General features: G+C 42.2%; 2 protein-coding genes across 3 annotated transcripts; both read left to right on the forward strand.

Moving 5' to 3' along the window:
* Nucleotides 1-1,019: 1,019 nt before the first annotated feature.
* KLKB1 (kallikrein B1) lies at nt 1,020-33,774 on the forward strand. Of its 2 annotated transcripts, XM_073017836.1 has the most exons (15): nt 1,020-2,140; nt 2,758-2,816; nt 6,652-6,814; nt 8,489-8,595; nt 11,087-11,246; nt 12,561-12,670; nt 22,610-22,769; nt 23,889-23,998; nt 24,155-24,317; nt 24,404-24,516; nt 24,672-24,840; nt 29,493-29,668; nt 30,910-31,005; nt 32,674-32,813; nt 33,325-33,774. In XM_073017836.1, the coding sequence occupies exons 2-15, from the start codon at nt 2,759-2,761 to the stop codon at nt 33,514-33,516; spliced, it is 1,917 nt and encodes a 638-aa protein (XP_072873937.1). In that variant the 5' UTR covers nt 1,020-2,140; nt 2,758; the 3' UTR covers nt 33,517-33,774. The 2 variants fall into 2 exon arrangements, with proteins under 2 accessions (XP_072873937.1, XP_072873938.1); XM_073017837.1 differs by lacking the exons at nt 1,020-2,140; nt 2,758-2,816; nt 6,652-6,814; ... (1 more) ...; nt 11,087-11,246; nt 12,561-12,670 and having other exon boundaries at nt 22,605-22,782.
* Nucleotides 33,775-41,152: 7,378 nt separating this feature from the next.
* Nucleotides 41,153-67,887, forward strand: F11 (coagulation factor XI). Its single transcript, XM_008000490.3, has 15 exons — nt 41,153-41,259; nt 42,096-42,151; nt 46,398-46,560; nt 47,882-47,988; nt 48,939-49,098; nt 51,002-51,111; nt 51,449-51,608; nt 57,181-57,290; nt 57,390-57,552; nt 57,641-57,747; nt 62,260-62,428; nt 63,861-64,036; nt 64,640-64,735; nt 65,896-66,035; nt 66,659-67,887. The coding sequence occupies exons 2-15, from the start codon at nt 42,097-42,099 to the stop codon at nt 66,818-66,820; spliced, it is 1,878 nt and encodes a 625-aa protein (XP_007998681.3). The 5' UTR covers nt 41,153-41,259; nt 42,096; the 3' UTR covers nt 66,821-67,887.
* The last annotated feature ends 4,202 nt before the right edge of the window (nt 67,888-72,089 follow it).

The following is a 72,089-nucleotide window of genomic DNA, read 5'->3' on the forward strand; positions in this document are numbered from 1 at the left end:
GGTCAGTTAAACCTCTTGTTTATAAATTGCCCAGTCTCAGGTAGTATCTTTACAGCAATGTGAAACTGAACTAATACATCTGGGAAATTCTTTTTCTCTCCTTCCTTTCTGAAGGACAGCTTTGACTGATATTATATTCTTGGTTGCCAGGTTTTGTACTTTCAGTACTTTAAATATATCATCCCACTCTCTCAGCCTACATGATTTCTGCTGAGAAATCCACTGATAATCTTATGAAGCTTCCCTTGTATGTGAAGAAGTGCTTTTCTCTTGCTTCTTTGAAAATTCTCTCTTTGTCATGGTGAGGATCTCTTTATATTTAATCTATTGGATTTCTTTTGGGCTTCATAAATATGGATGTTTATTTCATTTATGTCTCCACATTTTGAGAGTTTTCTGTTCTTATTTTTAAAAATAAGTTTCTGCAACTTTCTCTTTCTCTGCTTCTTCTGGAACTCTTGTCATGCATATTAGTTTTCTTAACAGTGTCCTATAATTTTTGTCAGCTTTCTGCAATCTTTATCATTCCTTTTGTTACTCTGACTGGGTAATTTCAAATGACCTGTATCTGAGTGTGCTGATTCGTTCTCCTGCTTGATCAAGTCTGCTGCTGAAGCTGTTTGTGAATTTTTTCAATTCAGTCATTGTGTTCTTCAGTTCCAGAATTTCTGTTTGGTTCTTTTTTATGGTTCCTATCTCTTTTTGTTGAACTTCTAATTTTGCTCATGTATTGTTTTCCTGATTTTGTTTACTGTCTATCTATATTGTTTTGTAGCTCACTGAGCTTTCTTAAGATAATTATTTTTAACTCTTTGTCATGCAGTATAGATCTCCATTTCTTTAGGGTCGCCTCCTGCTGCTTTATTTTCTTCCTTTGGTGGTTTCTTGTTTCCCTGATTATTTGTGATCAGTGTGGCCTTGCATTGAAGTAGGTACCTATTTCAGTCTTTACATACTAGCTTCAGTAGAGGAAGCTGTTCACTAGTCAGACTGACCAGAGATTGTGGGTGGCTTGTCTGTTGGGGTCTATGCAGGGGATTTCTGCTGGAGTTCTAAGGTAGGCAGGGCTGGATTCTGGGTTCATTCATTGTGGTTGTCTGTATTCTGTGCACAAGGACTGGCTTGAAGCATGGATCCTTGAGGGCTGACTTGGCACTGAAATGAGCCTTAAGCCTGAGTCTGCAGGGGCCAGCCTAACATGGGGATCACCTGGCACCTGAGTTCATGGGGATAGACCTGTTCCTGAGTTTATTCAGGCTGTCCTGGGACCAGGTTCCACTGGGATGAGCCCAGCATCTGTGTCCACATGGCCAAGATCTCTGGAGACTTGACCTGGTGCTGGATCTAAAGGGGATGGCCTGAATTCTAGGCCCATGGGTACCAACTTGGAGCCTTGGGCTGCTGGGGCTAATATGGAGGCTAGAGTCTTGGGGGCCAGGCTAGAGCTGGAGCAAGTCTGAAGTCTAGGTCTTCTGTGGCCACCTTGGAGTCTGGAGTCCCAGGGGCTGACCTGGTCTGGGGTGAGCATGGGGCTGAGGCCACAGAGGCCAGTCTGGCCTGTGGCAGGCCTGAATCCTGGTACTGGGGTTTACTGGAGTGGGCTTGGTGCTTGGGGTCTGTGGTGAAGTTGGGTGCTATCTTAACTGTCCCTCTTCCATGCAAGAGGGTATCTCTCTCCGTGCTGTGCTGCCCAGGCTTGAAGGTGGGGTGACACTGGTAATGTGAAATTGTCCTTCCTATGCACTTCAATGTGTCTTTTCTTACTTCTGTGCTGCAACTGGGTGGTATAACCTCTCACCTGATTCCTGAGCTCTAGTGAAGTTATTTTCGTGCATGGATACTTGTTCAAATCGATGTTTCTGCAAGGGATGAGCACTGGAAACTCCTGTTCTGACAAACTCCTATTCCGGTTCTTGCTGACATCACTCCCTGAAATAGTTAATATACTTAACAGCTGAACACGGATAGGATGTTCACGGAATATGTTGACAGGACAAAAAGTTGAAACTGTTGGCAGAAACCCAAAGTCAATATCGAAGCCAAGGAAAACATTGCCTGCGGTGCCACATTAGAACAGCTTGAAGACCGTTCATTTTTAAGTGACAAGAGACTCACCTCCAAGAAGCAATTGTGTTTTCAGGTAGCAAATTTCTATTATTCTGATTGTTTCCAAAGAAACTATAATTTTTAAAGTATAGTTTTTTACTTTATGAGAAAATTAGTCATTTATATTCTAATTTCCTGAGTATATAGGTAGTAGAGAAGGAACTGATATTCCTTTATGTAGAAATATTTAAATGTAAGATGATTTTAAATCAAAAAGAATACTTGATTGATTTAAAATTTTTAATTGGGCTTTAATATTTTCAGAGGTTTTCTTTACTTAGGGATTTTTGGACTGACATTATTGCCATTATTTATTAATTTTTTTTTTTGCCCAAATCAAGAGGTTTCATAACTGTTTAATCTCTCTCTCTACCAATTCCCTTTCCAACATTACTACCCACAGAGTTTGCCAATCAACAATAAACACAACAGTAGTCTGGAGGTCTCAATTTGTATCTTGGGAAGCATTATAAACTTTCCAACTCCCTAGACACAAATGTAGAGAAAAAAGCCCCTTGTTTTCTATACCAGAAACTGTGTGCTTTGTCTTGTAATTCAGACATTTACAAGAAAATCTGTATCACCTTAAATTAAGATTTATGTTAAATGCGATCTAAAACCAACAGAGTTATGTATCGTTTTCTTTTTTAGAATGATTTTATTCAAGCAAGCAACTTATTTCCTTTCCTTGTTTGCTACGGTTTCCTGTGGTAAGTGAATTATCTATAAAGCATGAAATTCAGGCTAAGACAGGAGTAGCCAAGCAAGTCGCACCACCCCAGCAGAAAGCTATTGAACATACAGCTTCAGGGATGGAGATAGTCCCTGGTGATTCAGGACACGTGTCTATTTAATGTTCCAGAACAAGTACGACTTGTGAGATATATTGCTCTATACATACATTGCAGGCCAGAGGAAGGAGCTCACAAGTGGGAATGTCTTGGGACTTGTGTTAATAAAAACTTCTGTTTACAGATGACACTCTGCAAAACAAAACTCAAAACAAAAAAATTACTCCTCTATTTTTATCAACATTAAAAAATTAAACATTATCTGAAATTTAAAAAGAATGCTGGGCATTATACAGTGTCTGGGTCCGATCCAAGTATCTGTTAGGTACTTGATACATAGTTTTACTCTGGACAGCCAGGGAACCATTTCAAAAATGAAAGTACCTGGTTTAAATTTAACTTAGCAAACCAGGCAGTTGGATAGTTCTAGGTGAGTAACTTTCAACACCAGATTTTGATCTCATTTCTCTATTAATATCATTAATTTTTGGAGAATAAAAAGGATTCTGGACATTTCATTAATCGCTATAGAGGAAGTTTTCTCTGTGTCCCCACAAGGCATGATTCTGAGTCTATGGTGACTTAAGAGGGCCACGTAACAATGAGTATTTAACTTTCCTCTCGTATGGCTACAATAAACGTCTACAGGGAAGGTTTACATTCATAAAGAGACTACTTTTCCAGGAAAAAAGGCTTTTATTCCCCCTAAATCACAACTCCCCTGTTATGCCAGAGATACTGTGAACCACGGCCACCTCCAGGTGGTTTCTCATTTTCTGTTTTTTTCTTTTGGCAAAATAAATCATGATTATGGCTAGGAAAATTAAGGATGTAAATAAGCAAAAACTAGAAACTACGTATTGCATGTAGTCCCCAAATTCAGAAGCAGTCATTGTTAAACATCTTTTGTTTAGTCTTTCAGATATTTTTCTACATATGCCTATTTGCACATTTTACAAAAAAGAGTTATTAACTATGCATACTCTTTGACTTGCATTTTCCACTTATAGCTACCTTTTGGTGCAAATAAATGACATTTTTTGGAGCTTGCTATTCTCTTTTTATGGTATGTTTGTGTGCACATTCTTATGCACTTAGTTATTTCTGTAGAATACATTTTTTGAAATAAAAATACTAGATTCAAAGGTATGAATATTTTAGAAGGTTTTATGGTGTGGCATCATGAAATTATCTTTCAGAAAAGTTACTCCCTAGTTGACTTCTTCTACCAGCTAATAAGAGTCCTCATTTACCCCACTTAGGCCAACTCTAACAGGCTTCTGTTGCTTTGCATCCCGACATATTTATCTTTCTAGAAACAGTATCCTAATTTATTTCTGCAGAGCTACTGCCTCTCAGTTTTTGTCCATGTGGTTCTGATGACCCTGACTCTTTTGCTGAACCAGGAAGTGCACACATCCTGCTGACTGCAGTGACCCAATCAGAGCCAACATCTTGCAATGAAGCGTTTGTTTAGACGTCTAGAAATAGGACTCTTACTTTTCTTTTCCAATTTAACTTGAAACATAAGAGAATACAGAGGCCTGAGCTGCTGGTCCTATTTTGCTACTATGTGGAGCTTGAGAGTAAAGGTAACACCACGACTGGAGCAAGCGGAAGGAGACTGTTGTCCACTGATGCTATCCGTTGAGCACAATGTGGGGTTACTCCTTAAGCCAGAGTCACCATGGGCCTTTTGGCTCCTGAACCAATAGATTTCATTTGTATTCAAGCCACTTTGTACTAGGTTTTCCATCATTTGCAATCAAAACCAGTATACAAATACTGGTTATTTAATTTTTCATTTTTACTAATCTCATGGAAAAACTGGCTTCTAGTTGTTTTAACTTGCCTATATTTGTGATTCTTCCCATTTTCATGTACTTACTAATCACTTCTATTTCTTTTGTAAATTATCTTTTAATATTTGTCCACTAATTCTTTAAAATTAGAGTACTTTTCTTCTCCTTATTGTTTATGTAATTGTTAAACGAGACTGAATAACCTGCCCAAAATCCATGGACATGGGAGCCCATGTGAAAGCTTTGAAAGCCACCATCATTATGAGATAAACTATGTAACAGTACTTTACATATGCTCCAAAATACAGTACAGACACGGCTATCGTTGTCATGATCATCATTATCATCATGATCACCAACTTAGGAGGATAAGCAAGAACACCTACTAGAAGTTTCTTTCCATTCTGCAACAAAGTTGACGTCTTTCTAGTCACTCCCTTCCCTGACTGAGTCACATGGCAGGTCACAGAGGCCCAATGGCAGAATGGGAAGCTCTGGGCCAGCACCAGCCATTGTGTGCATCCTTGCGTGTGAACCTAGGTGCTGGAAGAGGAGTGACTGCTTGATAATTATGAGTCAATCAAAACCACCAACTGTCTGAAAAAACAGGCCTCTTTGTAACTCGTATTGTCACTAAACCAACGCCTCCACGCTTTGTGCATACGTGAAATCTAGGCAATACACTTGTATTCCCCAAAGCTTCCATTTGAAGAGATCTGCGCTCTTCCCAAATATAAACCTTACCCAAGAGGTGGTCATCTGGCCGCACCTCTGAGAGGGATAGAAGAAGTCCTGCTGTGTTGGGTGGTCAGACTGGGGCTCAGGGCCAGAATCCCCAGGGGGTAGGATAGTGCAGAGAAGATGGCACTCTCCAGTGCTTAATAAAATGCACGTGGTCTAAGCTGCCCATTTCCTCAAAGGCAATAAAAAAATAAGTACTATTTAAATTGAAGAGTAACTACTGCCCCAGCGAATGGACAGGTTGTCATCGGAATAGCCATGGTTAATGCCCCAGAGAATGGACAGGTTGTCATCGGAATAGCCATGGTTAATGCCCCAGCGAATGGACAGGTTGTCATCGGAGTAGCCATGGTTAATGGTCAGTTGACTGACTGAAATGAATATGCTAGCTGACCAGGAAAGCTCATTAAGCAGACTTGGAAGACAGTCTTTCCAGGTAAATCCAAATTTACAAATTAAAGCAGTAATGACACCTAATTCGCTAATAATAGGTGGGGTGCAGTGTATTTTAGAGCTGGGAATAATTCCAAACAGCAAATAGTTCAAAATTTACTTTCAATTAAACTAATTTAAAAATGAGTAAAAAATATTGTCAGTTTGCTTGAATCATACTGAGATGCGGAACAATATTTAGCACTGCATGCTAGAAAAGGACACAGGATTGGGAGTCAGGGCTGGGTGACTGTCACAGGATTTTCGTTAACTGTGTGGATCTTGGGCAAGTCCATATGCCCTGAGATTCAGTTATTTAACTTTCTTTCGAAAAACCTAATCCAGATGCAGATAACAAAGCCTGCTTCTAACTTCCCTTGCAGAATTGTGAGAAGCTGGTGGAGATGTTTGTAACCAAAGTGTTTTGAAAATAGAGCAAATATTATTCTTTTTAAGGCATGATATTTTCATAGCATGTCAGGCAACAGGGAAAAACTAAGTTAGGATTTTATTTTATTGTGGGTAATTTATGTGCAAATTATTGTGCAATTTAATGAAAATAAGCCAAATTTTTATTGCAGAAGTGCCCAGAAAATTAAATAACACTCTACATTGTTCAAATGGTTGCCTTAATATATTTTATTTTCTCAGCATAATTAGAATTATATTATACAGGTCTTTGAGTAGTCAGTCAGTGGGAGAAGTTAAGACAACAGATATCTTTTTGTTAAAATTATTATTTGAATTATCTCAAATTAACTTTTATGGTTCTATCACAGGATGTCTGACTCAACTATATGAAAACACCTTCTTCAGAGGTGGGGATGTGGCTTCCCTGTACACCCCGAACGCCCAGCACTGCCAGATGATGTGCACGTTCCACCCAAGGTGCTTGCTATTCAGTTTTCTTCCAGCAAGTTCCATCAATGACATGGAGAAAAGGTAAAAGTTGATATTTCATTATTGGAGAAGCCGTTTTTCTAAACTGAATCGGTTTTGTGCAAAGAGGTATAGTATAACTGAGAGTTCTGTCTCAGACGGGGTTCAAGGACCAGCTTCAGCAAAATCCCTTCAAGTGGTTTTTACAAATGCAGATTCCTCGGCAACAACCCAGATTTGCTGAACCAAAGTTTCTTGGGACTAGAAATCTGCATTTTAAACAATCACTGTGTTTATTTAAAGTAGTAGAAGCTAGTCATTTTCTACTCAAAGCCTCAAAAGGCTTGAACATCGTTGGGCTAAGAGATTGTCTCCAGAAAGCGTCTAACAGGCGAACATTTCATCTGAATAAAGAAACAGACTTAACTGTGTGACCCGTGATCACATTAGTGGCTAGCACAGTCCGAAGGAAATAACGTAAGACAAGCATTTTGCGGAGAATATAATTGAGAAAGATCTAGAACTTGTGATTTTGGGACAGGGCAGATCTGAATGACGCCTAAAGTGAGCCAGTTTGGGCACCTATGGCATGATGCTGTGTATGGTATGTGTGTGTTCATGTGTGCTTGTGCTTGTGTAAATATGTATTATTAACTGGAGATTTGTAAAAGTATTGGAAAAATACTACTTATGATTTTTTTTTTTTTTTTTTTTTTTTGAGATGGAGTCTTGCTTTGTAACCCAGGCTGGAGTGCAGTGGCACAATCTTGGCTCACTGCAACTTCCGCCTCCCAGGTTCAAGCGATTCTCCTGCCTTAGCCTCCCAAGTAGCTGGGATTACAGGCACGCACCACTACATCTGGCGCTAATTTTTGTATTTTTAGTAGAGACGGGGTTTCACCATATTGACCAGGCTGGCCTTGAACTCCTGACCTCGTGATCCACCTGCCTCTGCCTCCTAAAGTGCTGGGATTACAGATGTGAGCCACCGCACCCGGCTATAATTACAATTTTTATTACATCAGAGTGATACTTATTAATCACAAGCTACAGTTTCATCTTAATGTTTTTTCATTTTGAATAAGAATAAGCTTTTCTTTGTTGTTCCCATTTCCATATTCATAACTCTTTTCTCATCTTTACTCCACGTGAGTTTATGAACTAGAAATTGGATAGTCATTCTCTGATCCTACATGTTAAACTTGTAGAGAAAACCCAGATTGTATGTGAGGATCATCATATTAAAAGTGGAGGTAGGTTCTAGAATTCTTATAAATAATGAAATTAACATGAAGGCTGACATTTGAGACAGAGGGAAGTCTTTCATTAAGTGCAGACTACAAGGAGTTAATAAGCAAGATGAACACACAATATACAGATCCAGCTCTTATCACTAAGTTAATTTTTTTAAGTAAATGAAAGTATTTGCAAAAATAATTACCAATTAAGGACATAGTTGCCTGAAAGTTTAAGAACACAGGAAAAATCATTAACTCTTCAATATGGTTGACTTTCTGTACTTAAAAAATGTGAGTGTAAAGAAAACGCAATGCTGAAGTTAAATATTATGGGGACGTTATAAAATTACCTCTAAGAGTGTTCTTTCCAGCAAGTTTTGGGGAAGCTATATTATTTCCCTTATTCCTGGTTTTATTTGTTAGTGTATAGAAAATGCTAGACATTTCCTCAATGTATGTTTGTTGTTCTACTTCCTAAATAAAGCTACTTTTAAAACAGGTTTGGCTGCTTCTTGAAAGATAGTGTTACAGGAACCCTGCCAAAAGTACATCGAGCAGGTGCAATTTCTGGACATTCCTTAAAGCAATGTGGTCATCAAATAAGTGGTAAGTTGCGAATTTCTTAGCTACATTTGAGTTAATATTGGATCTACCTTAGAACAGCTTTTGCTAAAAGTTTGTACTGCTACAGCCTTTTGGAAGGAATCACTTATAAAGATAGAAGATGGGGCAGTATTCTGGACACAAAAGAGGGACCCATATTCATCTGGACACTTCTGTTGTCTTTATCAATCGACACATACTTAATGAGCCTCTATTATTTATGAGGTTAGCACTCAAGTGTAAGATTTGCAGAAAATGAATCCAAATAATCGTGTCTCCTTGTTTCCAGATAAGAATTTTTAAGAAAACACGAGGGAACATCTCTCTCAGGTTCACGTGACGGTAATTTTTATATCAGTGATTCTCAACCAGCAGTGATTTTTGTCTCTTCCGTGAGGGGACATTTGACAATGTCTGGAGACACTTTTGGTTGCTATGACTAGGGAGGGCGCTATTAGCATTTACTAAGTAGAGGCCAGAATGCCTCTCTCATTTACTAAGAATGCCTCTCTCATTTACTAAGAAGAGGCCAGAATGTTCGAATGCTGCTGCCCAACCTTCTACAAGGCACAGAGAGGTCCTCCACAGCAAATAATCTTCTGGCCCAAAATGTCAACAGTGCTGACATCAAGAAACTCTGATATACCATTAGGCCCAAACTGAAGAACAGAGTTCTGCAAATCTTGCTAAAAATAATACTTCTTAAAGGAAACTTGAAGACTAGGATGCTAGAGAACTTTGATTTTACATCTGAAGCTACTGATGTCTTGGGAAATAATTTCCAACGCTATCCTAATAAATTTAAGACAAATGAACTATTTCTCAAACATGACTGGGACTGATCAGGAAGTGAAAAGTGCTGAAAAGATTCAACTGATGGGTTGTTGGAATCTTAAAATAGCTGTGCTGTGATTCTTTGTGTGACTATACATCATTACGATTTTATCTGTATTATGCACAATTAATTTTGTAGGTTCAAATTTCAGATGTTTTTAAATTTGTCATCCTTTCCTCCCTCATTGATATCACCCCTTCAATACACACACACTTGGAGCCTGCTGTTTGCATTTTAACCAGTTATCGAAGGATGGCAAAGCCTTCGTTATCAATATGGGCCTGACTTAGCCAGTGTAATAGGTGTAGTCTACCTGAGGTGGGGTACATTTCCTATTTTATAAGATCAATGTGTATGTTCATCTAATTTGGTATAAAGTATTCAAGGAAGTGCTGTTTCCAATTGTTGTATCTTATAGCAAAATTTAAAGAAAAAGTAATATTGTGCCTTTCCCAATATTCCTGTTATTGTTAATGTATTCTAAAACTCAGTGTTACTCACTTAGCTTGCTTTTAATGTTTTTTTCTAACTTCATCATCTTAAAGTGAAAAATTGTTCCCAAGTACATAAAATCTCTACTTTCAGGAACAATTCTAGTCAAAAGCATTTAGAGCTTTCATATGAACACTTAAAAAGTTGTTATTTGTAAGAGTCCCATCCCAACTCTTAGCCTATTCTTTTCTCACATGCAGAAAAATTGGAAAGAGATTTCATTTCTACTGTCTGCAAATTCCTGTATTTAAGAACCACTGTGAATAATCCACCTCCCTACCCAATTCAACATGCAGTTTTCCTGACAGTTTGTATATTTTCTGTCTTTCCCACCCTTAAATTTAGTTTTATGACTTCAACCATACTTCTTAGGAGTGGAAAGTTACCTGTAATAGATTATGGTTTATTCCACATAATCTTGGGGAATAAAACTTTAAAAAAGTTTATGGTTTATACTTCTGGTTTACATTACTTCCTTAACCAAAAGTCTAACTAAGAAATTTGAACATTTAAAAAAAAAGAGCCTAATTTTGCTTCATTGTCTGTGAAAAGAATTATCTATATCTTTTGCATGTAAGACAAATCTCAGTGAAAAGGGTGCTTAAATAGAAGTTAACACTATTTTAAAGCAAGAATGGAAGTGGTTTCATCATGCATAAACAACAACTCTCCACATTTTGTAACGATTGATCCAGATGCAATTTGTAGTCAGACAGGAGAAGTTGAAAGCAGAAAAAGAACACTGGGAGATAGAGAAGCTCCTTCATTCAATGCAAAAGGTCAAAGGCACATCAGTTTCTTTAATAATGCAAACCTCAGCACACATTATCAGTGTCCTCATTATTATTGCCTTGTTTATTTTCCACTGCTCACTGTTAATTTCAACGTGAAATTTACCTGTATTGCTGCATGCATCTTGCAGTTTAAGAAGCGAAGTAACCCAATTTCCAAGCTAGTACTTTCAGGAAAATATTGGATTGTATTTACTTCAAGCAGAGTTCGATAATTTATGGACATAATAAAAATTTTAAATCCCTTAATTAATATAGCAATTGCCAAAACTGGGCTGTTATGCTTCTAAACTACCAGCCCAAATGGTAGCGGGTATCTAATCTACCTCTAGAAAGAAAATGGACTGTGTTTGCTCTATGTATTTTTCTTGTACAGCTTGCCACCGAGACATTTATAAAGGGATTGATATGAGAGGAGTCAATTTTAATGTATCTAAGGTTAGCAGTGTTGAAGAATGCCAAAAACGGTGCACCAACAACATTCGCTGCCAATTTTTTTCATACGCCACACGAACATTTCACAATGCAGAGTACCGGTGAGTACAATTCATGGTGTTTGTTCTTGATATTAGTGCCCCCAGGATCTCACTGTATTCTTCACAACCTCTTTTGTTCCCAAACTAAAAACCAAACAGGGCTTTTACTCCTAACCACTTTCCTTATTTACTTATTCTACTTTATATTTTTATCTTCCTTTTTTTTTTTTTTTGAGACGCAGTCTCGCTCTGTTGCCCAGGCTGGAGTGCAGTGGCGCAATCTCGGCTCACTGCAACCTGTGCTTCCTGGCTTCAAGCAATCCTCCTTCCTCAGCCTCCCATGTAGCTAGGACTACAGGTGCCCACCACCACACCTAGCTTATTTTTGTGTTTTTAGTAGAGACGGGGTTTTACCATGTTGCTCAGGCTGGTCTGGAACTCCTGATCTCGTGATCCACCCACCTGGGCCTTCCAAAGCGCTGGGATTACAGGCATGAGCCACTGCTCCCGGCCCTTCATTTTTAAATTAAATAATTCATTTAATTTCATTTGTTTCTCTACTCTTTTCCTCTAGCAGGTAATTGTACCCCATCTTCAAAGCCTGGCATCCTCTTCCACCACTTCTCCAAAGGCTGATTCTTTCAGGTCTTTCCTCAGATACCGTCCCCTCCAAAGGGCCATTTCTGAACATTCTCTTTTAAGCCACATTCAGCTCTGTTTATTTCATTCGTAGAGTTAATCACCATTTGATTTTAATTTGTGAATTTCTTTCCTTATTTTTAAATCTCATTTTTGTTTGCATAGATGTATGGGGTACAAGTGTAATTTTGTTACCTTGGTGTATTGTACAGTGGTAAAGTCTGGGCTTTTGGTATATCCCTCACTGGAGTCATGTACATTGTACCCACCAAGCAATTTTTCATCACCTGCCCCTTTCCCACCTCTCTATCACCTTCCCAGTCTCTACTGTCAATCACTCCATGCTCTTCTCAATTGTGGTGTCATTTTTCCTGAAGCGAAATTTTGGTGTCATTGTTTCTGAAGTCATTTTCTGAAGTCTGTGTCATTTTTTGCTTTCCTGAAGTGAGTTTTGGTGTCATTTTTCCTGAAGTTCCATTTGCCCCACGCATAGGCCTTACTTATAGAATGAGGGTTTAGTGTCATGGTGACTCCTGCCTCATTCTCACCCCAACTTTCCCTTGACCCCTTTGCGAGGAGAAGGATGTCCATTTGATTAATAATGCAAACCCCTAAACCACTCATTATCAGCATCATTGTTTTTTCCACTGTCCGTTTGAATACTAAATGTTACCTGGACTGCTACCTCCACCTCAAAGTGCAGGAAGCAAAGTAACCTCTTTTCTTCCCACTCAGGAACACTTGCCTGTTAAAGCACAGTCCTGGAGGAACACCTACCACTATAAAGGTGCTGAATAACGTGGAATCTGGATTCTCACTGAAGCCCTGTGCCCTTTCAGAAATTGGTAATTGTAGGACCACTTCACCTTGTGATTGTAGTAGGCAGAATAGGAGCCCCCAGAGATGTCCCTGTGCGGAGCTCCGGTACCTGTGCGTGTGTTCCCACAGCTGGCAAAAGCGTTTCTATCAATGGGATTCAGTTAAGGACTTTGAGATGGGGAGTGTACTCTGGATTTTCTTGATGGGCCCAATGTACTCACAGGGTTGAGTGCTCACAAGAGTAATAAGAAAAAGAGAGAGGCAGAAGGGTCAGAGGCAGAGAGAGGTTTGAAGGTGTTACACTGCTGGCTTTGAAGATGAAGGTCCATGAGCCAAGGAATTCAGGCGGCCTCTAGAAGTTGAAAAGGGCGAGGAAAGAGTTTCCCTGTGGAACATCCTGGAGGAACAAGCCCTGCTGATGTCTTCATTTTAGCCCAGTAAGACCCAATCTCTAGAATGGTAAGATAATAAATTTGTGTTGTTTTTAACCACTAAGTTTGTGGTTATGCCCCTAGAGCAGCAGTTATAGGAAACTAGTACAGTGATGTTGTTATAGGTACAATGATATTGTAGCAAAACTGTAAGGTCGTTCCTTGGTTGTGTCCCTATCTAGGGAAATGACTCTACCGGGGGAGGGAAATAACATTCTGTCGTGTCACACATAAAGGTAATTTCCATGGAATTATCCAGAAAATTGCCATGACATTCCACCTCATTTAGCATATCAGGATGTTAATGACTGTTAATGACAAGATGTTACTGAAACCAAATCCCTTACTGCCAGTTCTCCGCAGTACTGGGTGCTGGCTCTGTGCCTGGCCCTGTATTGGGTGCTGGGCTAGGATTTCCCTGTGGAAGATTGGGAAGGTTGGTTACAAGGTGTCTGTTTTCCCGTCTCCTCTTTGCGACAGCACACCTTCTCCACGGTGTGTGCCGGGTCCACACGTGCTGGTGATGTGATTTTAACGTTCATATTATTTTTTTCCGGGAGAGTTTTTGAAGGCTGCCAGGAGGCAGCACTCGATGCAAGCATGCTCCATTCTGTACCCAGCACTGTTGCTGGAAGGATTTGCTGCACTTACCCAGGGAACAGGCACGCTCTTGCCGTGGTTCTGGGCTGTCACAGCTGCTGTCCACACCTGGGAGAGCACCCTGGATGGCTCATCTCTGTACTTGCTTTCTTTTTAAATTGCAGTGAGTTCACATGTGATTTAATCTGATCAAATGGCCTTTACAGACTGGTAAAAATCTGGCTGTTTCAGGCAGTGTTTTGAGCTGCTAAGGGCATGGCTTTTCACTGAGTACATGTTCCCTGTTCCTCAGGGAACACCCAGTAGCTACGTGCCTCCTCAACCTGGAGTAGGGCTGTCTCCTGGCCTCACTGCCCAGATGAGATTCATAAGTTAGGGTTCATCTGTAGTCATCACTACAGATTTGTCCTTAGTTTCACCACGGATTTTTCTAATTTTACAAACAAAACCCCTAAGGCTCCTAGAAGGAGGGCAGAAGTGAAGGTGCTCGGGGGTCATATAGCTGATGAGCTGAACCAGAACTTGACCCTTGGGTCACACAGATTTCACATTGCTCACTCCCCCTTTTGATTTTTTAATGGATTTAATGGTGTTTTAAAGTCTCCTGCCCCTCAACTCATATGAATTCATCATATTTACAGATTTCCTTCTCTTGCGGTCCATCTTCCTGCATAGATCTTGAGAGATGTCACGATAATCACATCTCCCCAGTTAATTTAACAAAACCATTTGCAATTCTGATATGGAAAATCTACCATATGACTTATTAATTTATCAATTGAGGTGATAAACATATGTTTCAAGCCAAAAGTAGGAGAACATAAACTGGAAAAAAAAGTTTTGTTTTTTTTAAATTTTTATCACCTCTGGGGAAGAAAGTCTGATAAATGAACCTGGTTGATGAAATTGCAATTAGTGGGAGCAACATCATGGTTTCTGTTCTGAGACTAACCAGATGGCATACTTGAAATAGAGAATGTCCTAGAAATCAACTGGTTGCTTGGCCAAAATATCTATCAATAGTGCCTGACATATTAGATAGGAAAAGCAAAGTAAAAGCAATTTTAATAGATTAGGACATTGGACTGAAGTATTGCATATATTTAATGTCATGTGCATCTGTGTGAAGAGACCACCAAACAGGCTTTGTGTGAGCAATAAAGCTTTTTAATCACCTGGGTGCAGGAAGGCTGAGTCCAAAAAGAGAGTCAGGGAAGGGAGATAGGGGTGGGGCCATTTTACAGGATTTGGGTAGGTTATGGAAAATTACAGTCAAAGGGGTTGTTCTCTGGTGGGCAGAGGTGCTCAGTGGGAGAGCTTCTGAGCCAGGAGAAGGAATTTCACAAGGTAATGTCATCAGTTAAGGCAAGAACTGACTATTTTCACTCCTTTTGTCATTCTTCAGTTACTTCAGGCCATCTGGATGTATGTGTTCAGGCTTAGTCCCAGAGGCCTGACATTCCTGTCTTCTTATATTATTAAGAAAAATAAAATGAAACAGGGGTAAAGTGTTGGGGTGGTAAAAATTTTGGGGGTGGTATGGAGAGATAACGGGCAATGTTTCTCAGGGCGGCTTCGAGCAGGGTTGTTAGAAGGAGCATTTGCCATATAGAATGATTGGTGATGGCCTGGATATGGTTTTGTATGAATTGAGAAACTAAATGGAAAACACAAGGTCTGAACAAGAGAAGGAGAAAAACAGGTATTAAAGGACTAAGAATTGGGAGGACCCAGGACATCTAATTAGAGAGTGCCTAAGGGGGTTCAACATAATTAGTTGCTTGGTTGGTGCGTTTTTGGGCTCTATCCTTGACAGAGTCCTCCTTTTTAAGTTGGAGCCTGAGCTTGGTGAGGTGTGTTTTTAAAAGACCATTAGTCCATTCTACCTGTCCTGAAGATTGAGGACGGTAAGGGGTATGAAGGTTTTACTGACTACTAAGAGCCTGAGAAACTGTTTGGGTGATTTGACTAATAAAGGCCGGTCCATTATGAGATTGTATAGAGGTGGGAAGGCCAAACCAAGGAATTATGTCTGACAGAAGGGAAGAAATGACCATAGTGGCCTTCTCAGACCCTGTGGGAAAGGCCTCTACCCATCCAGTGAAAGTGTCTACCCAGACCAAGAGGTATTTTAGTTTCCTGACTTGGGGCATGTGAGTAAAGTCAATTTACCAGTCCTGAGCAGGGACAAATCCCCAAGCTTGATGTGTAGGGAAGGGAGGGGGCCTGAATGTCCCTGAGGAGTAGTAGAATAGCAGATGGAATACTGAGAAGTGATTTCCTTGAGGATAGATTTCCACAATGGAAAGGAAAAGAGGGGTTTTAAGAGGCAGGGAAACTTACAGGGAAAAGGTTTGTAACTTACAGGGAAAAGGTTACGAAATGATGACAGAATAGAATGGGCCTGTGAGGCTGGAAGGAGATATTTTCCTTGGTCCAAGAACTATTTGCCTTGTGTGGGAAGAGACTGATAGGTGGAAGTTTCAATGTGGGAGTAGATGTGAGTGACCGATTAGAGGGAGGAAAAACTGGCCATGAGGGACAGGAGTTGGAATGCTAGCTGCTTTTATAGCTACCTTATCAGCATGGGTGTTGCCTTGAGCAATGGGATCTGATGCCTTTTGATGGCCCTTGCAGTGAATGACTCTAGCTTCCTTTGGAAGTAAAGTGGCCTTGAGAAGAGTTTTTATTAAAGAGGCATTAATGATGGAGGACCCTTGCAGAGTGAGGAAACCTCTTTCAGCCCATATAACAGCATAGTGGTGCAGGATATGGAAGGCATATTTAGAGTTAGTGTAAATATTGATGCATAGTCCCTTTGCAAGAGTGAGGGCCTGAGTTAAGTCAATGAGTTTGGCTTGCTGAGAGGTAAGTTAAGGCAATGAGTTTGGCTTGCTGAGAGGTAGTGGAGGGGTGCAGAGTGGTAGCCTCAATGATAGATGTGGAAGATATTATAGCATAGCCTGCCTTTGCTGGTGAGTGGTGATTACTGCCATCAATCAACCAAGTGTGATCAGGATAAGGAATAGGAAAGATGGAAATATGGGGAAATGGAGTGGATGTCAGGTGGATCAGAGAGATACAACCATGGGGATGGAGGCCAGCCTAAAACAGTAAGGTCAAGTTGTTTGGACAGAAAGGCTACAGGGTATGGTCCTGGCTCTTGTGTAAGAATTTTGACTGCACAGCCCTGTACTTTGGCTGTGTGTAATGAAAAGGTTGGGATGAGTTAGGGAGAGCTAGTGTGGGAGCAGCTTCTAGGGCTGTTTTTAAGGAACAGCAAGAGGAGTGGCTAAAGGATTTAGGATCTATGGGGTCAGCTAGGTTTGCTTTTGTGAGTTTATATAATGATTTAGTCAGGATGGTAAAACTAGGTATCCAAAGGTGGAAATATTTAACAATGCCTAGGAAGAAAATAATTTGTTGTTTTGTAGAAGGGGTTGGGGCTTTGGATATTAGCCAGACAAGATCAGCAGGGAGAGCACGTGTGTTCTCATGAAGAATTATGTCGAGATAGGTAATGGATGAGGAAGAAATTTGGGCTTGACTGAAGTAATGGGGGCTGTCTGTGAAGCCTCGCGACAGTACAGCCCAGGTAATTTGCTGAGCCTGATGGGTGTCAGGGTCAGTCCAAGTGAAAGCAAAAAGAGGCTGGGATGAAGGGTGCAAAGGAATAGTAAAGAAAGCATGTTTGAGATCTAAAACAGAATAATGGGTTATGGAGGGGTTGTGGAGGGAGGTATTAAGGATAGGAGAGTATATATCCACTGGGTGGATAGGCAAGACAATTTGGCTGATAAGGCACAGATCCTGAACTAACCTGTAAGGCTTGTCTTGTTTTTGGACAGGTAAAATGGGGGAATTATAAAGAGAGTTTATAGGCTTTAAAAGGCCCTGCTGTAACAGGCGAGTGATAACAGGCTTTAATCCTTTCAAAGCGTGCTGTAGGATGGAACAGTGGCGTTGGGCAGGGTAAGTGTGATTAGGTTTTAATGGGATGGTAAGGGGTGCATGATCAGTTGCCAAGGAGGGAGCAGAGGTAACCTACACTTGTGGATGAAGGTGGGGACATAAAAGGGGAGGATGCGAAGGAGGCTTTGGGGACAAGGGTGGCAATGAGGTGTGGCTGTGGCCTAGGAAAATCAGGGAAGCAGATAATTTAGTTAAAATGCCTCAACCTAATAAAGGAGCTGGGTAGGTGGGGATAAGTAAAAAGGAGTGCATAAAAGAATGTTGTCCAAGTTGGCACCACAGTTGGGGAGTTTTAAGAGGTTTAGAAACCTGGCCGTCAATACCCACAACAGTTATGGGAGCAAGGAAAACAGGCCCTTGCAAAGAAGGTAATGTGGAGTAGGTAGCAGCTGTATTAATTAAGAAGGGGACAGACTTACCTTCCACTGTAAGAGTTGCCCAAGGCGTCTGTGATGGTCCAGGAGGCTTCCGAGGCGATCAGGCAGCATCAGTTTTCAGCTGCTAAGCCAAGAAGATCTGGGAAGGCGTCAGTCAGAGAGCCTTGGGTCAGAGTTCCAGGGGCTCTGGGAGTGGCTGCTGGGCGAGTTGGAGAATCCGATTTCCACTGGGGTCCCACACAGATGGGACATGGCTTAGGAGGAATCCTGGGCTGTGGGCATTCCTTGGCCCAGTGGCCAGATTTCTGGCACTTGAAACAAGATCCTGATGGAGGAGGTCCTGTAGGAATGCTTGACCACTGCAGCTTAGGCATTTTGAAGTTTTTGTGTGCTGGAGATGTGGCTGGGTTTTGTCTCACAGCAGAGGCAAGGAATTGCAACTCAGAAATATGTTGCTACTTGTCTGCCTCTACTCTATTATTGTACACCTTGAAGGCAAGGTTAATTAAGTCCTGCTGTGGGGTTTGAGAGCTGGAATCTAATTTTTGGAGGTTTTTTTTTAAATGTCAGGAGCTGACTGGGTGATAAAATGCGTATTGAGAATAAGACGGCCTTCTGGCCCTTCTGGGTCTAGGGCTGTAAAGCATCTCAGGGTTGCTGCCAAATGAGCCATGAACTGGGCTAGGTTTTTTATATTTGATGAAAAAGAGCCTAAATGCTAACTGATTTGGGAGAAGTCACATAAAGAAGAAAGAGCATTAATCTTGACTATGCCTTTAGCTCCAGCCACCTCTTTAGGAGGAAATTGTTGGGCAGGTGAGAAGGCCGGGTGTGAAGCTGGACCGGGTGTGAGGAGGGGAGGTGATAGAAGGGTTATAGGTTGGAGGAGCAGGGACTGAGGGAGAATTGGGACCTGGCTCAGTCTGGCGAGGAGCAGCCTGGGGAGGAGGGGAGAGGTCAGATGGGTCCATAGAAAAGGAAGATTGGAAAGACTCAGCAACGCTTGGGGTTGGGATTGAGGGGACAGGCGGGAGGGAAAGAAGAAGATTTGGGATGAGTTGCATTGGGAACAAAGACTAGGGAGGGACTGATGTGTAAAAGAATGCCTGGACGTCAGGCAGCTCAGACCATTTGCCCATTTTACAACAAGAATTATCTAGATCTTGTAGGATGGAAAAATCGAAAGTGCCGTTTTCTGGCTATTTGGAACTACTGTCGAGCTTGTATTGGGGTTAAGCGGCATTGCAGAAGAAAATAAGGCGTTTCGGTTTTAGGTCAGGTGTGAGTTGAAGAGGTTTTAAGTTCTTGAGAACATAGGCTAAGGGAGAAGAAGGAGGAGTGGAGGGTGGAAAGTTGCCTATAGTGAAGGAGGCAAGCCCAGAGAAAAGAGAGGGTAGAGACACGGAGAGAAGAGGTCAGGGTGCTTGCCCCCCCCGGAAAGTGGTGCTTGCTACTAAGGGTGAAGGATCAGGGCAGGCATCCCTGCGGTGATCAGACACCTCTGAAACATGGGTGCATAATCAAGCAGGTGTCCCTGTAGTGATTCAACGCCAAAGGAAGACTGTCTTCCCGAGTCCATGACCGGTGCCAGAGTTTTGGGTTCACAGATAAAACACATCTCCTCTGTCTCTACCAGAAAACGAAATGAATTGAAATTCAGAGAAGGGAGAGATTGAAGGATGGCGCCAAGACTAAGAGGAGAAAGAGGTTGAGGGATAGTGAGAGAGATTGGATAAGAGAGTAAAAAGAGGCCGTTTACCCGATTTAAAATCGGTGAGATGTTCCTTGGGCTGGTTGGTCTGAGGACCAGAGGTCGTAGGTGGATCTTTCTCACAGAGCAAAGAGCAGGAGGACAGGGGATTGATCTCCCAAGGGAGGTCCCCCCATCCGTGTCACGGCACCAAATATCATGTGCGCCCGTGTGAAGAGACCACTAAACAGGCTTTGTGTGAGCAATAAAGCTTTTTAATCACCTGGGTGCAGGTGGGCTGAGTCAGAAAAGAGAGTCAGTGAAGGGAGATGGGGGTGGGCCGTTTTATAGGATTTGGGTGGGTAATAGAAAATTACAGTCAAAGCAGTTGTTCTCTGACGGGCAGGGTCGGGGGTCACAAGGCGCTCAGTGGGTAAGCTTCTGAGCCAGGAGAAGGAATTTCACAAGGTGATGTCATCAGTTAAGGCAGGAACCGGCCATTTTCACTTCTTTTGTCATTCTTCGGTTACTTCAGGCCATCTGGATGTATGCGTTCAGGCTTGGGCGCAGAGACCTGACATTTAACATGGATAAACGTGAAGTTCTTAGAATCATACATACACATTGGAAAAGATGGGGTTTAATAGCACTTTATAAGAAGACTTGAAGAATGTTTGAGAATCCACTATGAAGCTGCTGAAAATATCAAGAAAATTTAATTCTTATATATATAAATAATATGTCTGTTTTACATGAATTCCCTCTATCAAGTTTGGTATTTTAACATAGCATATATTATTTTTTCATAGTAGATTTAAAATTTTTGATATATAATTTAGATAACATAAAATTAACCCTTTGAAAGTGTACAACTCGGTGGTTTTTAGTACATCCACCTGATTTCACAAGAATCACCACTATCTAGTTCCAAAACATTTTTATTATCACTGAAGAAAGACTGTATCCATTGGCAGTCTTTCTCCATTGCCTACTCCTCCAATCCCCTGGCAACCACTAATCTACTTTCTATGTCTGTGGACTTGACTCTGGGACATTTTACATAAATGGAATCATGCAATGTGGCACATTTTGCATCTAGCTTTTTTCATCTGGAGTGTTTTCAAGGCTCATTCATATTCTAGCATATATTGGTACTTTGTTCCTATTTAGGACTAAATAATATTCTATTGTATGAATAAACCATATTTTGTTTATATACTTAGTTCAATGAACATTTGAGTTGTTTCTGGATTTTTTTTTTTTTTTTTTGCCTCTTATGAATAATGCTGCAACGGACAGCAGTTTTTGTGTAGGCATGCATTTTAAATTCTATTATGTATATACTTAGGATTAAAATTGTTGGATCATACAGTAACTCCATGTTTAACTTTTTGATGAAGTGTCAAACTGTTTTTGAGAGCAGCTACACAATTTTACATTCTTACCAGCAACAACTGAGTGCTTCAATCTCTCTACAACCTTAACAACACTTGTTTTTGTCTTTTTTATTATTGCCTTTCTAGGCAGTGTGAAGTGGTATCTCACTGTGGTTTTGATATGTGTTTCCCCAATGACTAATAATGTTGTGTATCTTTTCATGTGCTTATTATCAATTTGAATAAATTCTTTGGGGAAATCTCTGTTTAAATCCTTTAGCCATTAAAAATAATTGGGTTATTTTGTTTTCATTGTTGAGTTGTATGAACTCTTTATATACTCTGGATACTGCACTCTTGTAACATGTATTATTGGCAAAAATTTCTGTGCATCTGCAGGTCATCTTTTCACTTTACTGATGGTGTTCTCTGAAGCGCAAAAGTTTTTAAACTTGATGAAATCCAGTCTGGCTTTATTCTTGCATGTGCTTTACCTAAAATGCCAAAACCTAATTCATGGTTATGAAGATTTTTGCTTATGATTTGTTCTTAGAGGTTTATAGTTTTAGCTCTTACATTTAGGCATTTGATGCATTTTAAATTAAATTTTGTGTATGGTGTAAAGTAGGAATCCAACTTAATTCTTGCATGTGGATATTCAGTTATTCCATTGTCTTGAAACACTTTTCAAAATCAATTTTCTATAAATGTAAGTTTATTTTTAGACCATCAGTTCTATCCCATTGACCTGTATGTCTGTCCTAATGCCAGTTACACACAGTCTTGATTACTATAACTTTGTAGTAAGTTTTGAACTCAGACAGTCTGAGTGCTTTTATTTTGTTCTTTTTCAAGATTAATTTGGTTATTCCGGATCTTTTGCATTTCCATATGAATTGTAGGTTGGTTGTCAATTTCTGCAACAAAAAGACAGCAGGATTTTGATAGAGAGTGCACTGAATCTGTGGACCAATGAATATCAATAGAATTATGTGTTACCAAATTTAGTAAACTGCATAAACAATAGGAACACAACTAAAATAAAACTAAGATATAAGATCGTATTAATGTAATGTTAATAAAAATGGATTGTCTCCTGTTCTAATTTTAATGGGCACAAGGCATTTTTGTTAATCACTTTTTATTAAAGAATTTTTTATAATAGTCAAGAAAATACAACAACAAAACACCCTTACATTCCAAAGGCCTCAGAGTCAGAGTAATAGAAGGAAAACATAAACACATGCTGAGTAATGCAAACATTTGGCAACGGTGGTGGCTGGAGCTGGAAGCACAGCTTTTATTTCTCTGACAGGAGTTTGCCCATTAGAGTTGGACCAGTTTTGCCTTCCTCTAAATGACAAACAGTTTGGAGGTATTTTAAAGGACGTTTTTTCACTTAGGATGTTTAGTACCATGAATAATATAAATAGTCATAATTCCTTAATTACGATGACAAAATACAAGCGAATTTAGCATCGTGTGGTTTCCTAAGGAACATCTCTCTCTGAGTTCACAGGCTGTCATATGAACATCTTCCAGCATCTTGCCTTCTCGGATGTGGATGTTGCCAGAGTTCTCGCTCCAGATGCTTTTGTGTGTCGAACCATCTGCACCTATCATCCCAGCTGCCTCTTCTTTACGTTCTATACGAACGCGTGGAAGATCGAGTCACAAAGGCCAGTATGCACGGCTGGCACCTGCTGCTGTACTTTCATCACTTTTATTTTAGAGTCTGAGTTTTTAACAGTTTCGTTCATTTCCCTCAAAACACGTGGACCTGCAGTTTAAGTCGGTACTTTCCTGCCAGGTGCAGATTAGTTAAGAGATTAGCAGACTTCTCCGCCTATCTTCTCTTTAAAACACATGTTACCAGCCGGGCGCGGTGGCTCAGGCCTGTAATCCCAGCACATTGGGAGGCCGAGGCGGGCGGATCACGAGGTCAGCAGATCGAGACCATCCTGGCTAACACGGTGAAACCCCGTCTCTACTAAAAATACAAAAAACTAGCCGGGCGAGGTGGCAGCGCCTGTAGTCCCAGCTCCTCGGGAGGCTGAGACAGGAGAATGGCGGGAACCCGGGGGGCGGAGCTTGCAGTGAGCCAAGATGGCGCTACTCACTCCAGCCTGGGCGACAGAGCGAGACTCCGTCTCAAAAAAAAACAAAAAAAACCAAAAAAACGAAAAAACACGTTACCATTGAATCCAGGAAGCAATAGCCATGAGAACAAAGAAGGATCTGACGCCTTTGAATGAAGATTCAAAACACGATCTTCATGTTTTGTATTAGCTTGGAGTAAAAGCCGCTCACCGGCAGAATATCCCTTAAGCTTGTTGCCTCTTCTCTTTGTTTCAGAAACTAGAACTCTGTTTATTCTGATCAAGGCTCTGTCCCACTCTCTTTATCTCAGATAACCCACCCTCTCCTACACACAGCATGGAGCTAAGAGAAGGGTGCCTAGTTATGGAATATCATCGGCAGCATAAACTCCCAGAATTTCTTCTTTGATTTTTTTGTTTGTTTGTTTTTCCAGTTAGAAGGTGGAACTTCGTCACTGTCCTCTCTTCAGGTTGTCTGTACCTATTAGTTTTCTCCAGAGGGAGATGTGGTTTGATTTACATTTAATCTCCGCAATTTATTAGAGTCCTGTAGTCGGATTTCTTTGGAAGAGAGTTTCCCAAAAGAATAAAATTTGCCAAGGTGCTTTTTGGGTGTGAGCTGCTTTTGTATTTGCCTAATGCCTTTAATGCAAATTTCTTTCTTTCTCTCTTGCTTTTTTTTTTAAAAAAAAAAAATAGAAATGTTTGTTTTCTTAAAACATCTGACAGTGGCACACCAAGTTCCTCTACTCCTCAAGAAAACACCACATCTGGATACAGCCTTTTAACCTGCAAAAGAACTTTACCTGGTAATGTGATTCAATAATAATATTACATAAAACGTAACATATTTCATGACTTAACAGCAACAGTGTTGAAACAATTCACAAGGTAACAGAAACTTGTGTAAATGTCGTTCATTGCTTTTCTCATTTGGTATCTTTTCGTGTTTATAATTGACACAGAACCCTGCCATTCTAAAATTTACCCGGGAGTTGACTTTGGAGGAGAAGAATTGAATGTGACTTTCGTTAAAGGAGTGAATGTTTGCCAAGAGACTTGTACAGAGATGATTCGCTGTCAGTTTTTCACTTATTCTTTACTCCCAGAAGACTGTAAGGAGGAGAAGTAAGGGACATTTGATTTTCCGTGATCATTTCATATTCTTTTTCCTCCAGTGAAGGCTTACTCTTTCTACTGTTCATTTCATTTAGGTGTAAGTGTTTCTTAAGATTATCTTCGGATGGTTCTCCAACTAGGATTACATATGGGACACAAGGGAGCTCTGGTTACTCTTTGAGATTGTGTAACACTGGGGACAGCTCTGGTGAGTAACCTCACTTTTTCATGGAACTGTAAGGGCTGTCTGTCATGTTGATAGTGTGCTTAGTCTTAAGGAATTATATGTCTTGTTCTCCTTGGTTAGAAGGGACTTTGATTCACTTCTAATTCCAACCATTAGCGTCAACACTCTCGTTTCAGTCTGCACAACAAAAACAAGCTCACGCATTGTGGGAGGAACAAACTCTTCTTGGGGAGAGTGGCCCTGGCAGGTGAGCCTGCAGGTGAAGCTGATGGCTCAGAGGCACCTGTGTGGAGGGTCACTCATAGGACACCAGTGGGTCCTCACTGCTGCCCACTGCTTTGATGGGTAAGTGTTGGATGCATCTCATCCAGAGTCTTACCTTGACTTTTCATTTTGAAGGGTCTGTGATCAGCTGCTTCACCGTCATGTGACTTTATGAATAGAGATGTGTTAAAGCAGGGATGGTATTCACAACATTTAACTAGCAGAGTCCAAGCACTGACCAGTCTGACCATCATAACAGAGTGTGGTCTCTGTACAGGACTGATGGCCCTAGGTGGGTATTCTCCCACAGAAAGAGAAACAAACACAATACACCACTCCTCCAACCCACCACCCACCACCAATCCCACCACCCATCCTGACACCAATCCCGACACCAATTCCACCACCAATCACACCACCAATCCCACAACCAGTCCCAATGCTACCCACCACCAATCCCTCCACCAATCCCACCACCACCCACCACCAATCCCGCCACCAATCCCAGCACCCATCCCACCACCAATCCCTCCACCAATCCCACCACCAATCCCACCACCACCCACCACCACCCACCACCAATCCCGCCACCAATCCCAGCACCCATCCCACCACCAATCCCTCCACCAATCCCACCACCAATCCCATCACCACCCACCACCACCCATCACCAATCCCACCACCAATCCCACCACCAATCCCACCACCACCCACCACCACCCATCACCAATCCCACCACCAATCCCACCACCACCCACCACCACCCATCACCAATCCCACCACCAATACCACCACCAGTCCCACCACCACCCATCACCAATCCCACCACCAATACCACCACCAGTCCCAACGCTACCCACTACCAATCCCTCCACCAATCCCACCACCACCCACCACCCATCCCACCACCAATCCCACCACCAACCCCACCACCAATCCCACTATCACCCACCACCAATCCCACCACCAATCCCACCACCCATCCCACCACCCATCCCACCCCACAACCCACCACCCATCCTGACACCAATCCCGACACCAATTCCACCACCACCCACCACCAATCCCACCACCAATCCCACCACCAGTCCCAACGCTACCCACCACCAATCCCTCCACCAATCCCACCACCACCCACCACCAATCCCACCACCAATCCCACCACCACCCACCACCAATCCCACCACAACCTACCACCAATCCCACCACCAATCCCACCACCAATCCCACCACCAATCCCACCACCACCTACCACCAATCCCACCATCAATCCCACCACCAATCCCACCACCAATCCCAGCACCCATCCCACCACCAATCCCACCACCAGCCACCACCAATCCCACTATCACCCACCACCAATCCCACCACCAATCCCACCACCACCCACCACCAATCCCACCACCAATCCTACCACCCACCACCAATCCCACCACCACCTACCACCAATCCCACCATCAATCCCACCACCAATCCCACCACCACCCACCACCAATCCCACCACCAATCCCACCACCACCTACCACCAATCCCACCACCAATCCCACCACCACCCACCACCAATCCCACCACCAATCCCACCACCACCCACCACCAATCCCACCACCACCTACCACCAATCCCACCACCAATCCGACCACCACCCACCACCACCCACCACCAATCCCGCCACCAATCCCACCACCAATCCCACCACCACCCACCACCAATCCCACCACCAATTCCTACACCAGTCCCTCCACCAATCCCACCACCAATCCCATCATGAATCCCTCCACCAATCCCACCTCCAATCCCACCACCCACCACCAATCCCACCACCAATCCCACCACCACCCACCACCAATCCCACCAGCAATCCCACCACCAATCCCACCACCAATCCCTCCACCAATCTCACCAGCAATCCCACCACCAATCCCTCCACCAATCCCACCACCAATCCTACCACCCACCACTAATCCCATGACCACCCACCACCAATCCCAATCCCACTACCAATCCCCCTACCCACCAGCAATCCCATCACCAATCCCTCCACCAATCCCACCACCAATCCCACTACCCACCACCAATCCCACCACCAATCCCACCACCACCCACCACCAATCCCACCAGCAATCCCACCACCAATCCCTCCATCAATCCCACCACCACCCACCACCAATCCCTCCATTAATCCCACCACCAATCCCACCACCCACTACCAATCCCACCACCACCCACCACCAATCCCACCACCACCCACCACCAATCCCACTACCCACCACCAATCCCTCCATCAATCCCACCACCAATCCCACCACCCACTACCAATCCCACCACCACCCACCACCAATCCCACCACCAATCCCACTACCCACCACCAATCCCACCAGCAGTCCTACCACCAATCCCTCCACCAATCCCACCACCAATCCCTCCACCAATCCCACCACCAATCCCACCACCCACCACCAATCCCACCACCACCCACCACTAATCCCACCACCAATCCCAGCACCAATCCCACCACCACCCACCACCAATCCCACCAGCAGTCCTACCACCAATCCCACCACCACCCACCACCAATCCCACCACCAATCCCACCACCAATCCCACTACCCACCACCAATCCCACCAGCAGTCCTACCACCAATCCCTCCACCAATCCCACCACCAATCCCTCCACCAATCCCACCACCAATCCCACCACCCACCACCAATCCCACCACCACCCACCACTAATCCCACCACCAATCCCACCACCAATCCCACCACCACCCACCACCAATCCCACCACCACCCACCACCAATCCCTCCACCAATCCCACCACCAATCCCACCACCCACCACCAATCCCACCAGCAATCCCTGATGTGTTCTTCAAAGACTTATTTCTCAGGCCCATAGAAATGTTACTTCTTGCTTTTTGATTCATAAATATACTAATAATAATTTTTAAAAGTGAGAGTTTTGTACTCTGTATATTTCAACGTATATAATTTGATCTATTTCAGTTTTATTGGTCAAATAGTAGACATGTTAGGTAAGTCTTAAAACACTGAGGTTTTGGAGTTAGACAAAACATGGCTTGAGTGATAGCTTTGCTGCTTATTAGAGGCGTGGCCCTAGGAGATTTGTAAATCTCTCTGAGCTTTATTTTATCTAAAATATAAATAATAATAGTACCTAATTTGTAAGGTTATTGGGAGGATTAAGTGACACATTTAAAATGCTCAGTACTGTATGTAGAACATGAACCCTGCTCAACAAATGTAAACTATGATTTCTATATTCAATAAGAAATGTAGAAATGGACAAAGCATATGAAAAAGCAAAAGAAATACTAGAAGACACTTGATTTTTCTAAAAAATAAACACAAAGTATTTTTGTTTTAGTGAAATTCATGCTTAGATGCTATGTACTGGGATTAAACATACTGCCACCAAAATATAGCAGTTGGTGGTACACGTGGGTGGAGCAAGACCCCTCCACCTTATCACCGTGAAGGGGCTCCGCCATACATGACCTTGCATGTGGTTTAAAGGTGGTTGGCCTGGAAGAAAAGGCCCAAGATGGGAAACAGTAGGTGTCTTTTTTACTAAATGCACTCCAATTTGAGACCAGGAATTTTCATTCTTGAAGGCTCAGTATTGTAAGTTTATAAGAGATAATAGACATAAAAGTACGATGATTTCATTTAAAAAAAGGCTCCTTTGCATGTGATATCTCCCTTATTTTTTCTAGAATATTGTGCACACATGCCTTGCACCACTTGGTGATGATAAAGATTTCTAGATCTTTGCACAGAATAAGGCTTTGCTTTAGATCATAATTTTGGATGTACTTAGTATGTATTCATCTTTTAAAGAATCAATGTAAATTTTCATACTTTCATATATATATATACACACACACACACACATATACACACACACACACACTTTAATATTTTATTTATTTATTTATTTATTTATTTATTTATTTGTTTGTTTATTTATTGAGATGGAATCTCACTCTGTCACCCAGGCTGGAGTGCAGTGGCAGGATCTCGGCTCACTGCAGCCTCTGCCTCCCAGGTTCAAGAGAGTCTCCTGCCTCATCCTTCTGAATAGCTGGGATTACAGGCATACACCACCATGCCTGACACATTTTTGTATTTTTAGTAGAGACAGGGTTTCACCATGTTGGTCAGGCTGGCCTTAAACTCCTGGCCTCAAGTGATCCACCCACCTTGGCCTCCCGAAGTGCTGGGATTACAGGTGTGAGCCACTGTGCCCGGCCGTATAGAGATATTTTAAACAACACTGAAGTCCTCCTACTCTGCCTAATTAGAAGAGCATTAGAAGATCAGTCTGACTTCTTGATGGTTCTGAATTTAACGGAGCAATGAGGTGCAGCTTTGGTGAATGAGCTTAGTTTTTCCATGATAAACTGCTAGTCTCTTCCCACTACAGTGTCTCTCAAAAATGGGGCAGCAACATTCTTTGTGTTTTCACTTGCAGTAAGTACACATGATACAATTACATAAATGTACACTTTTCAGTTTGTTAAATAGAATCTTCAGAGATTCACGTCTGCCGCTCTTGGTGATGAAAAATGACCCGTAGGAGGAATTAGGTAGGAGAAAATATGTCCTATGTAGTATTTCCTTCCCAGTTCTCTTTGAAAGAGAGTAATAGGAAAAAGGAACAATATCGAAGGAAGGCCTTCCCAGTTTCAAATAGGTTTTATTTTTCTCTCCTAGGCTTCCCTTACCGGATGTTTGGCGCATTTATAGTGGCATTTTAAATCTGTCAGACATTACGAAAGAAACACCTTTCTCACAAATAAAGGAGATCATTATTCACCAAAACTATAGAATCTCAGAAGGGAATCATGATATCGCCTTAATAAAACTCCAGGCTCCTTTGAATTACACTGGTATGTAGCATATGTAAGAAGGTGGATAGCAGAATTGTACTGGATGATATTTTCACATCAGTTTGAACAAGAGGGCAGATCTAGAGAGACTGTCGTTATTTTCTGACTGGTGGAGTTGAGGGAAAGGTGAGGGTTGCATGGGAAGTGAAGATCCCACGACTTGCCATGAAATCTCTTCTACGTAAAGAGCAAGAAATGTGAATTAGTTCTTTCGGGGAGGAGCACAGCTGCGTGCAGGTGATGGAAATAATGGGCGGAGGAGACGTCTGTGCCGTCTGAGAGGCACCGGGCTTCCTTTGACAAGAGTAGCAGAACTGTCATTGCTTTGAGCTTAGGGATATTAGAATGTGTGAGGACCAGTGGGACTAGATATATATTTCCAGGTATAATTTGGGTAGGAAAGGGACTGATGCCGAAAGAAGCCCTGGAAAGGTCAGAGCATCGTGATTAGAGGTGTTGCCTTTGGAGGTTCGTTGCTGCCAGGAGCTGAATACCCACTGTATCCAATAACATTAATGGCCAGGCATGGTGGCTCACACCTGTAATCCCCACACTTTGGGATGCCCAGGTGGGAGGATTGCTTGAGGTCAGGAGTTTGAGATCAGCCTGGGCAACACAGTGAGACCCCGTCTCTACATAAAATTACAAAAAAAAAAAAAAAACAAAACAATTAACTGGGTGTGGTGGTGTACACCTGTAGTCCAAGCTAGTCAGGAGGCTGAGACAAGAGGATCATGTCAGCCCAGGAGGTCAAGGCTGTAGTGAGCCAAGATCGTGCCACTGCACACAATTATGTGACCTTGGGCAAGTTGCTTTACCTCTTTGCACCTCTTAATTTCCTCATCTGTAAAATGAGGATGATAATTTCTTCCTGGGTTTGTTGCAATAATCAATACATTAAAGCACTTCATGTCTGGAACAGTGAAGACACCTTGCTATGACTATTAAAGATAGCATACACGGAATAAGACGCAGGAACTTCTAAATGCTTTTGACTGTAGATTTAGGTTCTGAGTTTTAAGAATGTAACTCAGAAAATCGTAACACCAAAAAGGTCATGTGAAAAATGGTGGTGACAAATTTTCTTGAATCAATAGCCTTAGAAGTTGGGCCGAAAGCAAAAAAGTTATTCTTGGTGCTACTCTATAGAAAGAGAAGACAGAAAAAGAAAAAGATGTATTTTTAAAGTCTATATCCGTAACTTTATTTGACCAAACTCTAATTTAAAAATTATGTTTCAGAATTCCAAAAACCAATATGCCTACCTTCCAAAGGCGACACAGACACAATTTATACCAACTGTTGGGTAACTGGATGGGGCTTCTCGAAGGAAAAAGGTACAGCATGATGCTTTAAATATTGCTTCTAGAGTAAGTCTTACATGTTGAGATGTATGGAGTGGGTCGTTTTAATCGGCTTCTGTCTGAAATTATATCGAACCCCTTTATCTTTCCTACCTATTTATTCCCAAATATTTATTCAGTTATTCTTAAAAAACGTATTTTTGCTTTGGCTTGAAAAAAAATTTTTAGGGAGAATTTTAAGCATCTTACTTCATTCTAAAGATCATTTGCTTGACTTCGCATGAAGGATTGTCCCCATCTAAGGCTGACGAGCCCGTGCAAGACCATCTGGTCCTCAGTGTTAGCAGCATTCCCATCTTCCAATACCATGTTCTCCCTTGATGCTAATGGCCAGGAGCACAGGCAGGCGTGTCGCCTCTCTCTGTGGCCAGTTCTTCATCTTCTTCCAGGCACCCTTCCTGCAATCTGAGGAAGCCTAGGAACCACTTCTCTAATAATGCTTTTAAATGCTTAAATAAAATACACAGGATTACAAAAGAAACCAAGTGAAGTGCAAGACAGTTCTCAAAATACTTTCAAAAAGTGCTACAATAATATATATGCCTCTTTATTAATCCTCTATGTAGCAAGTTATCCTAATACCAAACATACTTTTGAAATAGTGGTGAGCATAAATGGCATTTTCACTTATCTGCCACAACTGAAAAGTGATATGAAAATATCTGTAATCTCTGTTGATGGCAAAGTCATAGGTGCCACTGATACTACTGTGTTTGTTGTCTGCATTCATAATCGAAGGGAGTGGTAGGCTTCATCTGGAGGTTTGTGAAAACAAAGACTTTTTTTCTACACAAATTTATAAACCATGTGAATTCTTTCTGAGGACCTTAGGTTTGCAATTCCTGCTTGTGGGTATCTGGAGTGTTCCATTTGTCCTTGAACTTTTTAGGAAACAGACCAGTCTCCCTTTCCAAAATTATGTTCCTGATAGACACTATGGAGAACAATATCTGTGTCATTCTTTACAGAAGAAGGTAGCTTGCCAAACTCTCTCCATCTTTCCCGATTCAGTCCTCAGTTCAAGTAATTCACATTTTTAGATTTTTTACTGGTAATCTGAGACAAGAAGAAATGAAAAGTAATCTTCACTAAGCAACGAAAGCTCCCAACACTGTTCTCCCCATGAGAGATGCTCACTTGCATTTACTAAAAAACAAAAGACCCCAAGACCCCTCTGTCGCGAAAGCTCAGAGGGCTTTTCAGAAACGATAGGGTTTTCAATTATAATTTGGAATATATGAAACAAAAAAATGAAAAGTGAGAACTTCCAGGCTTTGGATTTTTGTAGGTGTTAATATAAAATGGGATTTCTGGGGGACTGTTACCGAGATGAGGGGATGGCAGAAGACATGGAAGCAAAGTCTCCGGTCAGCCCAGGGTGCTGGGCTTGTCCCAACACCACACAGGTAATAAGAGGACAGTGCAGGGCTCCGTCTCTCTCTCTCTCTCTCTCTCTCTCTCTCTCTCTCTCTCTCTGTGTGTGTGTGTGTGTAACACTACCTTCCTAATTTTTACTATTTGTATTCAAAGATACGGCCCTTATAAAAAAGTACACTGCTCTGATTCACTTGAAAACTTATTTCCATATTTACTATTTATTATGTTTCCTCCCTCTGAAGTTGTATATTGGTTACTTCACAGGTGAAATCCAAGATATTCTACAAAAGGTAAATATTCCTTTGGTAACAAATGAAGAATGCCAGAAAAGATATCAAGATTATAAAATAACCCAACGGATGGTCTGTGCTGGCTATAAAGAAGGGGGAAAAGATGCTTGTAAGGTAATGCATGAGATTATGAAAAACACAATAGGCTGCTTGAGAAAATTCACTTCAAAATATATTTTCCAATAGCATAATTTATTATAGTTTTTAAAAGAATTCAGAGACAAATGATCTGATAAATTTATAAGCAACTTTTAACAAATTGAATATATACAATACATATTTATATTATTCATGATGCATGTCACAATCTATACATGTGCTAATTTAAGAGGGACAAAAATACATACAATAATTGCACTAAAATATAAAAACATTAGATTTCTTTGTCATTGGGATGATGATATCAAGATTTCTTTGTTAGATTTGTTTCAGAATTGAAGAGGGGATACAAAAAATGCAGGCACATGAGATACTTGGAGAACTTTAAGAAAGTTGTGTGTGTGTGTGTGTGTGTGTGTGTGTGTGTGTGTTGCTGTGTAGTGGACTACAGAATTTTAGAGGTGGTCACTTATTTGAATCCCATTGTCATAACTTTCTACCATTTTATTTTTCCCCTGTGACTCAGGGAGATTCAGGGGGTCCCTTAGCTTGCAAACACAATGGAATGTGGCGTTTGGTGGGCATCACCAGCTGGGGCGAAGGTTGTGCCCGCAGGGAGCAACCTGGTGTCTACACCAAAGTCGCTGAGTACATGGACTGGATTTTAGAGAAAATACAGAGCAGTGATGGAAACGCTCGGATGCAGGCGCCAGCATGAGGAGCAGCCCAGAGTCTTGGCGAGTTTTACAACCTGGGTTCAAGTCAAATTCTGAGCCTGGGGATCCTCATCTGCAAAGCATGGAGAGTGGCATCTACTTTGCATCCTGTCGTAAGGACAAAAGACAGTGCACTCAAAGCTGCTGAGGACAATGTTTTGCTGAAGCCAGCTTTCAGCATTCAGTAACTGGGAGCTGATAATGTGAAGTCGCAACCGAGATCTCCATGATTGTGTGTTGTAAAATAAAATGGTAAAAGATCACAATTAGCAAGTGTTTTCTTCTGGTTGTGAAACAGAACTGAAAGTAAGTGGCTGAGGTTCTGGCACAGTGCCTGGACTCCCTCTAATTGGACTACTTCTTCTGGAACTCAGTCTATCTCAAAGAGGTAATTTCCTCTCCTTGCTGCACCTGGTTAGCCACTGAAACCCACGATTGCCTGCTTCACTTGTGGCAAAGAGCTAGCAGGCTTGGGTTTTGTTCTGCCGAGTGGAAGGGAGAACACCTGTGTCACACCCACTTTTATGAGAAAGAGATGGGTTACCTGAACCCATCGGGCATGTTTGCCTCTTGGCCTCCTAACTTTGCTACTGGGGCATGGATAGGAGGGTTCAGGCTGCGCGTGCTGAGGAACTCGAGGGGCTGCAGCATTGCACAGCCTTCATGGTAGGCAAGGAATCTGCTTTGCAAGGGGCATTAGCCCTGGAGGCTCAGTGGATATGGGCTATTGCATTAGTAATTCAAGGAGCATTTTTAGGATGGAGCGTTGGCTCATGCCTGTAATTCCAACAGTTTGGAAGATCACGGCAGGTGGATCACTTGAGCGTAGGAGTTCAAGACCAGCCTGGGCAATGTGATGAAACGCCATCTCTACAAAACTTAGCTGGGCGTGGTGGTGCATGCCTGTAATCCCAGCTCCCCCAGAAGCTGAGGCAGGAGGATCACCTGAGTGGGGCTGCAGTGAGCAGAGTTCACACTACTGCATTCCAGCCTGGACGACAGAGTGAGACTCTGTCTCAAAAAAAAAGGAAGCATTGTTAGGTGTAAATTACTATTATTTATTTATTTATGTATTTATTTTTGAAAGGAGTCTTGCTCTGTCACCCAGGTTGCAGTGCAGTGGCATGATCTCGGCTCACTGCAAGCTCCGCCTCCCAGGTTCCCGTCATTCTCCTGCCTCAGCCTCCCAAGTAGCTGGGATTACAGGTGCCCGCCACCACACCCGGCTAATTTTTTGTATTTTTAGTAGAAACGGGGTTTCACTGTGTTGACCAGGATGGTCTCGATCTCCTGACCTTGTGATCCACCTGCCTTGGACTCCCAAAGTGCTGAGATTACAGGCTTGAACCACCGTGCCCGGCCCTGTTAGGTATAAATTATTTCATAAAATTCAAACTTGTAAATTTATGGTAGCCTTTAGAATGGATGATAGAAATCCTTATGCCACACAAATTCCTCATATGCTGGGGCTCACCATAACTGACACCAGCTCACTTGATTCAGCTCAGTTTAACATTTACCAGAATTGGTCATTTACAAAATCTTACATAAGTTAAGTAGAAAAATAGAAAAGTGAGGTTTTCTGAAAGAGTTTGGGTTTTTCCTTCGATGCTCAAGAACAGAGGTGCCCAATCTTTTTGGCACCAGGGACCAGTTTTGTGGAAGACAGTTTTTCCACGAACCAGCTGGTCGGTGGGGGGGATGATTCTGGAATGATTCAGGTGCATGACATTTATTGTGCACTTTGTTTCTATTATTACTACATTGTAATATATAATGAAATAATTATGCAACTCACCATAATGTAGAACCAGTGGGAGCTCTGAGCTTGTTTTCCTGCAACTAGACAGTCCCATCTGAGGGTGATGGGAGACAGTGACAGATCATCAGGCATTAGATTCTCATAAGGAACCTAGATCCCTCGCATGTGCGGTTCACAGTAGGGTTTGAGCTTCTATGGGAATCTCCTGCTGCCGCGGATCTGGCAGGAGGCTGAGCTTAGGTGGTAATGCTTGCTGGCCTGCCACTCACCTCCTGCTGTGTGGCCTGGTTCCTACAGGCCATGGACCGGGTACTGGTCTGTGCCCCGTGGGTTGGGAACCCCTTCTCAAAGACACACTGGGTGGTAGGAGGAGCTAAAGGTGGAGAGGCTAAAGGAAAACATGAGATCTGGGCTATCCACAAACCAGATAGTAGGAAACTGAAGAGTTAAAAATTTACTTCGGAATTGGATGGCTTTTGTAAAATCTGGCTAGATTCCATGAAATTATTTTTAAAACGCACTATGTAAACTTTTGCCTTTGCATGCAATGAAGACATTCGTCTTTGTTCATGTGGATTTTTTTATGTTTAAAAGGAAGAAAATGGTTTGCAATGAAACTCTTCTATCTCAGTCTTTGAGTGTTGACCATCGGGTGTCGGAACAGGACTTTGGAATGCTTGCAGGGTAAACCTTTGGCCTGTGTTAGTCAGGGAATGACCTAGTTTGGTAAAACAGAGGAGAGTTTTGAAATATGGAACTTTCCCGAGGCATAAACTGTCACTGTAAAGTTGTCAATCCAAGTCTGGTAGGACCGGGACGGTGTCTCGGTCACTTACTGTGTGCTCACACCCAGGGGAAACTGAGGAGCCCTTCACACAGTTACAGCCTCGTGGGACTAAAAAGTGTGAAATGGGCTAAGAAAATGAGAGGCTGGGATGACTTCACTCTCACCAGGAAGACTGAAGGGAGCAGGCATGGGTCACTGGCAGTTCTACTTCACAAAGGCTGGTGGCAGTGCCAATCCTGCGAGCTGGCCTTGCCCTCCTGCGGCGGCAGTGTACACGTGGCATGCAAGCACATGCACAAGTCATCTGGCTCCAAGGTCGGCCAAGGGCTCCAACATCTGTCTCAGTCCCTGCCAAGGCATGGGAACCCCCTCTTGAAAACTTGGAACTTTTCCTTTCAATGATTGTTTCTGTCTGTCTGCTTTACCTGACTGCGAGCGGCTTCTAGGAAGGCTCTCTCATTCATGTTGCATGTAATGAGCATTCAGTAAATGGCTGCTGATGATACACCTTTATTACAAAAATAAGGCAATGGAGACTTGAAGAGGTAAAATGATTAGCTCAAGGTCACTGGCAAGGACAGAGCTGGAACGAAGCTCGGCATTCCCGCCCCAGACAACGTCCTCTCACCGATATCCTGCTGCTTCTCACTAGGAGAAGGAGGACAGATGACGGAGCATTTATAACCGCCATCTGTTATTTTCATTAACATCTGACACTGGTGTTCCCCACTGGGAGCGATTTTGCCCTCCCTTCCCCTCAGGAAACATTTGGCAATGTCTAGAAACATTTTCGGTGGTCCTAATGGGAGAGGGTGTGCAACTGGCTGGAGTGGGTGGAGGCCAGGGATGCTGCTAAACATCCTGCGATGTGTGGGACAGCCCCTCACAAAAGAGAGTTATCCTGCCCCAATATCAGTCATGCCAGGGTTGAGAAAGCCTGACCTCATGTCAGCATTAAAACCTTGTAATGAGAAGAGGACGTTTCAGGAACAGCAAGAAAGGGGTCGTAGGACCTGGCAGGCTGTGCCCTTTCTCTTCTTTATTTTTGATACATTATATTTGTACATATTCATGGGGCACATGTGAAATTGTGTTATATGCATGGAACGTGTAATGATCAAGTCAGCGTGTTTAGGATACCTACCCATCACCCGACCATTTCTATGTGTTGAGTACATTTCAAGTCCTTTTCTAGCTATTTAGAAAACTATGATACCCTCTTGTTAACTATAGTCACCCTGCTCTTCTATCAAACATTAGAATGTATTCCTTCTGTCTAACTCTATGGTTGCACCCATTCAGCAACCTCTCTTCGACCCCACTTCCCATCCCCAACCCACACACCCTTCCCAGCCTCTGGTAACCACCATATACTCTCTACCACCATGAAATCATCTTTTATGGAATCATGCGATGTTTGTCTTTTTGTGCTTGGCTTATTTTACTTAACATGATGACCTCCAGTTCCATCCACGTTGCTGCAAATGGAACGATTTCCTTCTTTTTTATCGTGTCTGTTTTCAAAGCGGGTTTTGATAGGCGAGAGAAGGAGCTCTGAGAGTTGATTATGGCCATGCCTGAGAAGGGGTCTCAGTCAACTGATGCCATTGTGGTCATTCCTGTCCCAAGCAGAAGGCTTTAAGTCACAATATGTCCAATACATCTCCCACCTATGATCCACTGAAAAGACAATAAACCTTGGGACCCCCAAAATCATGAAGCCACATGGAAAAGTCAAGCTGGGAGCTGCATTGGGCAAACCTTGCTCCCATTCTATTCCTAAATAAGATAGCTTTTTTAAGCTATAAGAAACCTTTTTTAAGCTTTAAAAAGGTTTTAAAAAGCTACATGCCTCACAATTTGCCCACAAGGAAATTCCTTGTGGAAAAAGGACAGGCAGAAGTCAGAGTCACCCCTCTGCTGACATGAGACAAGTGGGTATCTGATTGCTTCATTTGCCATGTTGTTTCACTGAGCCAGACTAAGGCATGAGTGACTGTTCTTGTAAATTGCATATTTGGTGAAAGGCTAATCGGAAACTCGAAAAAATGCACCTGTTGTCTCTTATCTACCTATGACCTGGAAGCCCCCTTCCCTTCTTCTAGTTGTCCCACCTTTTCAGACCAAACCAATGTACATCTCACGTAGATTGATTGAGGTCTCATGTCTCCCTAAAATGTATAAAATCAGGCTGGGCCCTGACCCCCTTGGACACATATCATCAGGACCTCAGGAGGCTATGTCATAGGCACATCCTTATCCTTGGCAAAATAAACTTTCTAAATTGACTGAGACCTGTCTCAGATACTTTTTGGTTTATAATCCTAACTTCTGACTTGTACTTGGGTTTCTGCAGACTAACTTATAGATTCTTCCTAAGACTTTGTCTAGTTATTCCTGATTTTCATCAGGCTTTAAATATTCAAAAACCTTTCATTTCACTGAAAAAAAATGAAGATAAAAATAGTTGATATGAGAATTTTAAACTGCAATGCATTAGTTGAAAATAATTTTTAAAGAATATCTAGGTCAGTTTAAAAGAAAGGTCTATTTAATCTCAAAGAGTTTCTATGTACTCAAGACTTTTATTCTAGGCCGAGCACGGTGGCTCATGCCTGTAATTCCAGCACTTGGGAGGCTGAGGCAGGTGGATCGCTTGTGCCCAGGCATTCCAGACCAGCTTGGGCAACACGGCAAAACCCTGTCTCTACAAAAGTACAAAAATTAGCCATGTGGGGTGACATGCGGCTGTAGTCCTAGCTGCTCAGGAGGCTGAGGTGGGAGGATCACCTGGTGGCTGCGGAGAGTTGAGATCACACCACTGTACTCCCATCTGGGCAACAGGAGTGAAGTCTTGTCTAAAAAACAAAACTAAACAAAACAAAAACTCTTATTCTACTTTTATTTGAATAGACACAAATTTTTTGAATCCTGATACTATTTCAAAGACCTTAAAGATTTCACTAACTAGCTAACTCAAACTTAGGAAAATATTATTTGGTTTTCCAATGAAGCATTTCTCTTATTTAGACCCTTTCTGTTTCTCTCAATAGGGTTGAAGAGTTATCCTTATCTTTTTTTTATTGGGGCTTCAGAAGAGAGATGAGGTTTCATGGAGTAAACAATACAAGGATATAAGGACCTCATATAATCTCACATATCCGTTTTCCATGAAAGCCATTCTTGGCATGAATTTGCCATTCTATGTTTGAGCCTCATAAAAGGCAATGCATCATAAATATGCACTTTTTGGGTAGCTGGAATGTACTTAACTTTAAATGGGAAACTCAAGAAAACAGCTAGGAACTCTTTATGCCAGGATAGGTCAAATGTACTGGCGACAGATCAAATAAAAATATCTGAGTAAATGCCTTCCAGATAGAACATCACCCTAGTTCTTCAGCACTTTACAAAAAGACCTGTTCTCAGTTCACATTCCCTTAATTCCCTGTCATTTCTCCCCTGGTCTTCCAAATATGTTTTTTTAAAATTATGATTCCATTTATAAACACAAGATCGTATTTTGCTTCTCTAGGAAAAATTGAGAGCCTTCTCTGAAGCATAAAATTATCTTTCTCCAAAATGTATTCAAATCAGGCATATTGAAAACTGTTTTGTGTTCGTGTTGTGAGGTGTTTTAGGGGACCGCACAGAAACTCTCAGCACTAGTTAGTGCCTTATGTTCTAAATGAGGAAACTGAAGCCAAGGGCCTGCAGGTGGCTGGTGACAGTGCACAGGCTGGTTCCGCTCAAGTCACATGACTCGTCAGCCAGTGAGTAGGTCTGGGTAACAGCAGGCAGGGATGAACATGCCCTCCATAGGCTTTCAGACCTTCTTCAAGGCCAGAGGGAAAGCCTTCATGGAAATAAAATTATGTGAAACCCCCTAAAACTTTTTCACAAACTTTCCTGCCTATAAGCGACAGGTCCTACCATTGGAAGAGGCTCCCCCCAGGACAAAACCACCCTTTCCTTCGGGGATGTGACCTGCTCTGCTTTTGCTGACTGTCATGCAGCCGCTAGACATGTCACTTCCTAGATCTCCATTTGGGTCTGTGTCCCAGGATCTAAAGAAAGCTAAAAAGAGGCTGGGCGTGGTGGCTCATGCCTGTAATCCCAGCATTTTGGGAGGCTGAGGCTGGCGTATCATTTGAGGTCAGGAGTTTGAGACCAGTCTGACCAACATGGTGAAACCCTGTCTCTACTAAAAATACAAAAATAAATAAATAAATAAATAAATAAATAAATAAATAAAAATTAGCCAGGCATGGTGGCACATGCCTCTAGTCCCAGCTACTCAGGAGGCTGAGGCAGGAGAATCGCTTGAACCCGAGAAGTGGAGGTTGCAGTGAGCCGAGATCACGCCACTGCACTCATGCCTGCATCACGAGAGACTCTGTCAAAGAAAGAAAGAAAGAAAGAAAGAAAGAAAGAAAGAAAGAGAAAGCTAAAAGAGCTTTTTTTTTTTGTTTTAAAAAATAGACTTTTAGTGTTCACAAGTGAGAATTTAAAAAAAAAAAAAAAAAAAAAAAAAAAAAAAAAAAAAAAAAAAAAAAAAAGCTTGCCTTAGAAGGCATCCTGTCTGCATAGGCCTCTGAGAGGCAGCCTTACCTGAAAGGAAACTGACTCCACAGGAGCCAGGCACTTAGGAGCGATCTGTACTTTGCTTCCCACCCGTCGGGTCTCCCTCAGCAGCCAAAGTCTCCTCCCTCCACTATATTGCAAATCAATGAATCCATTAGACTTTCCATGTTTTCTTTTTAGACTTTGGGATTCAAGGTAAGCTGGAATTAATGGTTAACAGCCGACAGGTGAAAGTGTGGTTAAATGCAGCTTTGGCTAGCAGGCACGTTGTGCGACCGCTAAGGCATACAGACAAAATCAAGCTCTACAGCTGTCTCTGTGTATGTCACTTGTTTGAATACGAATTAAAATTAAAATATAAATTCAATGTATTGAGAAAGCAAGCAATTCTCTCAAGGTATATTTCTGACATACTAAGATTTTAACGACTTTCACAAATACGCTGTACCGAGAGACAATGTTACATAACACTGAGAACTAGTACAAGTAAATATTAAAGTTAAGTGACCATTTCCTACACAAGCTCATTCAGGGGAGGATGAAGATCAGTTTGGAAGAAGAAAAACACCCTTATTAAGCATTGCAGCAAACAAGCAAACAAGGTCTTTTCAGGTACAGTTTCAGAACTTATTATTTAACATTCCTCTCAAGCAAATATGCCTTGAAATGCTTTTTGTAAATCATAGGAATTTAAAAACACTTTACAATAGAGAATGACGGATTTTTAAAATGTGTCTGATTGAGCTTTGTAGTGATGTTCAGCTAATATCCATAACTAATTCGAGAGGAAATGGGGAACGAAAGAAGAGTAACAGTGTCTACTCAGTAACAAGTGTTTTATGAGTTAAAAAGGCATCCAAATGCAATACTGAAAAATCGGAAGTCTTGATTTGTCTCACTGATGACTCCGTCTTTCCTAGAGCCTGTTTAATGCTTAGTGGGGATAAATAGATTTATAGGTGACCAAGACAATCTATTACTGTATTAGCCACAGATTTTTTTAAATAGAAAATTTTCTAAGTAGGAAATCATTCATAGCTCTTTGAAAGATATAGGGAGAGGCCTCAAGGAAAGAAAGGAAGGAAAAAAATTGGGAAGGGAAACAAAGACGAAAAATTGGGGCGGGGAGAGCGGTCAGATGGTGGTGGTGGGAAGGATCTGATCATAGCAAGCAGTGGGGCGGCGGGGAAGGAGAGAGGAGGGGAGGGGCTGCTTCCCTGTGGGTTCAGCTTCTGCAGAAGCTAGTGTTGAACGATACACACACAGCCACACTAAGGAGTGCTCCAGGATTGGGAAAGATAACATTCAACATTATAATGAGAAACCTGTGAACGCTATTGAGTTAACTACTCACCTCTCTCCCTATTTCTTGTAAATCTTAGTGTCAGTAAACTAATTCTAAATTTACATTTTATATTCTAAAAACATGCACCTTTTTCTCATTGTAGGATGATTTTCTTGTATCAAATGGTACATTTCATTTTATTTACTTCAGTCTCTGGTGGTAAGTAGAGTGTTATCTTAACTATGGACTGGGAGAGGGAAACCACACTACAGTCTCCACACACGTGGGAGAATCCCACACCATTTATGCCAGGGAAGGAAATAAAATGGTTTCCTTTACTTCCTGATTAAGGCTCCAGAGGTTTTCAAAGCAGGGTAGGAACTGAGGTGAAAAAATTGTTTGTACTGGCAGGAATCTGTGTCTCTATGTATACCATATCTACATCCATGCCTATGTACATCATTCATTTAAATGATATTTAAAAGCAATATTAAAAAGAAGAAATCTTGACTTGCCTCACTAATTAGTTGGTTTTTCATAAAGCAGTCAGTTCAATGGAACATACACACACACATAAAATAGGAATTTTGTACTGAAAAATGTTATGTAAATATTTATACATAGTTTATGCATTTCAATAATTTAACTTCCCTGTTAATTCACCCTATGTCACATCTGCTAAATTTGTTTATAAATTACTTAGCCAATATTAAGTAGGATATATCAGTACAAGTATTGTTTAGTTCCACGACCATTCTTTATTTAAAATGAAAGCTGAAGCATTCTTTTAGAAAAGTAACTTATGTATACATGTTATATTTAATTTCTCATACTATTGCTAGCATTTTAAGCACAGTAAATTCTTTTTTTCTGGCATATGTGAAAAAAGGCAAATCTAGGTGAAGATATTAAAAATAAATTCCACTTAATATATTAAATTACACAATTTATAATTTCAATGTTCTCTGTGACAAGATTACTGCTCAAGTTATACTATTTCTTTGTTATAATTATCTGGAAATTGTGTTGTTATTTCATTGATAAACATGTCAGCGCTAAATAATTGGATATATTTTGAACACTGGACCCAATAACTGCATGAACAATTGGCCCCCAAATCATGAGTTCCACATCCATGGGTTCAAACAACCTTGGAGTGAAATATTTTTTAAAAAATTGTACTCAACATGTGCAGACATTTTTCTTGTCATTATTCCCTAAACAACACAGTATAACAACAATTTACATAACATTTACATTGTACTAGGTATTATAAGTAATCTCAAGATGATTTAAAGTACACAGGAGGCTGTGAGTAGGTTATATGTAAATACTGTGCCATTTTATATCAGGGACTTGAGCGTTCATGGATTTTGGTATCTGCAGGAGGTCTTGCAGCCAATCCCCCCCACAGATATCAAGGAATGATAGTGTACATATATAGGTCCTTTATACATGCATACGGAACATTTACAGATATTGACCACACACAAGCCTCTGAAACAAGTCTCAACAGATTTTAAAGGGTTAAAATTATACTGAACATGTTATTCAATCACCGTGAATGGGAGCTAAAATAATAATAAAAAGGGAACTGAAAATCCCCAAATGTTTGAAAATTGAGTATACCTTTTTAAATTAATATGAGTCAGAGATGAAATCACAATGGTAATTACAAAAAGAATTGTACAATAATGAAAATACAGTATATCAGAACTTGGAGATGTAACTGAATCAGTGTTGAGATCAAATGTATAGATTTACATGTATACATTAGACTACAGAAAAGGTAAAAATTAATGATATAAGATGACCAGAAGATAGAGAATAGCGACTTAAGTGCTAAGAAACTAGAAGGCAGAAAGAATAAATCGCAGAAATTAATTAAATGGAAGACAAACATATTTGAGAGATCAACATAATCCCTTTCCAATCCATTTTATAAGGTCAGTGTAATCTTAACACCAAAATCTCACAGGAAAATTCTGAGGGGGAAAAAAAAAATCACAGGTCTTCTATCTTATGAACATATGTAAATATCCTTAACAAAATATTATCCAACTTAACCCAGTAGAATGTTAAACAAATTAAAGGATGATTACAGTGTGACACTGTGACAACATTAGGCTTATTCCAGGAATGAAAAGTTGATTTAACATTCACAATCAATAGATGTGTGACTTTGGGGTACATACCAAAAAAAAAAAAAAAAAGAAGGGAAAGCAGGAACTCACACAGATATACCTGTACACCCATCTTCATAGCAGCGTTATTCACGCTAATCCAAAGGCGGAAGCAGCCCATGGCTTTATCGACAGGTGGCTGCATAAACAAAGTGTGGCACATACCGACAATGGAATATTCCTCAGCCCTAAAAAGAAAGGGAATTCTGACACAGGCCACCACATGGATAAACCTTGAAGACATCATGCTGAGTGAAATAAGCCAGTCACAAAAGAACAAATACTGTGGGACCCCACTGATATGAGGTGCCTAACGTAGTCAGTTTCATCAAGATGGAAATTAGGACAGAGGTTGCCAGCGGCCGAGGGGTGAGGGAAGGGGTGAGAGTTGATGTTTAATGGGCACAGAGCATCTGCTGGGGAAGTTGGAAAGTTCTGGAGGTGGACGGTGCTGATGGTTACGCAGCAATGTAAATGCACTTAGTGCCACAGAACGGTACACTCAAAATGGCTACATGGCACATGGTATGTTATCTGTCACAATAAAAAATAAAAATAATTTTAAATATTAATATGTGCAGAAAAACGCTTGCTAAAATTCTGTTGATGATCAAAACTCTTAGTAAGCTGGAAATGGAAGAGAACTTTCATCGACCATTAAAGGGCATTTTAAACAAAAGCAAACACAAATCCAAACCAAAAATCTTCAAGAAACGTAATACATAATAGTGGAATATTGAAAGCTTTCCCAAGGGATTGAGAATAAGGCAAGAATACTTCCCATTGTTTCCATTTAATATTATAAGGAGGTACTAGTTGGTGCAGTAAGGATAGGAAATAAAAGGAAAATGATTAGGGGGAGCATAAACTCTCATTTTACACAGATGATATGATCGTGTACCTAGAAAAATCCAAAATTAACCATCACATAAATTATTTGAGCCAATTAATTAAATTACTAAGAAGTCCAGATACAACGTCAATATACAATAGCAAGCACTTGCTAGTTCGCAAAACAGATTAACTAGTTTTTACTGACACTAGAAGCTGCATGTGGATTTTCCAAAATTTTTTAAATGTTTATACGTTTAGGAGCTGTAAGTGCAGATTTCTTACATACATGTGTTATGCAGTGGTGAAGTGCCGGCTTTTAGTGTACCCATCACCCAAGTAGTGAACCAACAGGTAATTTTTCAACGCTCACCCACTCCCATCCTCCCACCTAGTGGCATATTGAAAATCAATTTGTCTTGTAAAATTAAATAATCCAATAAGGAGGGGGATATATTCTAAGAAAATCAGTGCATGGTGTACACACACACAGAGCACGTGTGTGCACGTGTGTGTGTGTGCGTGCACATGCGCGCATGAGAGAGAGGGACAGAGAGAGAAACTGAGTCTTGCTCTGTCGCCCAGGCTGGAGTGCAGTGGTGCAAACACAGCTCACTGCAGCCTCAAACTCCCAGGCTCAGGAGATCCTCCTACCTCAGCCTCCCGAGTAGATGGGATTACAGGTGGAAACCACCATGCCCAGCTAATTTTTTTTTTTTTGTATTTTTTATAGAGACAGGGTCTTGCCACGTTGCCCAGGCTGGTCTTGAGCTCCTCAGCTCAAGCAATCTGCCTACCTTAGCCTCCCAAAGTGCTGGGATTACAAGCATGAGCCACTGCGCCCACTCCACATGATTAAATATAGAACATTTATTTGATTCGTCAATTAATATTCTTCTTAAAAGTGGTATTTTAAAGTAGCAAGATTGCTTCCCCCCCAAAGATGGGGATTTCCATGGTGGGGTTTCCAGATTATACTCAGTGGGGTGAGGATGTATGTTATCACACCCCCGGGCCATTAGATGCTATCAGAAACTGATCACTCTGGAGCCTTCCTTTCAAATAAGCACAGGGTTGGACGAAGAGACGCAGTTAGGAAAGTAAAAAGCAGAAGGCTCATTCCAAACCGGGATGAGATCCTGAAAAGCAGCAGCTTTTGCCAGTAAAGATCCTTGAAACGATTCAATCACTCTCAAAGCACTCCTTGTCTCCAAGACAATGACTCATAAGCACAATTCCATTGCAGCCAATGTACCATTTTGTGATTTTCGTTTCCAGCTGAGGCTGTTCATTCAAAAAACTCACATAAAAGTGTTCATTGCCTTGATTTCCAAATTCAGGTGTATTTCCTGTTAAGTAGAGCTACTTGCCTTGCCTTTATGAGATTATTACCTAATTAGGTATATGCCCAGTAAAATCCAAAATAAAGCATGCCATGTGTTACATCACAGAATGTGTGACTCGGTTGTTCAAGGACATCCACTTTGAAGGAGGGGACATTGCTACGGTTTTCACACCAAGCGCCAAGCACTGCCAAGTGGTCTGCACTCACCACCCACGATGTCTGCTCTTCACTTTCACGGTGGAATCTGCATCTGAGGATCCTACCCAGTGGTAAGTGCTTCTGTCTCCACATCGAGGAGACAGATTTTTACAGGGAGACTGCCATTCTTAACACATCTCCATCTACCATTTTACACAATTTAACACTGACAACTGGAAGATCAATTGTCTTTCAGTTGAAATATCATTACAGAAAGAAGGGATGGTGTTTAGGCAATTCAGAAAAGAATAAATATGCCTCCAAGTGTAGGCTTTCCAGGCTCTCTTATAGTCACAGTATTAATGGTATGTTTCTTCTGTTTGTCTCAATTTTTATGCTTCTTAAACATTTCACACTTTGCTTTTCTATCAGTTATTAATTTTTGTTGTGCTTTAAACTGGAACTTCTCCCAACTATTTTATTAGAAAAAAATTAAATATTTAAAAAGATAATTTGAAAAAATAGTACAGTACCATGATCCCTTGCCACCACCAAGACTGCAATGTTTGCTATATTTGTATAGCAATATACAATATATAATATAATATATAATACAATATATAATACCTATATTTGTACACATGCTTAACCATTTGAAATAATTTTAAAACATGACACTTTACCCCAAATACTTCAACATGCATTATCCTACACAAAAGACATACGAAATTTAACAAGAATTCCTTTATATTATTTCAGTTTTCCCTTAAATGTAATTTATAGTAATTAACCAGAATCTTACCAAGAGTCACACGCTGCATTGGGTTGTTTGGTAGGTTTAAAATATTTTGAACAGTCCGCCAACCATTTGTGTTCCCATCCTGAGCTTGAAAATGTAATAATAAGCCTTTCTGTAGAATTAAGTTTTCAACATCTTTGTGTATTATTGCTGCATTCACAGGCATTTATATAACACCCTGAACTTATAAAATTTACTACTCCAGAATCTAGAACAGGGTTTGGAAAATGCCTTCTTAATAAAGCAGAGTAAATGTATTAGGCTTTGTGGGCAAAATCCGCAGTAAAGCCAAGGATATTATATAAGTATTTATGTCACCACCTAAAATGTAACCATTTGAAAATATAAAAATCATTTTGTAGAGCTAACAGGCTAAACAAAAACACACAGATTTTTGGTTGCATTTTACCAACAGGCCATAGTTCACCCATTGCTGTTTGTTCCTGTTAGGAAGGAGTATTACATGTAGTCTCTTAAGTGTAGGGATGTTGAAGTAAAAAGCAAACTCAGAAACTTGCTAAGAAAATACTTGTTTTGGCATGAGATAAAGTAGTTTGTTTCCTTCTCTTTGGCTTTCTGTGTGCTGACTTTTAAGACCCATTATTTTAAAAACATAAATTCCTATTCAGTGATATGTATTTTTTAAAAAACAGGTTTACTTGTGTCCTGAAGGACAGTGTTACAGAAACACTGCCAAGAGTGAATAGGACAGGAGCGATTTCTGGGTATTCTTTCAAGCAATGCTCACACCAAATAAGCGGTAAGATATGTTGTTAGAACCAACAAATACCAGTTGTGATGTATACATATAGTCACATCAGATATGGTTTTATGGCAATGAAATAAAACACTGCTATGTGGAAATAAACCCCCTTAATGAAGTTCTTTCAATGTAGAGTATAAACTAACATACATGCATGCCTGCCCTCCAACACACTAAAAATTTCCTTACCTCATAGAAAGACATATCTTACTACCTCACTTCTCATCGTTTATTTATATTGTTTCTACTTCCCAGCCTAAAATCTTAAATGAAAGTCTTTTTTTTTTTTTTTTTTTTTGTGTGTGTGACAAGGTCTCACTCTGTTGTCCAGGCTGGAGTGCAGTGGTGCAATCACAGCTCACTGCAGCCTCAACTACCTGGGTTCAAGTGATCCTCCTGCCTTAGCCTCTGGAGTAGCTGGGACCAGAAGCATGCATCACCATTCCCAGCTAATTTGTTAATTGTTCCTAGAGACAGAGTCTCACTGTATTGCCCAGGCTGGTCTCAAACTCCTGGCCTCAAGTGATCCGCCCACCTTGGCCTTCCAGAGTGCTGGGATTCCATGGTGCCCAGTTGAAATTCTTTATTAAACATATTAATCCAAATCAAAAGGAGCAAATATAAAAGTTGAAGTGACACTTGTCTTAATCGTGAGCAGATACTTGAATCAGTTAATTAGTGAAATAATCAGTGCAGTTAAGGAGAAGAGAGGCGAGGTCAGAAAATCAAAATGTGAATTTACGAGTCTAAAATTATTACCATATAAGAAGGACATTGGCATTCTTTTACTGCTTTCATTCAAGAATAAGAATTTTGCAGATTAATGTAACAAAAGACTTCTGAGGAAAGGTGGGTGAGAAAGTTCAGGGTGAGTCAGGAGAGACAGTTGCTGAGGTCAGTGCCTCTGGAATCTGGAAGGTACTCATGCTTTCTGCTTTTATTTCCAGCTTGCAACAAAGACATTTATGTGGACCTAGACATGAAGGGCGTAAACTATAACAGCTCACTTGCCAAGAGTGCTCAAGAATGCCAAGAAAGATGCACGGATGACGTCCACTGCCACTTTTTCACGTACGCCACAAGGCAGTTTCCCAGTCTGGAGCATCGGTGAGTGAGCCTCAGGGCATTCGAGTGGCCAATGAAAAACAGAATCGTGATTTACTAAAAAGTTTTTGTCATCAACTTTATGCCAGAATTAATTTTGAACCCCTAGAAGGCATTTCAATAAAAGTACTCCTGGTTTTCTTCATGAAAAACACACTTAAAAAGCCTAATTTGGATGCATTTCATTTGTGGTAAGGAGCTTATCTTTTAATAACACTGTCAGAAAAATATATACACTTAGCTAATTTCAAAAGTGCTACACTTTTAAATTGGCAATTTTGAAACAGCTACAATTGGTCTGATTGTCAGTGCCCTTCCCAGTCTAAAAAATGTTACAGTATAGCAGAATAAAAATAAAAACCTACTCCTCTCTCTCTCTCCCCAACTCTAAATAACAGTTCCTTACCTAAGACAAAATACTCATGTAAAAATTTTTATCTGCTGCATACTGGATTTTGAAATATTTCAAGGATAAATCTATTGTGTAAGGATTTAAAAATGATCTGATCTCTAATGACCAAATCTGTGTCCTCATCTTTAAAAATTTCCATGGGAAATAGATTATTAATTTGTATATTCAGAAATATACATTATACAATATACAATATTATACAATATACATTATACAATGTTAATTTGTATATTCAGAAATATACTGAGATAATTTAGATTTTCATAGTAAACTGCATTTATCTGGAATCAACGGAAAAGTGAAAAACATTCTAATTACTAATATTTGTGGGTTTCTTTTTTTTTTTTTTTGACAAAGTTTTGCTCTTTGTTGCACAGGCTGGAGTGCAATGGCGTGATCTCGGCTCACTGCAACCTTAGCCTCCTGGGTTCAAGTGAATCTCCTGTCTCAGCCTCCTGAGTAGCTGGAATTGTAGGTGCCCACAACCATGCCTGGCTAATTTTTGTATTTTTAGTAGAGATGGGGTTTCACCATGTTGGCCAAGCTGGTCTCGAACTACTGACCTCAGATAATCCTCCCGTCTTGGCCTCCCAAAGTGCTGGGATTGCAGGTGTGAGCCACCACACCCGGCCTAATATTTCTGTTTTAACATTGGATTTTAACATTCTGCCCGCCACATTAACAAAGAGGAGTAAACGGAAAGCAAACAAAGCATCAACGAGTTATTTCAAAAACAACAGTGGTTACACACACACACACACACACACACACACACACCAAACCCCTAACTTAGGCATTTGACTTGCAACGCTTATCTGTAGCTCAGCTCAGATGACAGCTTTTATGTCTAAGACTTAACAGAATGTGAACTGCAAGCCAAGAAAGTGGAGGCTTCTAAGCAAGATAAAAAAAGTAAAATCATTAAAAGTAAGAAAGACTTGGCCAGGTACAGTAGCTCACTTTGGGAGGCCGAGGTGGGCAGATCACCTGAGGTCAGGAGTTCGACACCAGCCTGACCAATATGATGAAACCCCGTCTCTACTAAAAAAGAATACAAAAATTAGCCAGGCGTGGTGGTGGGTGCCCGTAATCCCAGCTACTCAGGAAGCTGAGACAGGAGAATCGCTTGAACCTGGGAGGCAGAGGTTGCAGTGAGCTAAGATCGTGCCACTGCACTCCAGCCTGGGCAACAAGAGCCAAACTCCATCTCAAAAAAAAAAAGTGAGAAGGCCTTGAGAAGTCATTCATTCATGCAGTCTCCTTCTTCATGTGGCCACTCTCTCAAGCTGTCCCTGTACTGAAGAAGAAATAAAGTTGCACAGTTCACAGGTGCTTAGCGGCACTGCTGGGACCATGCCCAGCCACTCAGCCTCCCAGATGGATGCTTCAGGGTCTCACAGGTCCTCTCTCCAAAGGGGACTTTCTTATTGTCTCATGTTTTCTCCTCCTTGCACTTGGAAGAATAAGACACTTTTCCTTTTTCTTTTTATTCAGTAACATTTGTCTACTGAAGCACACCCGAATGGGGACACCAACCAGAATAACGAAGCTTGATAAAGTGGTGTCTGGATTTTCACTGAAATCTTGTGCACTTTCTAATCTGGGTAACTATTGACTTCTTGATGATGTAGTTCCACCATTAAATATACTCATGATCAGGACAATAGATCTCACTCAGGATACCAGCTTATGCTCACAATGGAACGGATCCAAAGATCTTTACCTTCTTCATGTGATACATTTCATCATGTCTTGTACAGTTAGATCCTCTATTTAAATTTCAAGTTTAAAATAATCATGTCATTTTCTTCTAAATAAAAAAAATTTAAAAGATCTTGGGATACACTTAAATTTTTTAATATGGAATTTACAAATGCTGTGACTGGAATTTTCCTGATAGCTGGTGAACTGAGTTCCTAACACAGTTCTTCTGTTGCGCAGCTTGTATTAGGGACGTTTTCCCCAATACAGTGTTTGCAGACAGCAACATCGATAGTGTCATGGCTCCAGATGCCTTTGTCTGTCGCCGAATCTGCACTCATCATCCCGGTTGCTTGTTTTTTACCTTCTTTTCCCAGGAATGGCCCAAAGAATCTCAAAGGTAAGGAGTTAACAAGTAAGGATAATTTGTTATCTTTCAAAAATAGCTGATCAAAATCCATCATTAAAAACTCCAAGTAACTAAAAATTTACTCTAAATGTTAGTATAGGATAAAAATTGCAAAGAATTTCTAGCCCCTCTCCTGTTCTATTCCTTGCCTACTTAGCACAAACCCGACATTACTGAGGACTCTTTTATTTTTTGAGACGGAGCCTCGCTGTGCTGCCCAGGCTGGAGTACAGTGGTGTGATCTCGGCTCACTGCAACCTTTGCCTCCCGGGTTCAAGTGATTCTCCTGCCTCAGCCTCCTGAGTAGCTGAGATTATAGGCATGGGCCAGCATGCCCAGCTAATTTTTTTTTTTTTTTTTTTTTTTGTACTTTTAGTAGAGACAGGGTTTCACCATGTTGGCCAGGCTGGTCTCAAACTCCTGACCTCAGGCGATCCGCCTGCCTCGGCCTCCCAAAGTGCTGAGATTACAGGGTTGAGCCACCATTCCTGGTCAATAAATTTTAAAATAAATATTATTTTACCTAAATGAAATTTTAGGTACAGGTACAGTTTTGTTACATGGATATACCGTGTAGTGTGAAGTCTGGGTTTTTACTGCCCTGCCCTCCTCTATCCTTCCAACTTCCAACTGTCTGAGTCTCCAATAGCTTTCATTCCACTCTTTCTGTGCCTGTGTACATTTTACTTAGCTCCTACTTATAGGTGAGAACATGGAATATTTGACTTTCTGTTTCTGAGTTGTTTCACTTGAGATAATAGCCTCCAGTTCTATCCATGTTGCTGCAAAAGACATGATTTTATGATTTTTTATGGCTAAGTAACATTCTATAGTATATTCTATACACCACATTTTCTTATCCATTCATTTGTTGATAGACTCTTAGGTTGATCCATATCTTTGTTATTATGAATAGTGCTGCAGTAAACATGTGAGTATAGGTATCTTTGTGAAATAATGATTTTTTTTCTTTCTTTTCCTTTGGACATGTACCCAGTAGTGCTGGAGGTCTCCACCTTGGCAAAGGGAGAGTTGTCTAATTCTAAATGAAATGAAGAGATTCCATTTCCATGTCATGACCACTAAAAGACAATTCAGTCCAATGATTTGTTTAAAATAATTGAACCAGGAGCAGAAAGAGCTGAAAATGTCAGTGAAATGTCAAACCCAAAGTGGAGAGAGAGAGGTGGAAGTGAATGTCTCCATCAAGTGGGTTAGGATGGTGGTGGAGGGAGATTTGAGAATTGAATTCCTGTTTCCTTACCAATGGAAATTAACACAGGACATCAGAAACAGCATGAAAAATTTCTTTGATTATCAAAAGGACATTAGCTAAGGTTGCTGTCTCTCTTTTATTTATTTATTTGAGACAGGGTCTTGCTCTGTCACTCAGATTTGGGTGCACTGGGTGTGATCTCAGCCCACTGCAGCCTCCACTTCCTAGGTTCAAACAATCCACCTGTCTCATCCTCCCAAGTTGCTGGGACCACAGGTGTGCACCACCATGCCCAGCTAATGTTTGTATTTTTGTAGGGACAGGGTTTTGCCACGTTGGTCAGGCTGGTCTAGAACTGCTGGCCTCAAGCAATCCATCGGCCGTGGCCTCCCACAGTGCAGGGATTACAAGCCTGAGCCACCATGCCCAGCTTGCTATTCTTCATTGACAACATTCACTTAAACAAACAAACAAACATCCATAAAATTAAGTCAGTTTTAAAACCCAGCTTGTATATATCTTTGAATTGGAACTCTCAGAGCCTTCGGCACTTGCTTGCTTGGCCTCCTGTTGATGAAAATGTGTCCTCCAGACAATTCAGCCAAGGGGAGCCCCGTGTGCCTTGCCCATCACACGAACCTCGCTTTCCACTGAGTGAGGCTGTAATTTCAGAAGTGCCAGGTCTGTCACATGAAAATATATCTGTTACCATCACTTACTGAACAAATTTAGTAGAATTTGTTTGGTGCCTATTATATGTCAGGCACTGTTCTGAAGACTGGGGATACCATTTAGTGAACTAAACAGATGAAAACCTTGCCGATTGGGCCAGAGTGGAGATGAGAGAGAAGTGACCAGATTGATATGTGTTACAGCGGAGAGCCAATAAGATTTACTGATGGATTGGACCATGGATTGTGAAAGAGTCAGTGATAGCACCGAGACTTTTGGCCCAAGAAACTGGAAAGATGGAAATGCTGATGACAGAGATGAGGAAGGTTTCACAAGTGGCAGAGTGTAGGAGAAGCAATGCCCATGACACATCTAGAGGAAAGGGTTGAACCGACAGCTGGAAATAGAAGTCACATTCAGGAGAGAGGTTTATGTGTAGATCTGTGTTTAGGTGTCGCCAATATACAACTGATATTTTTTAAAAATCTAGTGAAATTATCAAAGAATTAAATACAGACAGGGAAGAAAGTAGGTCCAAAGATGGAGCCTTGGGGCATTATAAAGTTCAGAAATAAGAAAGATGCCATTGTCACTTGTAATTTTGTGTTAGTCACTGCTCTTTTCTTTGTCTTATTCCCTTACCGACCAATTCCTAGACTAGGAATAACACATTTGATCTTTAATACAGAATGTGATAGGAATGTGGCTTCTATAAGCCAAAGCTTGGCAATTTAAATTTAAATTTATTAAAATTAAATAAAATTGGCTGGGTGCAGTGCCTCATGCCTGTAATCCCAGTACTTTGGGAGGCAGAGGCAGGTGGATCACTTGAGGTCAGGAGTTCGAGACCATCCTGGCCAACATGGCGAAACCCCGTCTCTACCAAAAATACAAAAATTAGCCAGGTGTGGTGGCATGTGCCTGTAATCCCAGCTACTCAGGAGGCTGAGGCAGGAGAATCACTTGAACCTGGGATGTGGAGGTTGCAGTGAGCTGAGATCGCGACACTGCACTCCAGCCTGGATTACAAGAGAAAGACTCTGTCTCAAATAAAGAAATAAATAAATAAATAAAACTAAAAATTCACCTTCCCAGCTGTACTGGCCACATTCCAAGTGCCCAACAGCCACATGTGGTTGGCGGTTACTGTATTGGATGGCACAGACATAGAATATTTCCATCACTGCAGAAAGTTCTAGGGACAGCCTTGCTCTAGACTGTGGTTTTGTCTACTTAGGAAAAGTCACTCTTTTCCAGGAAGATGCTTCCAGGGTGTAGAGTCAACGATGTACTTCACTCATCTCCTTATAAACCTGTTGCAGGCCGGGCGTGGTGGCTTAAGCCTGTAATCCCAGCACTTTGGGAGGCTGAGACGGGCAGATCACGAGGTCAGGAGATCAACACCATCCTGGCTAACACGGTGAAACCCCATCTCTACTAAAAAATACAAAAAACTAGCTGGGCGAGGTGGCGGGCGCCTGTAGTCCCAGCTACTCGGGAGGCTGAGGCAGGAGAATGGCGTGAACCCGGGAGGCGGAGCTTGCAGTGAGCTGAGATCGCGCCACTCACTCCAGCCTGGGCGACAGAGTGAGACTCCGTCTCAAAAATAAATAAATAAATAAATAAATAAATAAACCTGTTGCAATCCTGGATAGGAGGTTTCTAGGTAGCATGAAGACTCTTGAATCTTTAAGACAGGCTGGGAGTTTTGAAAGGAAGGAAATGGAAAGGGAAGATACTGGGAAGACTGACAACAGAGCAAGCTCAGAAAATTGTTACGGAGCCAGGTGATTTAGTTAGAAAATGTGTCTGCAACCTAAGGGTCATGGAGTGTGACTCCATGATTTATGGGTGTGACTCCGTGGTTCATGGGTGAGATTCTGTGGTTCATGAGTGTGACTCTGTGGTTCATGGGTGTGACTCCGTGGTTCATGGGTGTGATTCTGTGGTTCATGAGTGTGACTCTGTGGTTCATGGGTGTGATTCTGTGGTTCATGAGTGTGACTCCGTGGTTCATGAGTGTGACTCCGTGGTTCATGGGTGTGACTCTGTGGTTCATGAGTGTGACTCTGTGGTTCATGGGTGTGACTCTGTGGTTCATGGGTGTGATGCCACAGTTTGGGTGTGACCCTGTGGTTTATGAGTGTGACTCTGTGGTTTATGAGTGTGACTCTGTGGTTTATGGGTGTGACTCCATGGTTTATGAGTGTGACTCTGGTTTATGGATGTGACTCTGTGGTTTGGGTGTGACTCCGTGGTTTATGGGTGTGACTCCATGGTTTATGAGTGTGACTCTGTGGTTTATGGGTGTGACTCCATGGTTTGGGTGTGACTCTGTGGTTTATGGGTGTGACTCCGTGGTTTATGCGTGTGACTCTGTGGTTTATGGGTGTGACCCTATGGTTTATGAGTGTGACTCTGTGGTTTATGAGTGTGACTCCGTGGTTTATGGGTGTGACTCTGTGGTTTATGAGTGTGACTCCGTGGTTTATGGGTGTGACTCTGTGGTTTATGAGTGTGACTCCGTGGTTTATGGGTGTGACTCTGTGGTTTATGAGTGTGACTCTGTGGTTTATGGGTGTGACTCTGTGGTTTATGAGTGTGATTCTGTGGTTTATGGGTGTGACTCTGTGGTTTATGAGTGTGACTCCATGGTTTGAGTGTGACTCTGTGGTTTATGAGTGTGACTCCGTGGTTTATGAGTGTGACACTGTGGTTTATGGGTGTGACTCCAAGGTTTATGGGTGTGACTCGGTTTATGAGTGTGACTCCATGGTTTATGGGTGTGACTCGGTTTATGAGTGTGACTCCATGGTTTATGAGTGTGACTCTGTGGTTTATGGGTGTGACCCTATGGTTTATGAGTGTGACTCTGTGGTTTATGGGTGTGACTCCGTGGTTTATGGGTGTGACTCTGTGGTTTATGAGTGTGACTCCGTGGTTTATGGGTGTGACTGTGGTTTATGAGTGTGACTCTGTGGTTTATGGGTGTGACTCTGCGGTTTATGAGTGTGATTCTGTGGTTTATGGGTGTGACTCTGTGGTTTATGAGTGTGACTCCGTGGTTTGAGTGTGACTCTGTGGTTTATGGGTGTGACTCCATGGTTTATGAGTGTGACTCTGTGGTTTATGAGTGTGACTCCAAGGTTTATGGGTGTGACTCGGTTTATGAGTGTGACTCTATGGTTTATGGGTGTGACTCTGTTTATGAGTGTGACTCCATGGTTTATGAGTGTGACTCTGTGGTTTATGGGTGTGACTCCAAGGTTTATGGGTGTGACTCCATGGTTTATGGGTGTGACTCTGTGGTTTATGAGTGTGACTCCGTGGTTTATGAGTGTGACTCCGTGGTTTATGGGTGTGACTCTGTGGTTTATGGGTGTGACTCCAAGGTTTATGGGTGTGACTCCATGGTTTATGAGTGTGACTCTGTGGTTTATGGGTGTGACTCCATGGTTTATGAGTGTGACTCCAAGGTTTATGGGTGTGACTCCATGGTTTATGAGTGTGACTCCGTGGTTTATGAATGTGACTCCATGGTTTACAAATAGTACTTTTAAAATAGGAAAATCTTCACAATTAAGTGCCAGCACGAGCCGACTTTACTTTCTCTAGGTGCTGTAAACATGTTTTTACGTGTCTGATCTATTTCTACTTCCCTTTTGTTTTTGTTAGAAATCTTTGTCTCCTTAAAACATCTGAGAGTGGATTACCCAGTACACGCATTAAAAAGAGCAAAGCTCTTTCTGGTTTCAGTCTCCAAAGCTGCAGGCACAGCATCCCAGGTAAACTGAGCTCTGCACTCTGGCTGAGAGTGACCAGCCCCGAGGAGGCTGATGCACGCTGAGGGAGGGTCTCGCTCTGACATGTGGTCTGCTGTCTAGTGTTCTGCCATTCTTCATTTTACCATGACACTGATTTCCTGGGAGAAGAACTGGATATTGTTGCTGTGAGAGGTCACGAGGCCTGCCAGAAACTGTGCACCAATGCCGTCCGCTGCCAGTTTTTTACCTATGTCCCAGCTCACGCATCTTGCCACGAAGGGAAGTAAGCTATGTGAAGTGCTATGCAGACACCCTTGTCTCGTCTGCCTGTGAGGTGCATTACGTTTATACCATTTTGTTTCCAACTGCAGGGGCAAATGTTACTTAAAGCTTTCTTCAAATGGATCTCCAACTAAAATACTTCACGGGAGAGGAGGCATCTCTGGATACACATTAAGGCTGTGTAAAATGGATAATGGTGAGTATAATGTCACTTGAAAAAACACAGCTGAAGGAATTATTCCATATGGAATCCATCACAACCAAGACTGTCAGGTCCAGCCGCAGAGGGGAGAACGTTCATGAAATAAACACATTTTGCCATTTCCCGTTATTTTCACTCCTATCACCCAAGCTGACTGTGTTTTAAAGGTAAATACTGGGGCTTGACCAAACTGTACATTGCCTAGTATTAACTAAATATATGTTTTAATTTGACACATTTATACACCTGGCATTTCTGTTTTCTTTCTTTCTTTGTTTTCTTTTTTTTTTTTGTTTTTTGTTTTTTGGTTTTTTTTTGAGGCAGAGTCTCACAATGTTGTCCAGGCTGGAGTGCAGTGATGTGGTCAGTGTTTACTGCAGCCTCTGCCTTGAACTCCTGGACTCCGACAATCCTCCCACCTTAGCTCCCTGAGTAGCTGGGGCTACAGGCGTGGACCACAACACCCAGCTAATTTTTTGTAGAGATGGAGTCTTGCCGTGTTGCCCAGGCTGCTCTTGAACTCCTGGGCTCAAGCGATCCTCCCGCTTTGGCCTCCCAAAGTTCTGGGATTACAGGTTTCAGCTGCTGTACCCAGCCACAACTGGCATTTCATAATGAGATCCAGACTCTGCCAACACTTCTCTGATCAAGGCCAGTAATCTTTCCTATTATCCTTTGTAAGGGAAATATCGATCAATACTTTGGTTAGTCAAATTACTCATTTTCTTTTAAAAAATGTGTATCTATTCAAGAAATACTGGCACACCTCCTTTTTAGAGGTCTTTATTCAGATTCCATGCAGGGTTCCGGAGACTTAGGAATTGGCACAGGTTAAGGTAAAACTTTACTGATAACAATGAGTGTGGTAGGGTGGAAATAAGAGCATTTAGATTAAACAAGACCTATGGTAACATAAAAGTTGCAAGAAAATTCCGACCAGCAGTGTTTCCATCCCAGTGGCCAATTTCTGAGTATAGTCGCAAGAGATGGTTTGTAGGCAAACAGAATTGTTCCAAGGGACAAAATCCCCAACAGGAAAGAACGCACCACAAGCACTCCTGCCTAAATTACCTTCATAGCTTAGAACGGCTTTACTATATACTGATTTACAGAAGCTGCATGTTCTTAACTGTTTATTGCTAAATGTCCAATATTCCAATACACTGTAAGATGCAACTGAGATTTAATGAATAAAATGCAAGTGATAATCATGCTTTGTCATAGTTTTAGAAGCACAAAAACCTTTCCTGTCAGATTATCTGCTGTACTGAGAAGGCGAGTCAATCCTTCATTTCTGAGAACTTGTTTTGTAGAACATAAAGATGTCATATTGGCCGGGCGCGGTGGCTCAAGCCTGTAATCCCAGCACTTTGGGAGGCCGAGACGGGTGGATCACGAGGTCAGGAGATCGAGACCATCCTGGCTAACCCGGTGAAACCCCGTCTCTACTAAAAAAATACAAAAAACTAGCCGGGCGAGATGGCGGGCGCCTGTAGTCCCAGCTACTGGGGAGGCTGAGGCAGGAGAATGGCGTAAACCCGGGAGGCGGAGCTTGCAGTGAGCTGAGATCCGGCCACTGCACTCCAGCCTGGGCCACAGAGCGAGACTCCGTCTCAAAAAAAAAAAAAAAAAAAAAAAAAGATGTCATATTGCCTCCAACACTGATATCCTAACTAGTAAACTGCGCCCTCCTAGAGCTCAGAGGCGCTCCGACGAGAATCTTTGGATGGCTCAAGCCTCCTTAAAAAGCAAGTCGATTAAGTCGTATCCCATACATTCTGTTTTCCTCACCATAAATTTCCCTAAGACGAGGAGGAGCATTCAGCACCATTCTGTTGTGTTTCTTCTACTTCTGAGCATTAGAAGGGAGGCTTAGCGGATGTTGTTGTTAAGTAATGTTGACATGGTTTAAAAAATGGGAACGAGCACGTATACCTTAATACATTGCAGATTGCGTTTCCCCCTTCCTTCTTCATTATGGTTTTCTCGTTGGATTTACAGACTCTGGCCGGTAGAAGTTACAGAATATACCAGATAAAGATTGATAGCTGCAGGAGAAAATGTAAGATAAAGGAAAATAAAGTCTATGTCTTTTCAGTGCACCTTTGGAGGGAGTGAATTAGATAACTAGGTTTTTGCTGCACTGTATTTGATGGAATAACTCCCTAATGTGAAAGGGAATAGCTACGTGAGATGTTGATGGTGTCTTGTCTGCCATTGGTCTACCATGTAACTTAACTTTCTGAAGATAGATAGCAGCACCATTAAAACAAACATTTCTTAACACAAAATATGATTCTAAACACATATTTTCCGCCTTTCATTTAAACTGAGAATCAAAATAGGATGAATATCAAGGCCTCTCACCTGTACCTAAGAGGTGTTGATTGAGTTATTTCTAACATCCACCAGTTACTGCTTACCTATTAATTTTCCTAAAATTTACCTTTATGACACTTCCCACCTTGCGAACTATAAAGGCTTCCGAGAAATTCCAGAATAGAGGACCCTCCAAAACAAATTTTCACCCTACCAGCTCTAAAATGAGAGCCTCTGTTCAGACTTCCAAACACACATCCTGCTCGTTCTCACCTCAGTTGCTGTTAGCTGCTGTTTCCTTCCAAACTCCTTCTCTCTTCCTCTCCTTCTATTTGAAATCCACCCCAGAATTATACACTCATTTTCCTACCATGGAAAAAAAGGCCTAGTAAGGTTGTTTTATACCCACAAAACTAGTGAGTGGATCTTCTAGGATCCGGCTTTTCATCAGTGATTGTTCTGTTAACTTAGACTCCTCCCTTAGCTTGGGACACGGAGCCTCTCTGAGCACCTGAGCCTGGTTATTCTAAGTGTGATCTGGGCACGGCACATTGGCATCACCCAGGAGGTTATTAGAATTTCAGGACCACACAGACGTTACGGAGTCAGGATCTGCAATTTAAAAGCTATGCAGGCGACCCACAGGCACATAAAAGTATGAGTCGCATAGGTGTGTGCGTGTGTGTGTCTAGAATACTGCTGTCTACGAACCCCTACTCCCATGCCATCTGTGTTCCTTGTGTGCGTGTGTGTGTGCGCATGTGTGTGTATGTGCATGTGTGCGTGCGTGTCTGTGTCTAGAATACTGCTGTCTACGAACCCCCACTCCCATGCCATCTGTGTTCCATGTGTGCATGTGTGTGCATGTGTGTATGTTTATGTGCATGTGTGTATATGTGTGTGCATGTGTGTGTCTAGAATACTGCTGTCTACGAACACCCCACTCCCATGCCATCTGTGTTCCGTGTGTGCATGTGTGTGTATGTGCGTGTGTGTGCGTGTGTGTGTCTAGAATACTGCTATGAACACCCCACTCCCATGCCATCTGTGTTCCGTGTGTGTGTGTGTGTCTAGAGTATGAACACCCACTCCCATGCCATCTGTGTTCCGTGTGTGTGTGTGTGTGTGTGTCTAGAGTATGAACACCCACTCCCATGCCATCTGTGTTCCGTGTGTGTGTGTGTGTGTCTAGAGTATGAACACCCACTCCCATGCCATCTGTGTTCCGTGTGTGTGTGTGTGTGTGTGTCTAGAGTATGAACACCCCACTCCCATGCCATCTGTGTTCCGTGTGTGTGTGTGTGTGTCTAGAGTATGAACACCCCACTCCCATGCCATCTGTGTTCCGTGTGTGTGTGTCTAGAGTATGAACACCTCACTCCCATGCCATCTGGGTTCCATGGCAGGCTGGGTCAAGGTTCCAGCCTGGAGGATGGGTTCTTGTGTTGGGCATCCAGTAAGTAGAAAGAGAGGGAACTGTTCTTTCTAGGCAGCCACAAGAGTAAAGAAACACAGGATGAACCTAAGTCAAAGTCCCTGAATATTACCAAGGACCCCAGAGAATCCCAAACTGTCAACAAGGCCAAAGGTCAGAGGAAGTTCACAGATCAGTCTTACTTTGGACGTGGATGGAGCAGGAGTGACTGGGAGTCATGGTCAGCAGAGTCATGGGAACAGGGCAGGAACTGGACAATGGCTGCAGCCTGAGGGCAAGGTGCTCGCCTTTTCTTTCTAAGAGTAGTTCTCAAACGCCAGCAGGGCTGGTTTAAACACAGAGGGCTGAGCTTCCAGGCTGGAGTTTCTCATTCACTGGATCTGAGGTGGAGCTGAAGAATGTGCATTTCTGACAAGTTCCCAGGTGACACTGTTGGTCTGGAGACTGCACTTGACAACCACTGGTTTAAAAGAACCATTTGCGTTATCATTTGAAGAAGGATAAGACAGCCTTGTAGTACCACACAGGAGGGCCGCATCCTTTGGAGTGTGTAATTACAAGATGAATTAGTTAATTCCATTTTTCATGTGCATGTTTTGCTTTGGCAACTTGATTATAAAGTCTCTGTAACTCAGGGTCATGATAAACTGTTGACTTGAGGGAAGGTTTTCTTCTTCTTGTTCCTGAAAGAGCATAATTACTGATGGAAAGGAAGATGTAGGAAGCTGCTCATCGCAATGCTTCTGTTGCAGAGTGTACCACTAAAATCAAGCCCAGGATCGTTGGAGGAACTGCATCTGTTCGTGGTGAGTGGCCATGGCAGGTGACTCTGCACACCACCTCACCCACTCAGAGACACCTGTGTGGAGGCTCCATCATTGGAAACCAGTGGATATTAACGGCCGCTCACTGTTTCTATGGGTCAGTACCATGGCTGCTTTTATTAGTTCATCTTGTTCACACATTTATAAAAAATATTACTAGCATATTAGGAAATACTTTAATCAATTAAATTGTCTTATTTGTAAAATTAATTAATTCCTTCAGTGGTAAAAAAGGCAGAAAGGTTTAGTCCCTCATGGTCTCCCAGCATCAGAACAGGTGCAGGTACACGGCCACTTGACTGCCTGCAATTCTGCTTCCCATTTAACCACATCCACATCCCCAGGGGCCTTCATGTTATTCCCTGCAAGAGCATACCTCCCTGTGTGCCTCGCTCTGTGCACTGCGCCCAGAACTAAACTCACAGAGGATTTACCACTCTCTGAATCAAATTTCTAATAAGTGTGTGTGCGTGTGTGCATGTGTGCATGTGTGTGTGTGTGTGTGTGTGTGTGTGTGTTTAAATACAGAAAGAGGCCAGGTGTGGTAGTTCATGCCTGTAATCCCAGCACTTTGGGTGACTGAGGTGGGAGGATCACTTGATGCCAGGAGTCTGAGGTCAGCCTGGGTAACATAGTGAGACCCTGTCTCTAAAAATTATTTAAAAACTAGTCAGGCCTGGTGGTTTGTGCACCTGTAGCACCAGCTGCTCAGAAGGCTGAGGTAGGAGGATTGCTTGAGCCCAAGAGTTCAAGGGTTCAGTGAGTTACTACAGTGCCACTGTGCTCCAGCGTGAGCAACAGAGCGAGACCCTATCTCTAAGTAAATAAATAAAATACAGAAAGAGTTCAGTAGGCATCCTCAAACTGGGTTCCTTACTTAGGTCACTTTCTGCACTGGCCAAACATAAAGGCTCCAGCTGGGGGTATATATATTCCAGGGAAGTTAAGTCAGCCAAACTTTCTGTTTGCTACTTTAGTGTCCTCCGAGTCGTTTCCAGACACAGTTTTGTGTGCTTTTCAGTTTTAGTTTTCTTTTTTAATCAGTCTGCAGCACACTCATATTAAACTCAAGAACACATGTGAAATCAAGAGTCCCCGTTACCTGTCACATATGGGAATGGAGTAGCAGAAAGGCCGCCTGAGTTTCTCAGTGTCACAGCTAGTCACTGGCGAGGGTGAGACTAAGTCCAGTGATCTTCGTGTGTGTGTGTGCTTGTGTGCTTGTGTGCGTGTGTGTGCGCGTGTGCGCGTGTGTGTGTGCCTGTGTGAGCTTGTGTGTGTGTGTGTGCCTGTGTATGTTTGGAGCACGGAGGGAGTGCTCATTCATTTTTTGTGTATAATGGATTTTCTTTATAGGGTGAATATGTTTTTTATCCTGAAAAATCTTAGGAAAAAAATCACTTTTTTCCACCTAAATGTCCATCATTGGCAGAAAATATTAGTAATAGTTAAATAGTCACACACTTCACAATGTCTGGGAATTATTTTCAGTAAAGGAAATTTCTTTTCCTCTGCTGTTTGCTCCTTAGGGTAGAGTCACCTAAGATTTTGCGTGTCTACATTGGCATTTTAAATCAATCTGAAATAAAAGAGGATACATCTTTCTTTGGGGTTCAAGAAATAATAATCCATGATCAATATAAAATGGCAGAAAGTGGGTATGATATTGCCTTGTTGAAACTGGAAACCACAGTGAATTACACAGGTATGGAGAATTTTATCTGGAAAGTTATCTCCAATGGTGAACTGGATAAAATGTTTACCGCTGCTAGATTTACGACCTGACCCTGCCAGGCTCTCCGTACGTTATCATCATGAAAGCGAGAGGGCCTGGAACACGAGCCATTCATTCTGTTAAGGCTGACACGCGTTCCTGGCGATTGAAACTTATTTGGGGAATGTGGGTGAAGAGATACGTTTTCCTGAGGCTTCTTCAGGTGCATAGAATGACACAATTTCATAATACATTGGAATAGCAAAGATAATTTAATCTAAAGATAATTTAGTAAAGGTAATTTAGGGATGAAGGATTGAAGGTTAGGACAATTAAGCAACTTGTGCAGGATCACAAACTGAGTTGGATGAGGAGTTAGTGGCCAGGGTGGGGCTTGTCTCTCTCTCGCCCCCTCATCCTGGCGCTTGTGCAATATTATGCTGAACCTGAGGGAGGAAAATATACGACGACAAGGCAAAAAATGAATATAGTAAACAAAGAAAACACAGATAATGTACAGTGGAAGAAGAGTCTCTTCTGGAAAAGAGGATCTATTTTGCATCTCATATTTAAACCATGATTTTTTACATTTAGATTCTCAACGACCCATATGCCTGCCCTCAAAAGGAGATAGAAATGTGATATACACTGACTGCTGGGTGACTGGATGGGGGTACAGAAAATTAAGAGGTAAAAATGATGTTGTTATATGTGCTCCAGCCTAGAAATGAAGAATGGAAACCTTTTTGCTCTGTCAAGTCATGTAGCTGAAGCACAATCGAGTCACACTACTCAGCTGCAGGAAGCGGATTAATACAGGTGGAGAGAAAAGTCACCCAAGCGAGGCTGGTGCCTCGTCTGTTTGATTGGACATTTTAAATGTGACTACATCTCTTTAAAGACTAATTATATTTAATGAAGTTTAATGTGAAGCCTAGCACTTTTCAGTAAATGTTCTAGCCTGCTATCCAATTACTTTCTCTGGGAAGTCATTCCAGTTAGAGTCATAATTAATTTTGGAACTTATTTAACATTAACAAAATGGTACATGCAATAGTGGGAATAATGTCTTCTTCATACTTGTAATTATAAAAGGTCCGTGAAATAAATCTAACATGTTTTCCTTGTAGATTTTTATATAGGCATGGTTGTTGTTGTTGTTGTTGTTGTTGTTTTTGAGATAGAGTCTCGCTCTGTCGCCCAGGCTGGAGCCCAGGCTGGAGCACGATCTCAGCTCACTGCAAGCTCTGCCTTCCATTTCAAGCAATTCTCCTGCCTCAGTCTCCCAAGTAGCTGGGATTACAGGTGCCCACCACCACCCCAAGCTAATTTTTTGTACTTTTAGTAGAGACAGGGTTTCACCGTGTTAGCCAGGATGGTCTCGATCTCCTGACCTTGTGATCCGCCTGCCTCGGGATTACAGGCGTGAGCCACCGTGATTTTTATTTTAAATATATGCAGCCGGGCGCGGTGGCTCACACCTGTAATCCCAGCGCTTTGAGAGGCCAAGATAGGTGGATCACTTGAGGTCAGGAGTTCAAGACCGGCTTGCCCAACATGGTGAAACTCCATCTCAACTAAAAATACAGACATCAGCCGGGCATAATGGCAGGTGCCTGTACATCCCATGTACTCAGGAGGCTGAGGCAGGAGAATTGCTTGAACCTGGGAGGCAGAGGTTGCAGTGAGCCGAGATCATGCCACTGCACTCCAGCCTGGGCAACAGAAAGAGACTCCGTCTCAATTTTAAAAAAAGTGTGTGTGTGTGTGTGTGTGTGTGTGTGTATGCATATACGTTTATGTGTATTATATATGATTATTCCATAAATAAACCAAAAAATGTTTTTCAGACAAAATACAGAATACTCTCCAGAAAGCCAAGATACCCTTAGTGACCAATGAAGAGTGCCAGAAGAGATACAGAGGACATAAAATAACCCATAAGATGATCTGCGCCGGCTACAGGGAAGGAGGAAAGGATGCTTGCAAGGTAACGCAGTGTTCTTAGCCAATGGAATATACACAAATCGGAATGCTTAATGCATTTTTTTTTTGAAACGGAGTCTTGCTCTGTCACCCAGGCTAGAGTGCAGTGGTGTGATCTCTGCTCACTGCAACCTCCACCTCCAGGTTCAAGCGATTCTCCAGCCTCAGCCTCCTAAGTAGCTGGGATTATAGGTGTGCGCCACCATGCCTGGCTAATTTATTTTGTATTTTTAGTAGAGACGGGGTTTCACCATGTTGGCCAGGATGGTCTCGATCTCTTGACCTCGTGATCCACCCGCCTTGGCCTCCCAAAGTGCTGGGATTACAGGTGTGAGCCACCGCGCCCGGCCGCTTAATGCATTTTGAAAAGCAGTCTTCTGCCAATGAGCAGGGAACACGGTGTATTTGCTTGACTTGGAACACAGCGTATTTGCTTGACTTGGCAAAAATGAGGAGACTGACTGGATGAACGCAAGCACCCGGGTTCTCTGCAGTATATTAAGAGTCCAAGACAGCATTTATACAAAAATCAACCCGAGCAAGATGTGCTGAAGATGGGAAGCGTCTGTGTTGATCTGTTCTTGTCTTGAGTCTGAGTTGACCTTTTCTTGTCTCCCCTCATTCTAGGGAGATTCGGGAGGCCCTCTGTCCTGCAAACACAACGAGGTCTGGCATCTGGTGGGCATCACGAGCTGGGGCGAAGGCTGTGCTCAAAGGGAACGGCCAGGCGTTTACACCAACGTGGTCGAGTACGTGGACTGGATTCTGGAGAACACTCAAGCAGCGTGAACGGGTTCCCAGGGGCCACTGGAGTCCCTGAAGGACAGAGGATTTGCTGGGAGAGGGTGTTGAGTTCATTGTGCCAGCACGCTTCCTCCACAGTAACACGCTGAAGGGGCTTGGTGCTGGTAGGAAAATGCCAGAAGAAAACAAACTGTCACAAGCTGTTATGTCCAAAACTCCCGTTCTATGATCATTGCGGTTTGTTTCAGCATCCAGTCTCTTTGTTTCTGATCATGCTTCTAAGGAGTCCAAGAATTACCATAAGGCAATATTTCTGACGATTACTATACAGGCAGATATACCAGAAAATAACCAAGTAGTGGCAGCAGGGATCAGGTAGAAGAACTGATAAAAGAAGCCACCATAAATAGATTTGTTCAATGAAAAATGAAAACTGGAAGAAAGGAGAACAAAGACAGTCTTCACCATTTTGCAGGAATCTACACTCTGCCTGTGTGAACACATTTCTTTGTAAAGAAAGAATTTGATTGCATTGAATGGCAGATTTTCAGAATGGTCAGGAATTCGTGTCATTTCCATTTTAAAACATATGTTTAAAAAAATCAGTTTGAGTAGACACAAGCTAAGAGTGAATGTGAAGATACCAGATTTTCTGTATGGAAGAGGATTACAAGCAGCAATGTACCCGGAAGTGGTACCTTAGGACCAATCTTAAAGATACACTTTCCTGAAAAATGATTTGTGATGGATCATGTATTTATTTAAAATATCTTGGGAGGGAGAGGCTGATGGCGATAGGGAGGCAAGCTGAAGCCTCCGTAAGACAAGCTGCTACTGTGACTGTGGCCCCCAAAGAGCTAGACCGCGTATTTATTTGACAAAAGTCACCATTGACTACATCCATACTACGGAGAAAAAACAATTTGGGCACAAATGGATGGTTATAATAAAGTCTTCAGCAAGCAGCTCCCTGTATTCTAAGTACTGGGCTTTTCTGTTTGGTGCAAATATTTATCTCATTATTGCTGTGATCTAGTCCAGTAACCTAGAATTTTATTTGTCACCACATAGCTTTCAACCTGTGCCAACAATTATACAATTCATCAAGTGTGATTTTTTTTTTTTTTTTTTTTTTTGAGACGAAGTCTCACTCTGTTGCCAGGCTGGAGTGCAGTGGTGTAACCTCGACTCACTGTAACCTATAACCTCCTGGGTTCAAGCGATTGTCCTGCCTCAGTCTCCCAAGTAGCTGAGACTACAGGCATATGCCACCATGCCCGGCTAATTTTTATATTTTTAGTAGAGACGTGGTTTCACTATGTTGGCCAGGCTGGTCTTGAACTCCTGACCCTGTGATCCACCCACCTCAGCCTCTCAAAGTGCTGGGATTACAGGCGTGAGTCACTGCACCTGGCCTTGGAAAATATTTATTGAGCACAGTTATGTGAGAGCATCATGCTGAGCTTTGAGGATACAATGGTGAGCAAACAGATATGTCCTGGCTTCATGAAGCTTATACTCTAGCTAACATGAACAACAAAATAAAATAATCACACAAAATAATCATTTCAGAAGTTCAAGCTGAAATGAGCGGCTGCACCAGATTCCATGAGATGAGAAAGGACATTTTTCACAAAGTTCAAAGACTGGGGATACAAAGGAATTTGTCCTGAGAAAGACAAAACAAAAACAACAAACAAAAAACCCAAAAGAGTAAAATGACGGTAGGGTATAACGGGGCCAGATCCAAAATGCGGACAGGTTCAAACAAAATTGGAACTGAAAATCAGAGTGCCTTCAAAAGTAGCAAACGGTATTATCTTGTTACCTGCTAATTACCTTAGTAGACTGGAAGCAACACTTCACACAAAAAAGGGTTTGGATGTAATTTCTGATAAGAAGAGGTGTTTCTGTGAAGTCTTTCCTGAGAACGTATTATTTGAGAAAAACACATATTGTTGTTTTTAGTATTTCACTTTGTATAAGTCTTAATTTTTGAAGAGCTGGTATATGCCCATGATTTGTTAATGAAAATACTATAAGATATAAAATATACAATGAGAAGATCTCCTCTTCTGTGCCAGGAGAGTGCACATTCCACACACTGTGTGACACCTTTCTGACTTCCGTTCTGTCTGGGCACAGCTCTGATCGCCATGCAGAGGGCTCCCTCTGTCTGGGGATATCTCTCACGGGTACCGAGAGAGCTTCCTCTATCTTGGGGTATTTCTGATGCGTACAGAAGGGCTGCCTCTGTCCACTATGGAAGGCTGGTGTTCACTGCGGGGATTCCGCACTTCGTTTAACCAGAGTCCCCTGTGGAAGGACACTTGGGTTGTTTTCAGTCTTTCCCTCTCACACATGTGCAGGAACATTTGTAGGATAAAGTCCAGGTGTAGAATTACTGACGAAATTTCTCTTCAAAAATTTGTAGCCATTTTCTCTCCCACCAGCAATGTAAGAGAAGGTCACATTCCGGCTACCGTAACACCACAATTAGGAATTTTTGACAATCTGATAGGTGGGAAAAGGTAGCTCACTGTAGTTTATTTTGCAGTTCTCTTACTATGACAAATTAATATAAATGACATTATGCCAATTTGGTGTAAATACTAATTTGGTATTTATCACGTAGACAAAAATAGAGTATGCTCCTTGCAGTCATATAAACATGGTAAGAGTTCTTGCCAAAAGAACAAAATAAACGTTCCGAGCTTACGTTGTTCAACCTTGGGAGTGGCCCAGTGTAGCCGACATCCTGGCTGTCCAGCCTTCTCCCTGTGTGTTAGGGACATAAATTTGGGGTGCAAGTGGCGTCATCTCCCGGGGTGGATCCTGATTCTCACACATTCCCTGATGGAATCGCATCCTCGTTGCCCTGGGAATTGGTTCCTGGTGGTACAGGCCAAGGCAGCGGGCATGCACCTTCACCCCGCCAGAGGGGCATGCGCCTTCACCCCACCACGGTGACTGGCTCAGAGTCAGCAACCCGGGCAGAGGTTGAGGATTTGGATGTCCTGTCGGAATAAATGCGTTCTCTTTCCCTTCCACGTGAATGAGGAAGCGTTGGCCCTGGGGGTGGTGGCACTAATCGTGAGAAGCCACCCGAGGTCCCTGATGCCCAGACAGAGGGGCTGAGCTCTGCACCAGCTCTGGGCTTCCCTCTCCCGCAGCCACAGCCGCTTTCGTGTTTGAGCCGCGGGTTTCCTACCACCCGCAGGGAAGCGTCCCGTGTGCCGGGGCTGGGGTTATTGGTCACAACCCCGAGTCAGGGAAATGTAACTGACATTGATGAGACACGCGTTACCATAGTGCTCTAGGGGACACAGTTTTGTTGTTTTCCAATTTTAAAAGTTGGAAATGTTCTTGAATAGCTTTGATCCTAAACCCTCAGAAAGTCTGTCTGTGACCCTCTCCAGAGCTGCCTCCCTTCTGACGTGAGCGGTGCCCTCGGCCAGCGGGCGATGAGGCCACGCTGGTGACGGACGCTGCGGTTCTCACCTGTGGCACCCTGGGCACCAGTGGCTGGTTATTGCTCTACACTCGAAAGAGGGAAACTAAGCTTTGGAATGAGAATCATATGTTTAAGATATTTAAGAAAGGCTTCAGAAATAATACATTTACATTATACATGACCCACTCATGGCCTTACCTGTGGGCCTGTCTCATGAAAGCATTAGAGGAAATGTTCCCCATTTTGCTAAGGGGCATGTCTCCATCTCACCTGCTCGGGTCCACTTCCCCCCTCATCCTGGCTTTTTTCTGTGATTTTCCACTCCATTCACCGGTCCTATTCAGGATGGGTCTTTCCCAGGCCGGGCGCGGTGGCTCACGCCTGTAATCCCAGCACTTTGGGAGCCAAGGAGAGAGGATCACGAGGTCAGGAGATCGAGACCATCTTGGCCAACATAGTGAAACGCCGTCTCTACTAAAATACAAAAAATTATCCGGGCATGGTGGTGAGCACCTGTAGTCCCAGCCACTCGGGCGGCTGAGAGAGGAGAATCGCTTGAACCCAGGAGATGGAGCTTGCATTGAGCCGAGATCGTGCCACTTCACGCCAGTCTGGCCTACAGAGTGAGACTCTGTCTCAAAAAAAAAAAAAAAAAAAAAAAAAAAAAAGAAAAGAAAAGGGAAAGAAAGAATGGGTCTTTTTCCCTTGGCTCATGTGAGAGGATTTTCAACACTCCAGCCAGCAGTGTCCCAGAGCTCACGTGTAGGGAATTTCCCGACTGCACAGAGGCTCCGCCGGCCCTGTGTGGTCAGGGCAATCCTCTCTTTGAATGTCCCTTCCACAAGACATCTCTGAGGCCACCTGTCACCTGGGAGGGCTTCCCTTTGTCCAGGCAGAGGTGGCGGCCACAGTATCATGGATTCCTGGCGCGCCCTGTGGGCCCCACCCCACTGTCCCACCTGCTTCCCGCTTGTTGTATGCACACGTGTTCATTATTCACAGCAGGCCAAGCTTCTTTTAGGAGAACATTTCTTCCTTTCCAAGGCAATCCCACGAACTACAAATAACTGTTTAGAGCAATTCTTCAGTGAGGAATGTCCGTGTGTGTGTGTGTGTGTGTGTGTGTGTGTGTGTGTGTGTGTGTTTGAGAGAGACAGAAAGAGAGAGAGAATGAAAATGAAAACGCCCATTTCTGATACCTGAAGCGCTCGGGCACTCCAGCTTCACTGCCTCTCTGGTCCCTGGGTTTCCTCACCTTTAGATGCTGTGTTACTTTCCTGTGGGTTCTGTAACAAATTACCACAACCCACCAGGGTGGCTGAATAGCCCAGATTTCTCCCCCTGGCTCTGGAGGCTGCAACGCTGGAACCACGGTGTGGGCAGAGCCCAGCTCCCGTCCAGGCCTCGCCTCTTCCTCGTTCCTTGGCTGCCTCCTTCTCCACTTGGGCCTCTCCCATGTTTCTTCTCCCTTTCTCATAAGAAAACTAGTAATATTGGTTGAGAGCCCAAACTGCTGTTTACAGTGTGTGCTATATGTGGCACACAGTACATAGCTTACTGTCATTTTCCACTGAATTCTAAGTTTCAGAGGAGAGACTATATTCAAGCTGCCTCTCACAGTAACGGGCACACATAGTGTTCAGCAAACCAGTTCCCTCTCTTCTGCCCTTGGGTATCAGGCAATTGTCTTTACAAATGTAACAGTGTATGGTGGACTCACTGCTGGAGAGAATTGTTCGGGTTTGTGTTTGTCTTACCTTATCTGTCCAGAGAGGGGTCAAAATTTATCTTATATGTACGGATGCAGCTTTTCTACCGCGCCCAGCACTCCCCAGGAAACATGCGCATGCTCTGTAACCA

This window comes from Chlorocebus sabaeus, chromosome 7 (assembly GCF_047675955.1).
Source record: "Chlorocebus sabaeus isolate Y175 chromosome 7, mChlSab1.0.hap1, whole genome shotgun sequence".
NCBI lineage: Eukaryota > Metazoa > Chordata > Mammalia > Primates > Cercopithecidae > Chlorocebus > Chlorocebus sabaeus.

Coding starts and splice junctions, on each gene's coding strand:
- F11 (XM_008000490.3), top strand. CDS start 42,097: ATGATTTTCTTGTATCAAATGGTACATTTCATTTTATTTACTTCAGTC. Junction 51,609..57,180: donor TGGCCCAAAGAATCTCAAAG/GTAAGGAGTTAA, acceptor TGTTTTTGTTAG/AAATCTTTGTCTCCTTAAAA. Junction 57,553..57,640: donor GCATCTTGCCACGAAGGGAA/GTAAGCTATGTG, acceptor TTCCAACTGCAG/GGGCAAATGTTACTTAAAGC.
- KLKB1 (XM_073017836.1), top strand. CDS start 2,759: ATGATTTTATTCAAGCAAGCAACTTATTTCCTTTCCTTGTTTGCTACG. Junction 2,817..6,651: donor GTTTGCTACGGTTTCCTGTG/GTAAGTGAATTA, acceptor GTTCTATCACAG/GATGTCTGACTCAACTATAT. Junction 24,841..29,492: donor GCTGCCCACTGCTTTGATGG/GTAAGTGTTGGA, acceptor TTTCTCTCCTAG/GCTTCCCTTACCGGATGTTT.